Genomic DNA, 70,213 nt, shown 5'->3' with positions numbered 1-70,213 from the left:
ACTGGAAAAAGAAGAGATAACTAAACCCAAAACCAGCAGAAAGAAGGAAATATAGGAATTAGAGATAAATGAAACAGAGATAGAAAAATAATAGAATCAACAAACCCAAAAGTTGGTTCTTTGAAAACATCAATGAAATTAACAAATCTTCAGCTAGCTTGACTAAGAAAAAAAGTAGGGGGCTTCTCTGGTGGCAATGGTTAGGAATCCGCCTGTCAGTGCAGGGGACACAGGTTCGAGCCCAGGTCCAGGAAGATCCCACATGCCACGGAGCAACTAAGCCCGAGCACCACAACGACTGAGCCTGCACTCTAGAAACCATAGACACTAGAAGAAAACTACAGATTAATATCCCTTATGGATATAGATGCAAAAAACCTCAATAAAATACTAGCAAACTGAATTCAGCAGCATATTAAAAAATTATACATCATGACCAAATGTGATTTCTCCCCAGAATGAAAGAATGGTTCAACATATGATAATCAAGCCAAGTAAAATACCACATTAATAGAATGAATTTCTAAAACATGATTATTTCAACTGATGCAGAAAGAGCATTTGACAAAATCCAACACCCTTTTATGATTTAAAAAAAAAAAACACTCAATAAACTAGAAATAGAAGTGAACTTCCTCAACAAGATAAAGGCCATGTATGTAAAACTCAGAACTCAAGGCTGAAAGGCTGAAAGTTTTTTCCCTAAGATTGGGAACAAGACAAGGATGCCCACTTTTGCCACTTCATAGCATAGTATTAGAAGTTCAAGCCAGAACAACTGGGCAGGAAAATGAAATAACAGGCATTCAAATTGGGAAGGAAGGGGAAAAACTATCTCTAGTCACAGATGATATGGTTTTATATGTTAAAAATCCTAAAGAATTCATACACACATGCACACACACAACTATAAAAGCTAATAAATTCGGCAAAGTTGCAGGATATAAAATCAACTCACGAAAATCAGTTGTCTTTATATACACTAGCAATGAACAATGCAAAAAGACATTTAAAGAACAATTCCATTTACAGTAACATTAAAAAAAACCCCAAAGACCTATTAGGGATAAATTTAAACAAGGAGGTGCAATTCCTATACACAAAAAACTACAAAACATTGATGAAAGAAATCTTCAAAGACCAAAATAAGTGGAAAGATATTCCATGTTCATGAATTGGAAGACTTGATATTATTAAGATGACAATACTATCCAAAACAGATGACAATACTACCCCAAACAGATTCAATGCAATCTCTTTCAAAGGCCCAATTACGTGGTTTGCAGAAATGGAAAAATGCATCCTAAAATTCATATGGAATTTCAAAGGACCACAAATAGCCAAAACAATTTTGAAAAAGGAAAACAAGGTTGGAGGCCACACACTTCCCAATTTCAATTTCAAAACATATTACAAAGCTACAATAATCAAAAAAAACGAATGATATACTTAAGATTGAATCACATCACTGTAGGTAAATTATACCACATTTGGAGCTTTCATACATTGCAGATGAGTGTGTAAAATGGTACAGTTGCTTTGGAAAACAATTTGGCATTTTCTTATAAAGTTGAACATACCCTTACAATATGACCCAGTGATCCCAATTCTAAGTAGATTTCCAAGAGAAATGGAAACATATGTCCACACAAAGGATTTTACACCTATGTTCATGACAGCTTCATTCAGAACAGTCAAAAACTGGGAATTTCCCTAATGTCCATCAACAAGTGAGTGGATAAACAAATGATGTATCCAGTGAAATACTACTCGGCAAGGAAAATGAATTAGTTACTGATATACTCGGCAACATGGATGAATCTCAAAGCATGCTGAGTGAAGAAAGCCATAGAGAAAGGAGTACATGCTATATGTAAAACTCTTACAAAGGCAAAAGCGGCCAATAGTGACAAAAAGTAGGTCAGTGTTTGTCTGGGGTCAGATCATAAAGGAGCAGGAGGGAACTTTCTAGGGTGGTAGAAATGCTCTACAATCTTGATTGTAGTGGTGGTCACATGAGTCTATACAGTTTGTCGAAACTTATACAACTTGAAATGGATGCAGTTTATTGTGTGTCAGTTAAACCTCAGTAAAGGCGAGGGTTTTTTTTTAATTCAAAAAATTTAAATAAATTAGTTTAAAAAGAGAGACAGAGAGAAAGTTGGCTGACAGTCTGGGGTACAGGTTGGAGTCCAGGCTACATGTGAAGTCCATGTGTGAAATCTACATGTGGAGTTTGGGCCACATGTGAAGACTTTCCTGACACACATCTCCTCAGATCCTCCTCTAAGGCTCCTACAGATGCCTGGGACCCTGGACCCCATCTCCCACCCCCAAATGCCCACTGGGTGTGAGGGCCTTGGCAGTAAAAAGTGACATTTCCCGTACATTCATTCATGTGTTCGTTCAACACACATTTGTTGTCTACTGGGTGCTAAGTGCCTCCTGACACTTAGGTTCTCTATTAAGTAAACAAAAACAGATCCTTCTTCCTGAAAAAGGGTATTAATAAAATAATTTTAAAACGTGATTTGAAGGTGTTGAAACAGAATACTGTTTCAAAAGTATTGAAAAAGGGGTGGGACAATTGGTTTTCAGAAGGTCCAAGGGCTCCTTTGAAGAGGTGACAATTTACACCAAAGCCCACAGAGGAGAAGTGCCAGCGGGGGGCCTCCCCACTGCTGGTTCTGCAGGGCCCATCGCTGGTTCTGGCCCAGAGCAGGTGCTTGATAAATGGTTAGGAATACAAAGATGCCTTGCTTAATAAATTAACTTTTAGGCAATGTATCAGTCAGATTTCTCCAGAGGAACAAAACCAGAGAGAGACAGAGAGAGGCAGAAACAGAGAGAGATCGATTTTAAGGAATTGGCTCACAGGACACATGGCTCCTGGGTCATCCTGAGGAGAATACAGCCATGGCAGGAGCAAAAAGCCACCTTACTAGACTCAGCCACAGCCTTGGGCCCTGGCAGCCCTGCTGAGGTCCCCTCAGATGGAGCAGATCCCAGAGGAAAAGGAACTACCCGCTCCCTCTGCCCGACAGACTACCCAGCCTGAGAGGAAGGGGGCAGGTCAGAGGCTGCAACAATTGCCCTCGCGTCATGGGTTGTCAGCAATCAGCCAATGAGACGTGTCCGTGGATGCCCTACCTAGACCCCTCTGCCCACCTGAGTCCGTCTGCTGCTGGCGAGTTCCTGGCATGAGGATGTCTTCAAGCTCTTGCCTCTTTCTTCTTCTCTGCCTGCTGGCTCTCTGACACCAGAAAACTTGCTGGGTGCCACCCAGAAATGCAGGGGGCTTGAGGCCCCCAAAGAGCAGATAAGTGCTCCAGCCTCCCTAGAAATGCTCTACAGTTAATTAAAAGTAAACAAAAGTAGAAATACATTTCTTCAGTCCCACTAGCCACAGTTCTAGTACCCAGTAGCCTGCATGCGGTCACTGGCTATCATACTGCTCAGGGTAGACTTAGAACATCCCCAACATGACAGAACGTTCTATTGGGCAGCAGTGTCTCAGAGGGTCCGCAGGGGGATGGAGCCCCAGCTGCCTGCTCATGCTGGCTTTGCTCTCTTCCCTGTCTCCCCTCCTGCAACCTTACCTGTGCTTCCTGGAAGCTTCTCCCAAATAAAAGACCTGCACCCAACACATTGTCTCAAGGTCTGCTTTCTGGAGAACCTACATCAACGCACCTGTGACATCGGTATGAGGGCAGTGGGGGTGACTCAGCTGCCACCACCTGAGAGCCCTTGAAGGATCTGAGGGGCCGTGTTCCTAACCCCTGTCCTTCCCCCACTCCCATGTCTCCGATGGTGACACGTGGAGGCACACACAGAAACCAACGTGCAGGGAGATCAATAGCCCTGAGATGTGGGGGTGAGCATCCCAGACCCTTGTGCTCTAAGTGGTGGCAGTGGGGGTCGGAGCCCCTGGTAGTCCCTTCACCCCAGTCCCACCCAAAGGTCCCCTGCGCTGCCTGCAGCTGGGAACTTAGGCACCGGCACTGCAAACCAGTGGCTCAGGGGTGAGCGTTCCCCTCTAGGGGAACCTGTACATTCCTAATGAGGACCCAGAGGCTCAGAGAGGGGAGGTGATTCTGAGAAGGCCACACAGCTGCTGAAGAGCTGAGCTGGCTCCCAAAACCAGGTCTCCTGAGACCCTGGCCCGCACTGTACCCCAACGCCACCCCCGGGGCTCTGGGGCAGACACGGGGATCATAGTTTTGGTGATGCAGGCTCAAGGCAGAAGAGGCTGGCACTTCCCAGCTGGGGGTCTTTTTCAGAGCCCCAGACCCTCCTCTGGAAGACACATGCAGTGAGCAGCGGGACTCCCCTTCCCTGGTGAGCCGCCTTCATTAGGCTTGAAGGCGCACAGCTCTCAAAGCCCTAAGCAGGCTGCTCCATGGAGGGCTGCACAGTGACCTGGAGCAGGGGGACACCCGGGGACAGGGAGACCCAAATACCTCACCCTTCACCCCCCACATTCCCTCCCTGGAGTCTCCGGAGCAAGGCTGGACAGGGTGGCAGTCGGAGAGCTCTGAGCCATGGATGTTGTCCCCAGGACACTGTCAAAATTAAAAACATTTTTTTCCATTTCCCCATTATTGCGAACATATTGAATGCTGTTGCACAAACTCCATTTCACCACTGGCTCCTCCACCCACTGGCCTTCCAGCCTGGGCTTCCAGGGCAGGCCTGGAACAGGGTGGGGGACAGGTCTCATGCCCCCTCCCCAGCCAAATCCTCAAAGGCCCTGGTCCTCCAGAGTCAGAGCCAAGTGCCAGCCCAGGCATGAGCCTGTGATCCCCTGACCACCTACTCCTGCCTTCCGCTGCTGCCAGCCCTCCTGGTTCCCAGGCACTCACCCGGCTCTGCCCCTCTCCCATGGGGTTAGAAATCCCAGAAGAGAATAAGTTTCCACACACCAGCCATCAGCCCATGGCAAAAATGCTCAGAACTCAGACCTACCAGGACACAGAGCCGCAAGTGCAGCTGGGGCCTGAGATCCCAACATCTCAGCAGGGTCCCCAAGGAGAATGCCCTCCTGGGCTCATTCATTCATTTGTTCAGTAAGTTCGTGGTGAGCACACCCTCTGGTCCAGGCCGTGGAGAGACCAGAAGGATGGGTAGAGCCCTGCTCTCAGAGTTCACCCTTGAGTGGGGAACGCAGCCAGGCAGGGATGGCATATGCAGTGTGGTAAGTACAGGTGCTGCAGGAGCACGGAAACCACCAGGAGGGGACTTTCAGCTTGGACAGAGAGTTTGTCGAGAAAGGGAAGGAATGGGAGGTGAAAGATTAGAAGCAAGAATCAGTAGGGCCTGGTCAGGGGTGATGGGTGCTTGGAGGTGGACGGAATACAGAGCGGGGGTGTTGGGTCAGGCTGGAGGGATGGTCACGGACCTGGCCACAGAGGGTCCCACGGGGCCTGTGGGCAGTGGGGAGCCAGTGAAGGGCGTTGCACTGGGGAGTGGCAGGGTCAAGCTTGCTTGTGCAGAAGGTCCCTCTGGCTCCCTGTGGAGGGCCAGCTGGAGGGGCGGAGACCAGTGATGCAGGTGTTGCAATAGTCCGGGCCAGATCAGATGAGCTCAGAATGAAGACGATGGCAGCGGGGAGAGAACAAAGTCATGGGATTGCGTGGACTGACCTTGGTCGATAAATGGGACCAGGGGTGGGGGTGAGGGAGAGGGATGAGTCTCGGGGGATGCCCGCATCTCTGCCTGAGAATCAGGTAGGTGGTGGTAGGGGTAGCTTCACTGAAAGGGGGAGCCCAGCCAGCTGAGTGCGAGGGCCTGTGGGTCACCCTGGTGGGTGCATCAGCTTGGTTCTGGACATCCTGGTCTGGAGCCCTGGGGAGAGCCGAGGTGGCCATCCGATCCGGTCATCAGCCCTTTCTCTTTGATAATCAGGCTGCTGGCCCCAGGGAAGAGGACGGTGAGGTGAGAAGGGGGTCTGCGCTGACCGCCGGCGCGAGAAGGAGCTCAGAGGGAGGGTCTGGGGAGGCAAGAAGGGACCGGGGTTGGCGGGGGTTCATGACAGGCGGGGCTGGGGTGCAGCGGGGTTGGGGAGCAGTGGCACTTAATCACAAGAGCCCCAGCATCCATCCCTCCATCCGTGCAGGACTGGGGACAGAAACCAGACTGGAGAGGGTTCTGGAGAGGGTGGACAGTGAGGAAGTGGGGGATGGGAAGTGTAGACAACCCTTTGAAGAAACTTGACTGTGGATGGATTGATGGAGAAAGCTCGGGGGCGAAGGTGAGGGAGGGTGGTACCCAGAGGGACTTTTTTCATTTGAAGATGAGAGTGAACTGAGAGTGGTGATGTGTAGGGCTAGGAAGCATTTGCAGACACGGGAGAGCAGGGAGATTTCTGGGGTGGGGAGGGCTCTGTGGCCGGTGGACACCCGGCACTCAGTGGGCAGTTTGGGGACAAGTGCGTGAGCAGGTACAGAAGGCAGGAGCAGGCTTGGGCATCAGGCAGGCTCCCTTCGTGTTGGGAACAAAAGGGAAGGGAAGGCTGGGCAGGGGGATTTTGCAGACAGGGAAGCAGGAGTCACCATGCGGTGGTTTCTGTGCTTGGAGTAAGGCCAGAGCAGGAGGAGAAGGAGGTCCTCCAGCACCCGTGCCCCCAACGCTCCCCCCTCTCCGTCGGCCGGGAGCACACAGACATGTTGGGAGGGGGGCTGGAATGGACACTGCCTGCCGTTGCCACGTGGGACTGGAAGGGGCTCAGACCGGAGGCAGGGGGCCAGGGTTCAGCCCAGACCAGCTCTGACTCCACACGTGACCTGGAGCAGGGCCCTCTGCCCCCTTGGAGCCTCCACTTCCCCACCTGCAGAATGGGGCCTTGGCATCAACATGCTGTCGGAGAAGGGCAATGTGACATTCCTTGAATCTCGCATTTCAGACGTGTGGAATTCCAAGAAGTCAATACTGCATAATTCCAGGCTTCTAAAATTCTATAACATAATTTCTGTGTTGCCACCAGGGATGGGTCCAGCAGACATCTCTCCCCTCAAAATCTCTCTGTCTGCCCATCCCAGCTGCCAGCTCTCCTTCCCTCCCTTTTCCCCATCAACTCTGGGCACGGCCAGCCTCGAACACGTCCCATGTGAGCACTTGGCAGGCGGGGGCCGTGATTCATGCCCCTCCAGCAGGCTTCGTGGCTAGCCCGCCCGCCAGAGTATGCAAGACATTCTTGGCCCCGCTGTTTGCTCGGGATTAGCAGGGCGGGGGCAGCCGGGGGAGGCAGACTGTGTTCTCTGTCCTCGGCGAGGCGGGGTAGGGGGGGCATCCAGGCACAAGCGTGTCTGAAGTGGCCGCCAAACTGGCCAGGGAGGGAACATGGCCCCATCAACCGAGGCCACGTCTGGGACCCAGACGGCGGGGCTGGGGTGGGGACATTCAAGGAAGGCTGCCTGCCACCTGCTCCGTGTCCAGGGAATGAAAAAGGGCCAGGAGTCGGGGGCAGGCGAGGCTGCTCACCCCAACCCCCAGCCCCTTTATCTGTCCATGAGCCCCTTCCAACCCCCAGAGCCCTCCCTCCCTGCAGCGGCCTGGCCCACCCCACCCTGCTGCCCGGACCCCACGCTTGGCCGAGCCCGAAGCTTGCTCCTGGATGGTCAAGGAGCAGACACTCAGCTGCCTCCCGTCTCTCTCCCCGCGTCAACTTCAGGTCTCCCTCCCCACTGCCTCCTTCTAGGACTGTGCCTCCATCCTCAGACCATCTTTTCAGAGCAAGACTATGTCTCCCTAAAAGTAAGCCTCCCGAGTCAGGGCTATGTACACACACACACACACACACACACACACACACACACACACATTGAGACAATGTCCTAGGACAGGGCCTTGCCCCCATCAGACCATCATCCCAGACCAGGGTTGTACCTCCCTCATCAGACCAGCATCCCCAACTCTCATCCCTCCCTCAGTGGTGACAGTAGAGGGTGGGATAGGGGACCACGGGCTGCCCAGAGAAGAGAGATGAAGGAGGTTGCTAGGTCCCCGACCACCCTCGGGCTCACCTGGTCCCCTGAGGAATCTCTGTGCCAAGGACAGGTATAAATAGTTCCCAACTCGGGGCAGGAGGCCTGGGCTGGACCGGTTAGGGAGGGGAGGTGTCCTGGGGAGGTGACTGGAGAAGGGTCTGTGGGCAGGGAAGGCTGAGCGGGGGCAGCTGGCAGCTGTTTTGCATCCGATGAGGGGAAGCCCCCCTCCTTGCAAGCTGGGGTGAAAACGCCTCCTCGTCCTTCTCCAGGGCTCAGCAGGGCTGTCCCTGAACAGTCTTCATCCCTGACCTGGGGCTCTGAGACGCACGCCCTGGGGGCAGAGGAGAGGGCTCAAGCTTTGGGTCAGACCCTGAATCTAACTCCTGGACCCACTCTTACATGATTCGACCTTTCTGAGGCCAGCTTCGCTCACCTGGAAAACAGAGAGAGTAACCCCTACCCTGGGGGTCCTTGAGGTCAGCAGGCAACATTTGTGAAACTCCTGGCAAGCACACAGCTGGCCTGAAATCCACTGTGGTTTTTTTCCCTCGGTTGGCCACAGGTAACTCCAGGTGACAATGGGGCCAAGACAGCAAACAACGGATGCGAGTCCGGCCTGTCCCTCATCCCATGTCTAGCCGCAGGTTCTCCAGGAAGTGGCTGAGACAAAGCAGAGTGGCAGGGCGGGGAGAGAGCTGGCTGGCCTTGGGAGGGACGGCCTCGGTGGCCGAGGGGGAGGACGGGCTCCCTCCAGCAGGAATTGGAATCCCTGGCACCTCGGGGCTTTCTCATGAGTCCGTTCTCTCCCCAGACTCTGGCCAAGCGCCTGGTCAAGGCCTCCCTACACGGGGCAGCGCCAGCGCTGACCCAGACATGGTCATCCCTCCTGGAGCCCTGAGACCCAAGGAGAAGTCAAAGCCCACAGTGCAGTGGGGCAGAACTGGGCAGTGGAGTGTCTGAAAGTCACGCCTGGGAATGAGGGACCTAATACCAGCCCAGGATGGATGAGGGCAGGGCAGGCCATTCCCAGCCTCTGGGGAGAGGCTGGGCCTGTCGGGGATGGGAGGCCCAAAGTTTGGGTGCAAGGATCCGAGTAGCATATCATGTTGGCCAAAGCCTCTGGGCCTAGGGTACACAGCATGGGGCTCAGGAGTCGTGTGCACAGACGGGCAAGGAGCTACCTGACAATTGGAGGGTGGCTGGAATGACCCAAAACTGCAGTGACAAAGGAAAGATCACAGGGGACACAGAAAGGGAGGTGTTACTCTTGCTCCGCCTCATCTTCTGTCCCCCGAGACTGGGAGACAAAGGGCTGGGTCTCAATCCTGACTGTGCCAGAGACCAGCCGTAAGGCATTGGACAGGTAATGTGTCTGAGCCTCAGTTTTCTCATCTAAAAATGGGAGTGATGATAAAACTAAGGGCCATTGGCTGAGTCAGGAAAGGACCCGGCACTGGGAAATGGTAGCTGTGGTCCCCGGCACTGTAACATTCATCATTTCCAGGCCCCTCTGAGAAGAACCCAGAGGCCCCAGCTCAGGGTGGGCGGTCCAAACCAGAGGCCATAAGTTCCAGGCCCGGAGCCCCTGCTAGACAGGGGCAGGGGTCCTCAGCCCTCAGTATCACCCGAGTGGGGACAAAGAAGGGACAGGGGCCCAGCTAGAGCCGGCATGATTCCTGCCCTGGTCCATTCCTAATCTAAGCGCTGATACCTCTCCCCACCGGGGCACCCGGCCAAGCCCCTCCAAGATGGGATCAGACCCGAGGACAGCTCAGCCAGGCCAGGGACAGAGCTCGCTCCCTGTTTAGTCCTTAAAAGTCCACCGGACTAAGCTCCTCTCCTGCAGTGGAGGGGGCCGGCATGGGCAGGGGCTGCATTCCCCGCATGCCATGGAGGGGGAGGCAGCCGGAGGTCTCCCCAGAAAGCGCCTAGCTCCAGGCCAGATCCTGGGAAGAGGCCACAGCACCAGGACCTGGAGCAGCCGGGCTGCTTGCTGCCCGGCAGCTTGGGGCTCCACTGAACATGCCTGGCAAAGCCAGCCCCAGCGTGGGCGGAGGGGGGGAAATGGGGGGAGAGGGTGCAGTTAGGATAGGACTTAATAAGAGGGTGGGGGACAGGGAGGGGAAGGGGGTCAGACAGAGGAGAAGGGACTTAGTGATGGGGGAGGAGGTTCACGTGGGGTGTGCTCAGCAAGAGACCCAGGCCCTCCCTCCCTCCCTCCCTCTGCATCACCCTAGTCTTGTCTGGCTCTGCCACACAGCTGCCACTGGGCCACCCACTCTAGGCCATACCTCTGTCCTCCTGCCTGCCTGGCCCTGACCACCCTGCCATGTCCCTCTCCGTCTGGGGCTTCAGTGAAGTCCAGGACAGAACAGCTCAAGGTCTGGGCCCTCTCTGGACATCTCTGCAAAGGCCTGGGCAGTCCAGGCAGGGAAGAATTCAGGCTCCAGGCCCTGCTCAAGCTCTGAGGCCATAGTGCAGAGGCACAGGGACCCCTCCCTGGCATTGCTCTGTGGTTGGAGGGGACATGGGCTGAGAACCAGGTCACCACACACACGGAGACCCGAGCTACTGTGGGTCAGCTCCAGGTGTGAGCTAGCCCATGGAGCAGTGGTCGGCTCTCTCTGGCAGCCCAAGGAAGCCTGCCTGGAGGAGGAGGCATGACCCTCAAGCTGGGCTTGAAGGAGGAGGAAGCCAGGTAAAGAGGACCGGCCGTGGGGAGTGGAGGGGCCGTGCAGGGGCCGGTATGTGGCAGGCATGGCAGGGAGAAAGGCAAGTTGGGGCTGCAGAAGTGGACGGGCGCTGCCACGCACAGCCTGGCAAGTGTTGCCATGTGGGTAGGATTTCAACTTAGAAGTCGGGGGGCCATACAGAGGTGTGTAGTCAGGGACTTCCTGGGAGAGGGTCCTCTGAGGAGCAGAAGAAGGAAGAGGGGGTCCCTGGGAGCTATTCACCATAGGGTTACCCCTCTGCCTCCTTAGGCTGAGGGAACTGGACCCTGCCCCCCTTCCCACAGTTCATCCATGGAGGATGCCCTATAAAAGGGAGGATGGGTGGTTCAAGCAGTCATCCTCAGGCTCTGTCCAAGATCAAGGGTGAGATGGGCTCCCAGGGCCCAAGTCCTATAAACCCAGAGGGACTGTGGGTCACGGGGGGTGAGGGTGTCATAGCTGATCCCATTCTTCCCCTCCCTTTCTCACCACCACACACACACACACACACACACACACACACACACACACACACCTGCCAGGAAGGCAAGTTGCCCTGGAAATACTCTTTAGATACAAACACTTCTTCAGGAGCTACCCTGGGGGGGAAAGGGGGAAGGAAGGAGCAGGCCAGCTGGGAAGAGGCCAGGGGGTGAGGGGAATGGAGAGACCCCTCCTGGTCACCAAGTAGCCCTGGTCCCTGGGGCAGGTGGGGCCAGGGCTGAAGCTGCCTTTCCCACAGCCCAGAGGGAAAGCCGGAGGTGGCAGGAAGAGTGACAGCAGAAGTAGGAGAGCCCTGGACCAGGATCCCAAGGCCTGCATTCTACACCCAGCTCTGCTGCTGGCTCTGGACCTCAGTTTTCCTGATCTGTAAAATGGAAGGTTGTCCTGATGGCTCCTTTGACCCTGGTTTTCCAGCTCCCATATTCTCTGCTGCTGTCAGGGCCTTCCCCAGGGGGAGAGGGGTCCAGAGGCCCTTCCTGTCCAGCCCCTTGCAGAAGCCCCCCTCTGCCACCCGCTGCCCTACCGGGTGTGGCGTGAGGAAGAGCAGCTTGTTGGGTACATGGGGGTGCCAGCAGGGGGCCAGCGCTGGAGAAACAGCCTGGAAGGACAGGGTGGGGAGGAATTTGGAAATTTTTAGAACCTTGACAGCTGGAGCCCCATGAGTCAGTGGGGCAGATGGAAGTGATTAGGCGCTGGCGGGAGGGGTAGTGGGGCGGAGACGGGAACCAAGCGTGAGGGCTCGGAGCTCAGACCCCAGCGGGCAGCTTCCTCCCAGCTACACAGTCGCCACGGGCCTGGGGCTGCTGTGAGTGTCTGGAGTCAAGGCTGTGTAGCAGGTTCATGTGCTGGGGACCAGGAGGCCAGAGGCAGGACCCCCAGGGAAGAGAGAGGACCCCAGGACAGGAGAGAGGCATGGGACACAGGGTTGGGGGGCCTTCTGCTATTAGCTCCATAATATTTGCTGTCCAGAGGAGGGAAGTTTCTTGGTACCTGCCCCTTATAGCCTCTCCCCCCTCCCAGAAGGTCCTAGGACCTCCCCCACTGGTAAAGCAAACCCCCCCCCCCAAATCCAATCATATATTCCCCCCTCGGAAGCCTACTCTTGTGTCCCTCAAATCATATCTCATCTCTGGGCAAGGGGAAAGCAGAGAATAAGACATTTTCCAAATAATTCCATTTTAAACCATTGATCGAGCCCCTCCTGCGCCAGACCTGTGCTGGGTTCTGGGGATTCTGAGAAAACTCACAGAGTCCCTGCCCTTAAGAAATGTCTGGTCAAGCAGGGGAGACCCATGGCCATGGAGAAGCAGCAGAGTGCCTGAGAACAGTCCAGCAGAGCTTGCGTGGCAGCACGCAGGACAGGGAGGCTGTGAGGTGGGGGCCGCAGAGAGCCAGGCCTGGTCCTGGAGCGATGCTGAGGATGAGGGAAGCCAGGAGGAGCCGGGGGCAGGGGGGCTCCATCCCACTGGTTCAGGCCCTGAGATTAATGAGCAAAGAGGCCCCTGGTCTCCAGGGAGCAGCAGGGTGGGGGCCAAATTGGAGCAGGTAGACGGGTGAGGACAAGGAGAGGAAGTGGAGGTGACCAGAGCCCAGCTGCGGGGGTGGGAGAGGGACATGACTGGCAGAGGGGAGTCCTGATCGGGAGGTGCTGGGAAGCTGGGGAACACCCAGGCAGAGGCCCTCTCAGGATGCAGGGCTTAGAGCCCTGCGTGGCAGCTAGAGCCACGTTGGGACTGTCCCTTCCCCCTCTCCAGGCCTCAGTGGTCTCGTGAATCCAAAGGGGGCAAAGAATGCTGGCTCCTGCAGGCCGCTGCCTCCTGGAGACCCACCAGCGACTCCTCAAATCATCACAGCACTCAGACCTGAGCACAAGGGCTTCCCTGGTGGTGCAGTGGTTAGGAACCCGCCTGCCAGTGCAGGGGACACGGGTTCGAGCCCTGGTCCGGGAAGATCCCACATGCCGCAGAACAACTAAGCCCGTGCGCCACAACTACTCAGCCTGTGCTCTAGCGCCCGCTGGTCACAACTACTGAGCCCGCGTGCCACAACTACTGAAGCCCGCGTGCCTAGAGCCCGTGCTCCACAACAAGAGACGCCACCACAGTGAGAAGCCCGCGCACCGCAACGAAGAGTAGCCCCCGCTCGTTGCAACTAGAGAAAGTCCACACTCAGCAAAGAAGACCCAACAGAGCCAAAAATAAATAAATAAATAATTTTATTTATTTAAAAAAAAAAAAAAGAATGAACTGAGCATGACTGTGGCTCAGTGAACTCAGCCTTTTCCAAAGCGTCTCGTGGCTTCGTTGTTCAGCAAATATTGGCCGATGGCCGCTCTCTTCCAGGCCCATGCCAGGCTCTGTGGTATGGAAGAAAACCAAGCTTGGTCCTGGCTGAGGGAGAGGGACAGACGGAGTGTCCCGGTTGCCATGGTTGCCATCTGGGAGGAGGGATTCCCTCCACCTGGGAGGTGGGGATGCTGTGTTAAAGAGGCAAGTCTGGCATAAGGGGCAGGAGTTTGCCAGGCAGGCCTGAGTAAAGAGCTGTCAAGGGCATGGAGCTGGGGAGGTGGGGGCAGTCGGGGGTTCCACAGGGGGCCCCACAGAGGTCGTGAGGCAGGCCTGAGGAGAGGGCAGAGGTGGGCAAGGTCAGAACGTCAGCACTCAGGCTTTGTCCCTGGAGGTCATGGGGGGTTATCAAAGGTTTGAAGGAGAGACGATCAGTGTTGTAGAAAGATCATTCTGATGGTCTACGAGCAGGCCAGGATAAAAGCCAAATTTGGTGGCCATACATAAGAGGGACACAAGAGGAGCTTAGTAGGTGATATCTATAGGATTTGGTAACAGCATGTAGGGAATCGAGGCAGGGGAGGAAGATGTGTCTAGGAAGTCAGGAGGATGGACCTGCCTCAGGTGGAGATGGGTACAGCAGAGGAACAGCTGACCTGGTAGCATCACTGAGCCTCCCTTGAATCTGACAGCTTTGCAGCATCTGGGACGACTCAGTAGAGAAGACACACAAGGGCTATCAGCACAGAGCTGGCAATGAAGGATGAAGGGTCTTAAATAGAAGGCCAAAGAGCTCAAAATTCTCTCATGGATCAGATGGGGAGCCACCAGAGGTTTTAAGCAGGGAAGTGACAGCGTCAGATTTAGAAGAACCATTTGGGCAGCGGGGAGGAGGCTGGTGTGGGCAAAGAGAGGTCAGAGGCAGGGAGATCTAGGACGAGGAGGAAATGTCCCCCTAGAGGCCAGGGCCCCAGCAGTGGGTCCTAGAGCAGGCACTGGGAAGCCACTGACCTAGGCTTAAGGGTCACATGCTGATCTCACTTTTTACATAAGTTCTTCTTTTTTTTAAATATTTTTTTATTTATTTGTCTGTGCCGTGTCTTAGTTGCAGCATATGGGATCTTCATGGCCACGTGTAGGATCTTCATTGTGGCATGAGGGATCTTTAGTTGTGGCATGCGAACTCTTAGTTGTGGCATGTGGGATCTAGTTTCCTGATCAGAGATCGAACCCGGGCCCCCTGCATTGGGAGCGCAGAGTCTTAGCCACTGGACCACCAGGGAAGTCCCCATAAGTTCTTGACAAGTTGGGTGGTAAATGATGCTTAGGCTGATGCTTTATGTCAAATCCTAATTTAAATGACTCAATTCAAAAATGAAATTAGAAAAACAATTTCATTTACAATAGCACAAAAGAGAATAAAATGCTTAAATATGTTTAACAAAAGAAGCAGAAGTCTTGTACACCCAAAACTACACAACATCATGGAAAGAAATTAAATATCTAAATAAATGAGCAGATATCCATGTCTATGGATTGGAAGACTTAATATTGTTAAGATGACAATGTTTCCAAAAACAGATTCAGTGAAATCCCTACCAAAATCCCTATGGTGTTTTTTGCAGAAATGGAAAAACTCATCTTAAATTCAAATGGAAATGCAGTGAATCTCAAATAGTCAAAACAATCTTGAAAAAGAAGAACAAAGTCAGAGGACTCGCAATTCCTGATTTTAAAACTCACTACAAAGCTATAGTAATCGAGACCTTGTAGTACTGCCATAAAGATAGACATAGAGACCAGTAGAATAGAATTGAGAAATAAACCATTATGTTTACAGTTAATTGACTTTTTAAATTTTTATTTATTTATTTATTTATTTATTTATTTATTTGGCTGTGCCAGGTCTTAGTTGCAGCACATGGGATCTTCGCTGCCTTGTGCAAGATCATTGTTGCGGCATGCAGGATATTTAGTTGTGGCATGCATGTGGGATCTAGTTGCCTGCCCAGGGATCAAACCCGACCCCCTGCACTGGGAGTGTGGAGTCTTAGCCACTGGACCACCAGGGAAGTCCCGACAGTTAATTGATTTTTGACATGGGTGCCAAGACCATTCAATGCGGAAAGAATAGTCTTTTCAACAAATGGTGCTGGAACAACTGGATAGCCACAGCAAAAGAATAAAGTTGGACCCCCTACCTCACACCATATACAAAAATTAACTCAAAATAGATTGAAGACCTAAATGTAAAAGCTAAAACCATCAAACTCTTAGAAGAAAACATAGAGATAAATCTTCATGACCTTGAATTTGGCAATGGTTTCTTGGATATGAAACGAAAAGCACAAGGAAAAAATAGATAAATTGGACTTCATCATAATTAATAACTTTTGTGCTTCAAATAATACTATCAAGAAAGTGAAAAGACAACTCATAGAATGGGAGAAAATATTTGCAAACCATTTTTCAAGTGACAAGAGAATATGTTGTATAAAAGACTCCTCCCTGGCGGGGGTGTGGAGGGGGAAAACCCTTCTCCAAAGGTAAGAAGTGCGGGCAACTTGCCCCGCCCTTCAGGGAGTGAGTTTGCCCAGTGGGGATCTATCCACATAGACAATTAGAGAAATGAGAATTAGTGGAGGGTGGGAAGAAGCAGGGACCCTTGCCCTCAGGGCAGCCACAGTTCTCTGGGGACTTGCTCACAAATTCCCCGAATTCCCCCATATTAATTTTAGAACAGTCCTCGAAACCCGAGGAGGCCGGGGGACGGCCCGGCGCCAGTGCAGGCAGCTTTCAGAAAAGGGACAGCGTGAGGGAGAGGCTGTCTGGCGTGGCCTCCTCCCCCAGCCAGGCCTCGTCCATGGGAAGGTCACGAGAGGCACTAACTGAGGCCAAGCCCTGTGCAGGGCGGGGACCCAGGCAACAGGCCAGAAGGTCCCGGGGCCTGAGGCCTCGGTTCCCACTGACATCAGTGCAAGGTGTCAGGGGGCCTGAATCATTGGCGCCGGGGCCAGCGCCGCCCCTCCGCCCCCCGGGGAGGTAGAGCATAGCAGAGGTATGAGGCAGCCCGGCTAGGCAAGCGGCCCCTGGCTGGGCTGGACACGGTGACTGTTTTATAGAATTAGTGAGTGAGACCCGCCGCAGGAGGAGGTGGAGATGTCATCGTCCTGGATTCCAACAGGCTGCCTCTCCGCCCCCGCCCCTTCTGATTCACAAAATTCATTCCAACAGCGAAGAGAGAGAGGAGCCTATCGGCAGGGCCAGGGGCGTCATAAACGCAGGGAATATTAATAGCTCCAGCCAGGCTGCCAGGGGGGCTAGGGGGCCTGCCAGAGGCGCTGACTTATTTAGTCTCCTCATTAACGATGTGGAAAGAAGAGCATTTACCCGAGCCTGGGGCGGGTGCTGACCTACATCAGGGCAGGGATTGCCCAAGCTGAGGACAGACCACAGGGTCCCTCCAGGGATCTGTGCCCCCAGAGAGGACTCCCTTTTGTACTGCCAGGATGCCCAGGCCCCACGACCCAGCCAGGTGTGAGCTGCATACACCAGGAGTGTCCCGTAGCTAGGCAAGGATGAATCAATCTCCTTCCTGACCTGGGGGCTCAGGAATGACTCGTGTGTGTGCGTGTGCGTGTGTGTGCACAGGCACACACACACATTTGCACATTTCTGACAACAGGATTAGCCGCACCATACCTCTCTCCAGCCAGGTGGGCCCAAGTCGGGGTACGGAGCGTCCAGCCACCCAGAGGCAAGTGCTGTCCAGGAGAGGATGGACTCTTTCCTGAACTAAAACCCCTGACCTCCCTGGCCCTTCCCCCCAGCCTCTTCCTGCAATGAATCAAGTCTAGGGATACTAAAAACTAGGAACTCAAAAAAAGACTCCATGCACGTGCAAACACACACGCATGCACACACACACACATACACGTGTCTTTTCACTCTGTGCACAGACTGTCCCTCTAAGGAGACCAGAAATCCGAGCAGTTAGCCCACTCTGCCCCTCCCAAGTCTCTTAGGTCCTGAGAACATCGTTTCAAACAGACCCCCAGTATCAGGGGGTCACGGGCAAAGGGGTTTGTGAATAAGAGCAGCTAGAAAGGGTTTGTAGAGAGGCTATTCAAGGCATGCCCAGGGCCCACGGCAGACGGCCTGGGAGAACTGCCCCCCACACCTTCCAGGAAGCCCCCCAGCTCCCAGCTGCATGGCTGCTGGCTGCCAGTGCTGAGACAGACACAGACGGAGTGGGACTGGCAGCAGCTGGGGCTGGGAGCCTGCCGAGTCCCAAGCTGCAATGAGGGAGAAACCTGTCCAGCAATGAGATCAAGGAGATGGCACCAGTGTCCCCCCAGGGAGCCTGGCTCCGCGTCCCAGGACATTCCAAACTCTGCGAACAAAACATGGGGTGGGAGGCCAGCCAGGCTGGGCCAGTGCCAGGTGGCCCCCCCATTCCCTCCCATCAGTGGGGGGGCTACCCAGCAGTGGGATCAGCTGGGAACAGAGCATGCACTGCCGGGAATGCTGCCCGCACAAGTCGCCTGGGGACGCAGCGTCCAGTCACCTGCCACTTTCCCTCGGCAGGGTGCCACGTGGGGATCATCCGCCCAGTCTCTCTGAGCCGGGCCCTGGGAGGAGCGCTGTGGGCCGCGGAGAAGGCACATCCACCTGCACGGTGCTGTTCAACTCAGCAAACACCTTCAAAGCCACGGTCGCGCTTAATTACCCTTGAAGGAAGCCAAGCCTGGCAGGTTTCCCCGTTTCTTCGGAAATGAAGGCCCAGAGTGGAATTTGCGCGAGACCACACAGTTACTGAGAGGTTGATTCAGATTCTCACCCAGGACCGCTGCCTCCCACTCCAAGTTCTTCCAGTTACACTTTGTCCTGATGACAGGAAGCCACCAAGACCCTGGGCTCTGCGTGCCTGACCAACCCCTGGTTCCAAAGCAGAGCCTCAGAAATCAGCAGGTTCAATGCCTTCATTCTATAAAAAGGGTAAATTGGGGTTTAAAAAAAAAAAGGCAAGGGCTTGCCCATGGTCAGAGGGCAACAGAGGTGAAGGTGAGATTCTGATGAGGATGCTCACGGGTACCACGCCAGGCAGCTGTTGCCAAGGCAGCTGGTCCGCAGCCTATGTCCATGGCTTGGAAGGTTGGGGAGTTGGGGGAAGGCCTCCTGGAAGAGGTGTTTTCCCCAGCAGTCCAGTCTTCTGTGAAGCCCATTCAGGGGAGCCCAGAGACAACAATAGATCGACAAAAGGAAAATTGCAAAGATGAATCAGAGGGTGAGCTATAACGCCCATGTGACCTTGGGATGGTCACTTCCCCTCTCCAGGCCTCAGTGGTCTCATGAATACAAGGGGGCAAAGGCTGCTGGCCTGCCAGATCACACAGTGACTCAGCAGCAGACACTCATGGCACAGTGCTCTGAGGACAAGCCCAGGGCTCCCAGACACCGACCACACTTAGGGGCCCTCAAGTTCTAGTGGGGCACCTGGGGAGGCAAAGGTGCAGGCAATCCCTGCCTTAGCTGAGACGTGAGGCCTGAGGAGGGACCAGGTAAAGCCTCAGAGATATGAACAGTCCTGGCAGGAGCCAGAGAAGTGATGAATGGACAGGGAATAGAAAGTATGGGTGTGGGTGGCTGACGTCAGCAGTCTGGACCATATTCCATAAATGACTGGAAAGCAAGGGGATTAAGTAACGCAAGGTCATGGTCAGGTTGACCATGGTGTGGGGGACCCTGGCCCACAGGACTCATCGTACAGCCTGGCAGTGCCCATGAGGCTGCAGCAGAAATCGAGAAGGCTTGGAGCAAGAACCAGAGATTGAGGATTTTTCCTCTCCACATGCATCCTGGACTGTGGGCCCCTTGATGTCAAGGGAGGGGCTCTAGTGCCCAGGGCAGGCATCAGGAAGCAGGACTGGCCTAATGACCGTGTGCTGACCCTGAAAGAGCCTGGCCATCACAGCCCACTGCCTGGAGGGGCCACCCCTGGGCTGGACCAGGTCATGCTGACCGAGGGCACAATGGCCATCTGGCTCCCTGGGCTCCTCCCAGCAGCCCCTGCTCGCGGCACAGAATGGTTCCCAGAAATCAGTGGTTCAAATGTCTACATTGAAGTGGGGCAAAGCATGAGCAAATGCAGATTCGAGGAGGAATTTATCCATCCTGAGCCAGCAAAGGCTCACTGAGCACCTTCTGTGTCCAGGCTCAGGGCTAGTGTGGCGGGGGTCTCAGCGGGGAGGGGCACCCAGAGATCCATGAACAAGGTAACCCCCAGGGGGACTGGGCAATGGGCCTCAGCATGGGAAGGGCCCAGAAGGTCAGGGCCTTAGCCGTGGAGAGGACCTGGGAGGAAGAAGGGGCAGGAGGGTCGGGGACAGGAGCTGCTAGGGACAGCGGGAGAGCGTGGGATGCTGGGGTCTGCCAGTGAGCTGAAACAGGGGAGAGGGGTCGGGGGGACCTCTGAGAGGGGAAGGGGCTCACCAGTCCAGCCCAACTCTGGTCTAGGACCAGGACCCTGGAGCCCATCTTCCCCCAAGCTACGCATCTTGCCAGGTTTTGGTGGAGACACAGAAGCAGGGTTGTGGGCCATTTTCACCTTTTAAAAACCACAGACATCCACGCTGGGCATCGGAATCAAATCTCTGGGAGAGACAGAGGCCCTGTGGACGCTTTGCCTGACGTCAGTTTGGGCTTCTCTTTGTGTCTGCGGCTTTGACAGGAGGAGGCCAGATTAGGGGGCCGAGCTAAGAGAACAAGAGAAGGATCAGAGGCCAAGGGCAGCCTCGGTCTTCTGACCTGCCCTCCGGCGTGCAGAGGGCTTGTTGCGGTGTTCTGGGGCCCTGCTGATGAGCAGGGCAGGTGTCACTTTCTGGGCAGGTGTCAGGGCATCTGGAGTCCAGTGCCAGGATTGGGACCTCTTACTGACCTAACATTGAAGCCATGTTTGTCGTGTGGGAGGCTCCACGCCACAGAAGGAGGCCCTTTGCTTACGGAGGTGGCGCCATCGGCCACTAAGGGACAACAGATGCTTCCTCGGCTACAGACCTGTCCCCAGTGGGCTCCCAGGGAGGTCTGTCCTGCCTGCCCCTCCTCCCTCCCCTGCCCAGGGCAGCCCTTCCCTCCAGGCCAGAGCTCTAGAAGTGGCCCCCACCCGCCGTCACCCCTCCAATCCTCTTGCAGACCCATGTTTCTGCAGGTCAGCCCAGCTCGCCAGCACTGAGCTTCTGAGACAGGGAAACTGAGGCCCAGAGAGGGCCGAGGGACTATGTGGTACCCGCTGAATCCCTGGGCCCAGCCCAGGCATCAGGACACATTTTGCTGAAGAAAGAGCTGAAGTGGACGCCCTCTCCTGCCGCCAAGCCCAGCCCCAGGCCTCATTCTGCCTCTGGCCCTGTTATGAGGCTTCAGGAATCAGGAAACAGCTTGAGGGGTTGTCTCCCTGGGGGCAGGGAGACAGTGGGGAGGGGACAGGGATCACCTTTAACACATACGTGCCTCAGTCAGCTCCACACAGGGTCCAGTCCACACACTGAGGACCTAGTCTGAGGCCAGTCCAAGCCTTGACCCCAAACCCGGAGTGCCCAACACCCACCCTAGGCGAAGCCCCACCATGACCCCAGGCTGAGCCTGACACTGAACCCCAACTCCACTCTCAGACTGAACTCTAACCTGAAATATAGGCTGACACCTGAGCCCAGCCCAGGCTGAACTCTGACGTTAATCCCAATCCCAAATTAAACCTTGATCCTGACCCCAACCCCAAATTGAACCTTGAACCTGACCCCAAGGCAGAGACCTGGCCCGGCATAAACAGCTCAGGAAAGACTCCAGGGAGACCAGGACATGAGCCCCCAGCCTCTCTGCTGCCAGGCTGGACAGCAGGTCCCTCTGAACATAGGGGCCATGCAGGTATGGGGAAGAGAGAGGCAGTACAGGACTTTCAGGAATGGAGGCCTGACCCAGGGGGAGGCCCTGTTCCAGAAGGGACCATTCCTCTATGGCATTGAGCCTTCATCCAAGGGGGACAGATCATGCCCAGCGCCAACTGGACCAGGGCCACACTCTACAGAGGGGGCTGTGCATGGGGCCCACAGTGTCTGGTCCTCACCTAACAGCAGGAAACACAAGGTTGGGGAGGAAGCGGTCCAAGTTCCCAGGGCTGGCTGGGCACTAGGGAACCCCTTCCCCCTCCCGGGAGCCCTCTGGTCTCTGAATGAGGGTCCAGGGCCCCAGGGGGTCCTGCCTGAGCCCCCGTCCGCATCGCTGCAGTCCCTGGCCTCTCTTCTAGCCTCACTGTGAGAATGTGTGCTTGCAGCCGCTGGGAAAAGATCAGCATGAAGGAATGTGCTGTCCAGGGTCCAGCGGACAGGATGGGCCTGCCAGAGAGAGAGTGAGCGAGGAGAGGTCGGGGAGATGGGAGCCGGGAAGGAAAACAGAGATGTGCCAGGCAGCAGGCCAGGCAACACTGGCCTAGCCATTGTTCCCAGACCTACGGGTCAGGTGCATTGGGCCTGAGGCCGAATCCAGCCTCCGCTCTGCGTGGCCCCAGACTTCCTAGGCCTGCCTGCCTCCCTCCTGCCCCAGACCTTGACCTCCAGGGCTGGTCCAGCCAAGGAAACAGACAGCCTTGTCCTCTGCGTCCCCAACCAGCCTTCTGGGTCTCTGTCTGTCTTTCGGTTTGTCTCCCCTCTCCCTGCTCAGGTCCAGGTCCTTCCACAGCCTCACTCCATCCAGACCTCTCTTGTGGAAGCTTCTGGTTTCAATGGCCTGGTAAGATAGTCCATAGGTGGGCTTTTATTACTGATAATAGCTTTGACTTCTCCCCTCTTTGTGGTCCCCAGACTCGTAACATCAACATCACCTGGAAATTTGTTAGAAATGCAAATGATCGGCCCCACCACAGACCTACTAAATCAATGGTCTGTGTTTTAATAAGCTCTGCAGGGCCCTATGCTGCCCGTTCAAGTTTGAGCACCACTGACTTAGAGTGTGATCTTGCTTGAGTCCACAAACGCTGATAGAAATAATAAGTAGGGCTTCCCTGGTGGCGCAGTGGTTGAGAGTCCGCCTGCCAATGCAGGGGACGCGGGTTCGTGCCCCGGTCCGGGAAGATCCCACATGCCGCGGAGCGGCTGGGCCCGTGAGCCATGGCCGCTGAGCCTGCGCATCCTGAGTCTGTGCTCCGCAACGGGAGAGGTCACAACAGTGAGAGGCCCGCGTACCGCAAAAAAAAAAAAAAAAAAGAAATAATAAGTAATTGAATGAATGAACAAGTGAGTGAATGAGTTTCAAGAGGCCTGGTCTTATCCCCAGGCTTGGGGTGAATGGTTCCTTCTTGCCTGGCTGGCGTCCAAGAAAGCTGCAGACCGGAAGAGTTCTGGGCTGAGCAGCTAGACTCCCTCTGAGGTGGAGTGGACTCTCAGACAACATCACCTGCAAAAAGCCCATCCAGCGGGCCTGGGGCCCAGGCAGATGCAAAGAGGAGCCAGAGTTGATGGGAGGAAGGGGGTCGAGCAGGTCAGTGGGATTTAGTGTCAGGAATCTGGGACCTGGGAACCAAGCAGGAGGGCACAGTTGGGGACATCCAGTAGCAGGCAAGAAGGTCCCCAGCACACAGCTGGGGTTCAGGACTCTTCTGCTGGGGAAGAATTGATGAGAGAGGCCCTGGGAGCGAAGTTGAGCCTCCGTTATTAGAACCAGGACATAAGATTGGACATTGAACTTGGCTCATTCAGAAATGTCCTAGCTGAGGTCAGGCCCGGCCCCAGAGTTTGGGGCAGAACTGAGCCTGCCAGTGGGGTCCAGGGACTCCAGCTGTCAGGAGGGGACAAGGAGCTACATGGTAAGAACCCAGCATGTCCTGAGTCCTGGTAACTCACTCCCAAATCTGGTCTTGGAATCAGATCTCTCCCGAAGCTGGGATCACCCATTCCAGAACTTCACACCAACGTGATGAGTGAAATCCAACTTCCCCACTGCCTGGGTCTTGCCCAATCTTGGTCACAGATGACCGAATCATGACTCATACTTTCAAAATAAATTAGAGAGACGAACAAGGTCTGTCCTTACCTCCTTGTTCTGGCCACCTGCCAGCTCTTCTCCATTCAGTGCCAAGGAAAAGAAGGCAAATCCTGTGGCCAGATCTCCACGCTTGCTTGACACCAGGGAACCTCCATTGGCCAACTTCCTCCGAGGTCAAAAGAATAATTTCCCACTCGACATGATAAAAGAAGCATCTTTACCCACAGCCACCATCTCTGTTGGGTGACTCGACATTTCAAGTCCAAGAATTCCTGAGTTGTCCCCAAAACCTGCATGGCCCAAAGTATGTCCCACTTTTCCTAGGAAAGATTTCAGGAGGAAAAATGGCACCTGTATCAAATAAGAATGGGAAACACTGCACACCGGGGCTCCTTAGTAGAGCAAAGTAGACACTTAAAGGCTCTGAGAAGTCCCGCAAGAGAGAAGCCTGTCTGACTTTGTCAGATCCAGTGTTTCCCCAGCTTATTGGGTCCAGAATCTTTTTTTCTCTCCCAAAACAACATTCCATGAAGCATCACTTGGGAAACACACTCAAAATGCAAAGTGGCATTGCCCACTGCCATCTTGACACAGAGGAGCATCTTTCTGGAATTCCAGAGGAGGAAAAGCAGAAGTCAGGGGAGCATCTTGTTAAAAGGCCCCAAGACAGAGAGAGCAGGGACCTTGGAGATCCACAGGGGTGGGTGGTCTAGGCTTTGGGACCTTACCGCAGCAGAGGGCTCTGGGCTCTCCCGTCCCAGCTACTTGCTGGGCCACAGCTTCTCCATCCGTAACTCAGGCATTTTTTGAGACCTAAATAACATACTGCATGGACATCCCTCTCTTAACCTCCTGGAGGCCCCATCTTCATAGCCACCTATCCTGGAAAAGGTGTCAAAGAGCAGAAGCCTCAGAGGAGAGGCAAGCTTAGCCGAGAGGGGAGGTCGGCTGTCTGCTGCATCAGAAGAGAAAACCATGGCTGGTTTGGAAAACCCAGCCTGCAAGGAAATGACAGCATCTCCAGGCATCCCCTGGGGCAGGTACATCCTCATCCTTTGGCTGGACTTGAATCAAAGATCAATCCACCTGCCTTCCCAGCCCTGCCCAGCTGAGCCCCCTATTCTATCTCCTCCTCATTCCTCTGTATCCCCCTGGGCCTGACATGACCTCCCAAGCCCCACATGTGTGCTTTGAGGCTCCTGTCTTCTTAGGGATGGAGGGAGAAAAATCCTGTTGCCGTTCCCTCCCTCCTGCCTAGACTTTTGGCTGCCTTCTGAAGCCGGACAATACAGGGAAATGTTTGCACCCAAACAACTCCGCTGCTTCGGGAACTGCCTGACCCTGCCCAGGAAAGCAAAATCCTGCAGCTCCACCCTGCTGCCCCCCTCCCTCTGGGGACCAGAAACCAAAGCTAATGGGGTGGCCCAGCAGAAAGGTCACGAGAGCAAAGGGGGTCACAGGCATCCCCAGTGTGGTGAGAGGAGAGTTCAGGGGTCATCTGTCTCTAGGGACTGGAGCTTTCCTTCTTGCCCAAATCAGAAAGGGAGCTTTGTCCCTGACTGCAGAATATACAAAAGCCAGATTGTCAATATTTATCTGGAGAGCCGCCGCTCTGGATAAATCTGGCCTGTAGATAATGCAAATAGCACTCTGAGGTCACTTGAGAAATGTATTAATTCATTCAACAAGCATTTGCCGCACTTGGGTTCTAGGCCAAAGCCCGTGCCAGGCATTGAGGATCTAGGGTGGGTCACCCCCCACCCTGCCTCTCTCGGTCTAGGGGGAGAGAGAGGCACCCAAAGTGGGATAAGATGGCAGTCGGGGGCCTGCTCTGTCCCAGTTGAAGCCCCTCCTGAGAAAAGCCATTCTGGTGTCGGCTAAAATAAGGGCTTGAGGGATCAGTGCACATGCGGGTGGGGCGGGCTGGGGGAGCCCATCACCAAATGCGCCCTCAGCCATGGCCACCTGGCTCAGTAAGCCACAGGGGGGTCAGTGCAGTTTGTAAAAGCAGAGGTCTCCATCCCCACACCTGATAAAGACTGAATGCCCTGGCGGAAACGCTTCCCATCCAGTCTGATTCTCCCGTCACCAACCCCAGCACAGCCCCGCGGTGCAGAACACCAGGTACAAAGGACAAACGTGAAAAGCAACAAGGAGATAAAGCAGATGGAAATCGCCTGTGTTGTTGGCGCGGACACATCCGCATGTGACACTGCCACGTGGTGACCTCCAGGCATTCCTGCGCACAGACTTCGGGGCGCATCAGGTTCCTGTTTCCAGCGCTGGCTGGGGGTGTGGGGCGGATGTCAGTGACCCCAGGCTCCCAACCTGACCTCAGTGGGGCTTGCACAGCAGCCTGCCTTTGAGGAAGCCGGGGCTGGATGGAAGGAGGCGGGAAGATGGAGGGGCCAGCCGCCTGCCAGGGGCAGCTCAGGTCAAGACGGTCAGCCTGCCTGTCACAGCCCCTTACGCCCACCTCCCCCGTGCCAGAGACTGTGTGTTTTTGTCTTTCTTGGGAGGGGGGAGGGGAGAGGGGTGCGGCTCAGAGCCTTGAGTGATGAGTTAAGTGACAATGAATTTGCACCACATGGAGCCCGGGCTTAAGGGGTAAGTGCTTTGGTGAAACACAGCTGGGATTTCATCGGCCCCCATCCCCCAGACAGTACAAAAATAGTCTGGGCCAGGCCGGCTCTGACCCACAGGCCTGGCCCAATTTCACTGCCCCCTGTCCTGGAGAGAGGCTTGGAGTGGCCTCTTTCCCTGAATCTGGATTTCATAATCTTTCTCTGTTGTTTTGGTCGTCTGTTTGTTGACTGGCCTGGTTTGTCTGGGAGGATTCACTCCCTGACAAGCTCCCTGCTGCTTGGCCCTGAAGAGGGGGAGAGGGGGAGGCAGGAAGACCTCCACCCCCCACCCCCACCCTCTCACTGTTGGTGACAAGGCCCACCAGGCTGGAGACTGGAAAGACTGCCATGGTCACAGCTTGGGGACGGGTCAGGGAGCCCTGTGGCCTTAGAAGTGTGTGTGTGTGTGTGTGTGTGTGTGTGTGTGTGTGTGTGTGTCGGGGGGCCTGGACACAAGGGCGAGAGGTGAGCTTCACCCCAGCAAGAGCTGGAAGGCCACGTCAACATCTCAAGTCCAACCCCATTCCTCAGAGGGGAAAACTGAGGCCAGAAGCAGGAAGTAAGTGATCCAAGGCACCAGAACCTGTTAACAGTACAACCAGGGTTCACCCCAAGCACCTGGCACCAAGGAGGCCTCCACAGTGTTGGTGGATTGAGAGCATGGTCAAAGCCCTTCATCCCAATCCTCAGCTCAGACGGAGGAAACAAAGGGGAAGCTGGGCCCCTGGGCAGATGGAGAAGGAGGGCAGCCCCCCACCACCCTGGGCGCCTGTTCACCATAATCTCCTTCCCCCGCCGATATGAATGGTGAGAGCTGCACCTGAGGGCCCCTCCCAGGGCTGGGAAGGAGCAGGGCCCAGAGGACAGTGTCTTCTAGAGGGAGAGAGATGCACCTGAGGTGAGGCCAGGGGCTGTTGGGATGGGAGCAAGACAGGGACACCTCCAGGTGAGGGTCTGGAGACAGAGCCCTCAGCCATGGCGTCCCTCAGGCCAACTGACGAGAGCTGCTGACCTGCCAATCCAGAGTCTCAGATGGAAACCTGGGCTCAGCCCGGATGCCTAGACCAGGGCTGGACCCTGCCATCCTGGGGGTCAAGGTGATGGCCCTGAGTGAGCAAGGCTGCAGGGTCACAGCATTCAAAGGCCACTCTGAGGACCAGTCTCCTATCCTGAGCACTCAGGTCACTGACCAGAGCACCGAGGCTAAGAGAGACCTGGTCCTGGGGACCAGGATGGACACAGAGCAGGTGGTCCAGGCACTGGGACCTTGGCAAGCAGCAGCAGAAGGGCCCTGGGTTCAGAGTGACCTGGGCTCTCCCCCAAGTTAATAACATAATGGATGTCAAAGGACAGCACCCCAGGGTTTGGGGAAGGGACGAGGGGCCAGGAGGGGCCGCTGGAAGCTCACCTGGTGAGCCTGTGGGGAAAGCTGGGCCAGCTGGGAGGTCAAGCGAGGGCCTTCTGTGCAGCCCGAGTCAAGGGCCCTGAGCCCACCTCCCCTTCTCCCAACATTCTCAGCCTGCCCGGGGGCAGAGGAGATGCTATCAAGGCTGAACCAGCAGCTTCCTCCTCTTGCCAAACTCAGCAGTGTAGAGGCAAGTTAATCTGTGTCTTTCCAGGGGTCTCCTCCACTTCCTCAGCCTAGGGGTCCCCCAGAGAAAGCCAAGACCCCTAAGACCACAGGATGGGACCCGTGTGTGTCCTTGTTACCTTGGTCTCCCCATTCAGGGTTGGGCCAGAGCACCTCAAACGCACACAGGAAGCATGGTCTGGGCACCCTAAGCCCCGCCACTGCCCCCTGCCCCATGGACTCAGGGACCCAGCCTGTCCAGAACCCCCTGGCAGCCTGGCTTCCCTCCCCGCTCACTTCCAGAGGGTTTCCGCTCCCTTTCTCTCCCATTGTTTTCCTCCTCGGCCCCTGGCCAGCCCCTAAAGGCCAGGCTGAGCCTGGTTGAAGCCAGCCCAGCTAGGGAACAGGGGGCATCGGGCTGGGGCTCTGGAAAGCCTGGCGCAGGCCCAGGAGTCTGGGGAATGGGGGTAGGTTTCTTCCCAACCCTCTTGGTAGGGGTGGGAATTAGGGGCTCAGTGAGGGGTGGAGGTGTCAGACAGCCCTGGATTTGAATCACTTAGCTGTGTGGAGAAGTGATTTACCTTCTCTGAGCCTCAGTTTCTTCATCTGTAAAATGGGAGTGATAATAACACCTTCCTGCCACAGTTGTGGGGATTAAGTGAGATATTCCATTATGGCCAAGTCCTCACGGTGGTGACTGGAATAAAGGAAGTACCCAGTGAGGATGGTTGCTTTGTTCGTGCCCAAGACGGGCAGGAGCTCTGGGTGAGAGACGTTATTAGAAGGTACCAGTGGGGACTTCCCTGGAGGTCCAGTGATTAGGACTCTGAGCTTTCACTGTCGGGCCCGGGTTCAATCCCTGGTCGGGGAACCAAGACCCGGCAAGCTGTGCAGCACAGCCAAAAGAAAAAAGAAGAAGGTACCAGTGGAACAACGGAGGTCCGTCTGAGTTGTCCACAGATGAGGCCCATGGCCCCAGAATGCCCTCTCTTCCTTCTGTCTGTTTAGTTCCTCTGGCAGGTCAGATGGCAGCAGAGGTGAACAGAGGGAAACCCCCTACACACGTTCACATCCATGGAGACCACCAGCCCCAGCCCTGGAAGCTCTGAGTGACCCTCCAGAAACTGCCCCCACCTCAGGAGCAGGTGTCCCCCCAGGACACTGGCCACAGAGCAGGTAGGCTTAGGGTTGACCCTCACAGCGCTAGCAGCCCCAGGTTCTTGCCTTCCAGGAGAGCCTGGGGAACCGGCTCCAACACTGACAAAGCCTGCCTCTGACTTTGGAAGGCTTGACAAGGCAGGGGACCACCCTTGGATGCCTGACACCTCATCTGAAGGCCTGGGGGACAGGAGAGGATGACCCCTGTAGCTGAGCTGGTCTGCTTCCCCTCCTGGGCTGGGCATGGCAGCATCCCTTCTCAGGGCCTCAGAGCCCTCAGCGCCCCATGCCCCAACCCCATCCATCTCTACATCTGCTCTCTGTCTTCCCTACCCACCCCACTTGCAGAGTGGCAGGGAGGAGCAGTGGTTAAGGACACAGACTTTGGAGGCAGGCCACCCGGTTTGAATCCCAGCTCTGCCACCCAATAGCTGAGTGGACCTTAAGCCTCAGGTTCCCGTCTGTAAAATGGATTAATGATAACAATGGTACCCCATTCCAGGGAGGCTGGAATGAGTTAATACAAGTAAAGGCCTCAGAACTGTATCCGGCCCCTGGTGAATACTCAATAAATGTTTGCCCTCGTTCTTTTTTATTTGTGTCTCCGTCTTGCATGTTTGTTGACTCAGATTTTCCATGAGTAAGGAGGTGCATGCACGAGGAGGCATGAAGCTCTGTGGCCTAAACTGCGTGTTGCTCCCAGGGCCTCCAGGCTGGAGGCGACGGCAATAAAGGATTCCTTTCAATTGGGGCCAGTGATGCTCCAATAAAGCTTGACCACAGGATGCAGAACCGGCCGGCTATGTGCTCACATCCCAGGCCCTGGAGGCTGGGCCAGCACCAGAGCGGAGGCCATTCTGGGCGGGGAGGCAGCAAAGCCCTCAGCCCCAGGCCACAGGCTGGCAACACTTCTCTGCATTCCCAGTGCCTCTCTCCTCTGCTCCCCCTCCAACCCTCCATGCCAAATATCTGGCCTCCACCCAGGAGGGTGGGGCAGTTTGTGCCTCCTGTCGTAGAAGGCAAGGAGTCTCAGAATTCTAGACGCTTGGAATGATAGAGTTGGATCACAGTGATAGAAAGCTATCTAACACAGCTTTGGGCTCTTTGTGAGAATAGCCTCTGCCATCTTCCTGACGGTAAGCAGCCCTGCCAGCTTGGATCCCCCTGTGACAGGGAGCTCACTACCACAATCACTTGAGAATCCCACATTCTTTCACTCCTTAGGGTCCCATGTCCCCAGTGGGGTCAGAAGGGTCATGTCCCCCACTGAGGAAGAACCAGTCCAGGCCACTGCTGGGCAGTGCCCATGGCGTGAAAGTTTCCTCCAACCCAGACCTGCCTTCTTCCCCCGGGAGACCCCATGCTGTGTCTCTGCCCCAGGAACCCTTTGCCCCGAGGTGGTCTGTCCCACATACCAGCCCCAGTTCCCTCAGGCCACCTGCTTTTCCAGGCTCTCTTCTCTGAGTCTGGGGCCTCTGGAAACATCTAACCCCATCCTGCAAAGCACATGTCTTGGCAGAGAAGGGGGTAGAAAGGAAGTGACAGGTGGGCACATCATGTGAGGTGTACTCCGTGACAGGGACCCAGTGAAGTCCCACTGTCAGCCCATGGGTGGTTCACCCTGCAGCACCCTAGGCACACCAGGAGGGGGTGGGCAGGCAGGCAATCCTGGAGGCCCTACAGGCTCTTTCAAACGATGCCACGTGGCTGCCAGTTGAGTTGGTGCAGAGTGGCAGCTGTCACCACTCCCACCAGGGAACATGTGTCTACATTATGTCAAAACTCAGCTATTCCCAAGGCAGCCCCCAGGAGAAGCCCTGTGAGCTGTGACATCAGAAGGGAAGAGGGAGCCCTCTACACACCGGAACCCCACCTCAGGGCAGGGCACTCCAGGCAGCACCAACTCCACTCCCTCTGGGCGTGGGGTGAGGCGGGATGGCCACAGGGCTCCAGCCTCCAGATGTGTAGCCAGCATTCCACTGTGGAGACAGAACAGAGCAGCAGCCAGGGGCCAGATGCGCTGTGTTAACATGGGAGCAGGCTCTTCGGGGCCCAAACGCTCCATGTTTAGCCGCTAGGTGGCTTTGGGCTCCAGATGTGGGCCTGGGGCGGGGACGGGACGCAGCTCCAGATGTGTGCGGTCAGAGCAGGGGGGCTCTGGGGCTCGGCGGCAGCATCCAGGCCCAGGGCCCTGGGGCTTTGAGGCCTGGGCCAAAGGGCATCCCCCCATACGCCCTCTCCAGCACCCCAAACCCTAGCCCACAGGCCTCGGGGCCGAGAGGGATTCAGGATTCACAAAAACTTTGACCCAGGAGCCACCGCGCCCAGAGGCCCCTGCCTCATTTCATGAACAGGGACAGAGCCCAGGGACCTGCCCAGGGTCATGCAAGTCAGGGACAGGCAGGACCCCAATGGGAACAAAGGGTCTGAAGTCCCTCAGACTACAGGCAGCTTGTTGGGGGCTGCAGCTTCCAGGGCTGGATGCCTACCTCTCCCCACTCCTACCCAGACACTCTCAGCCACAGACTCAGGTGACCTAGGACTTAGCTGGGGCAGCAGTGGGAGGGGATGCGGCCCTGTCCGTTGAGGCAGTGTCCCTGGGGTGCGGGGACACAGTGCAGCCCCAGGAGAATCTCAGAGGATGCAGCCTTGTTCTGGAGGCCCCGCCCCTCGGCCTCCTCCTCCAAACAGTGCTGCCCCCCTGGGGAGTGGAGGGACAGGAGCCCAGCTAGGCAAAAGACCCCAGACCACTGTCCCCCACGGCCCCCGACCCCAGGCACTCAGCCACCAAGGTGGAAAGAGGTGCTTCTGGGGACTTCCCTAGCAGTCCAGTGGATAAGCCTCCCTGCTTCCCCTGCAGGGGGCACGGGTTCGATCCCTGGTCTGGGAGCTAAGGATCCTGCATGCCATGTGGCAGCGGCCAAAAAAAAAAAAAAAAAGAGGTGTTTCTGCTCACTGAGCACCACTGTATGCAAGCCGTGTGCAAACTCCTTACCTGCCACGTAGGTTCCCCACATCTCCTGTGTGAGTGCGGTGTCCCCATCTCAGAGATGGGAGCTCCCAGAGGAGCCCGGGCTGGGCCAGGCAGGGCTGGAGGAGCACCAGGGACCAGCCCCTGGCCCGGGCTTGGGGCTCTGCGGGCTGGAGGATCAACACAGTGTCTGAGGAAAGCCTTCCTAAGGGAGCCCCGAGGGGGTACCGTCCCTGGGCCTGGCCCTCCTCTCCCCACATAGTGCATCTGTCCTTATGATGGGACAGCCTAGAGGAGCCCAGAGGCCCCTGTGGCAGCCCCTCCTCAATGTCCGGAGCCGCCCTCCACCACGCCTTCCAGCAGACCCTAGCAGTGCAGCTGAGAGGGCAGGGCTGGAGGCCAAGGGCAGGCCCTCAGAAAGCTCCTCATCCTCTTCAAGCTTCAGTCCCCACGTCTGCACAGTGGCCCCAGCTCTGGACTCTTGAACCAGGTGGTGGTTCAAGAGTGGGCATGGTGGTCACAGTGGGCAGAGGTTGGAGGTCAGGCCCACCTGACCACAGCAACTGCTGGGAATCCCAGCCTAGAGGAGGCCTCTGGGCCCGACCGAGGAGAGGGGTGGGCAGGCCCAGCTGCCCCGAGGCGAGATGCACTAATAGGTTATGTCAGGCGAGTGCTCTGGAGAGGGGGCCGCGCCTCTCAGCTCTGGCAGCCCCACCTGGGGCCCGCGCCCAAGAGCTGGGGCCTGGAGAGAGATGTTGGCTTGATTCTGCGTGCAGCGTGAGAGCCGAGGAGGGGGCTGCCGGGCCCTGAGTGGAGAAGCCTCATTTAGCCATGGTAGCCCAGAAGGCAAGGCACGGATGAGCCCCACCCCCTGTCGGACCCCTGTTGGGTGGTAAACACAGACACACCCTCCGTGGGCTGCAGGGTCTGTCCAAGCCTACTTGTGTAGCTCTGCTTGGTGGGGAACAGAGCCCTGGGATGACCCCCAAGCCTCAGGAGGGTCCTCTCACATCCCCTCACTTCCTCCTCTGCCCAGAGCCCCACCCCGGGACTCCAGGATCCCATCCCCTGACTTCTCATCCCATACTCTGGCTGTTCTGCCTGGGGTCTGCCCTGCACTCCCCCATCCTCCGAGATTCACCTTGACACCACTGGCCCTCCTGGGGTTCGGATGGGGTCAGGAGCTGGAGGACAGGGACAGACCTGAAATGAGCCCCGCTCCGAGGGCTGTGGGCTCAGGGGGTGACGAGGATCCCAAGGAAGTAGATGGGTGCTCAATGCAAAGGATGGGGGGTGGGGGTTCAATGAAAGGCCAGGGACTTAGGACTGGGGCTGAGGAGGAGGGCCCTCACAATCGTGGCTGGGCGTCCAGGGCCCTGTGTGTCTTGGCCGAGCGGGACCCCTGGGCCGCCAGGTATGTAACAATTCCAGCCATTTCCTGCCCTATTAATGAGAAAGGGGCTGATATAAATACACGCTCAGCATAAATAAATACAGGCCAGGCCTGGGACTGCATAGCAGACAGATTGCGTGGAGCTGCTGGCCAGCCCTGCAGCCAGTCCCCCCACCCTGCCTGCACCTCCCGCCCACCGTCCCCCACTTGTTTTCCTCTATCAGGCCAGGGCCCCTCCACACTCTCAGGCCTGAGACAGATGGACTGATCACCCGCCCTCTCGACCTCAGAACAAGGTCCCCGTGGCCCCTGGGAAGGCCGCATGCCCAGGAGAGGGAGCTGCGGTTCCCAGCGTCTCCCACACCAGGCCTGGCACAGTTCATGCACAGGCCCAGCACAGCCTAGTGAGGCCCAAGGCTATGGTTGTACCTGCTCCCAGGTGGGGAAACTGAGGCTCTCGTGGTTAAGGACTTGCCCAAGGTCACACAGACAGGAGGTGGTGGGTCCAGGATTCAAACCTGAGGCTGCTTGACCCCAAGAGGCCTCTGATCTTCCCACTGCCTGTGAGGAAAAGCCAAGGGCAAATTCACACCTTCCTCCCCTCTTCCCAAGCCCTGACCCCGTGATGCCAGGGCCCCTGGAAGGCCCGGGAGGACTTACGTTCAGGGCCTGGAAGTGTAAGCTTCATGCAGCCAGATCTCAACTCATGTAAGAGTCCAACGGAGCTGCACAGCCCGGCCCCTCCTGTCCAGCTGGCGACCAACTAACTCCCGGCGGGGGCGTCCAGGATACTGAGGTCCCCTGAACGCTGGCTGTCTCATCGGGGATCACCAGGTCACCGACATTGCACAGACATGGAAACTGAGGCCCAGAGGGGAGGCCTAACGATATGTATAGTGTGACTGGATCCCTATCAGTACGATCTATAGGTGCATTGTGTGCATGCACGCAGGTTTGCACCTATATTGTGACTGGAAAGATATTCCACACACAGTTGACTCTGTTTCTCAGAAGTTTAGAACCAGAGAAAAAGCAACAGTTTTACCTTAACACCTCTGTACTTCAGGTAATTAAAACAACAACAACAACTTTTTTTAGTAGAAGAAAAACATACCCCCCTCCCCTCACCCCCCATGACCCTCCACCCCCGTCCACTGCCAAGGGCTACACGAGCCTCGTCACTGGTCCCCAGCTCCATGCTGGATCTTGTCCTCTCTCCCCCGCTGGCACAGGTACTTGCCACCTCCCTCCATTCTTGGCCTTTGAGGTCCCTCTCCACCTGCTCCCTGCCTCCCAGCTCCCCCGCCCCCCACCCCACCCCCAAGCCACAGCCCTGTCAAACACCGTCTTGGTCCCTGGCAGCTCAAAGGCCATTCAGCTCCACAGGCCTGCTCTGGGGCCTCCTTCCCATCCCCCCAGTCCCCACCTGCAGCAGTGGGCCAATGTCACACACTTCTGCCCTCAGCTTTCCCCGCATGCTGTGTGTGGGTTCTGGAGTCCCAGTTGTGTTGATCCCTTCACCAGGACCTTGCAGGACCTTCCCCAGCAGGTGTTCTGCCTGGTCGGCCAGCTGGGAGCCCTTCAGAGTCTCCCCACAGGGGCAGGCCGGGCCTGCCCCCTTAGACTCAGAAGAAGGGCCTGGAAGTTCACCCCACACCCACCCTGGGCCATCTGCAGGTTTACTTGAGAGGCAGGGCAGGAATCCAGCCCTAGCTTCCCTGGGAACCAGAATGGAGAAGGAGAAAGCAGGGCAGAGCTCTCTAGAATGTTTTCCCACACTCACACCGCCGTCAGGCTTGGGAATGAGTAAGCGGTGATCACTAACTCCCAAGAAACCGTCCCTCCCCTCCCCTCACAGAATCACTCACCTAAGAGTGCCGTCAGGAGGATCTGACCCACTGCAGCCTGAGCTTGCATTGGCTACATCAGCACCCCTTCAGTGGCACCTGAGCAGCTAGGGCTGAGTGCTGAGATATCGGGTGTTTCCCCCTCCCTGGAGGAGATGGATCTGCGGATGGATTTGTGGGTGAGTGGGTGGATGGATGGGTAGGTGTGTGGGTGGGTGTATGGATGGATAGATGGATGGATGGATGGATGGATGGATGGATGGATGGATGGATGGATGGATGGATGGATGGGTGGATGGGTGGATGGATGGATGGATGGATGGATGGATGGATGGATGGATGGATAGGTGGGAAAATGAGTGGCCAAGTGTGTGAGTGGATGCATGGGCTAGTTGCAGACTGGCCCAGGAGTAACTTCTCCTCAAAGGAATTTTCTAAATCTCTGAAATGTGAGGGCCTGGCACCCCCCAGAGGCCAGAGTCTCTAACTACCCATCATCCCTAAAGCCTTGGGCACCAAGTCTTGAGAAGCAGGGACATGGACCTTGATAAAGTTAGGGGTTCTAGGAAATAAACACACCTAGGGTCCAGGGCTGGCTCTTCCCCTGACTTACTCTGGGACCTTGGGAAGGTTCAACCTTCTGAGGCTCAGTTTTCTCATCTGGATGCCTGTGCTGGTAAGTGGTTTAAACAAAATTATGTGTGGAAAGTGTCTGCAAGGGTTACCTGGCACATATCAGGTGCTCACAGGAGGTAATTTCCTTCCCAGAGGCGGCCCTAGGACACGCATGCACCCACACACACGCCCGAGTGCACACGCACACACATACACACACACACCCAGCCCAGTACGGAAGAGGGACAGAGAGTGAGATCCTAGGCCAGATCAGACAGGAGAGGCAGATGGGGACACATTTATTCTACAGGAGCTCCAGGCTCTGGCAGAACTGGCCCAGCCTCGGGGGCTGGGGGCTCAGGGAGCGGGGACTCACACAAGAGCCCCGAGGCCTTCTGGGGCTCAGCCTCCTGGGCCTGGTCCAGCTGGGCTGTGTGCTCAAAGGCAGCCTGCAGCAGGTGGGAGGCGAGGCAGGTGGTCCAGGTGACAAGGTAGGCCAGGTGCCGGGAGGTGACTGCTGCCATGCTCTCCACACTGCAGTGCAGACGCTTCAGCGGCGCCGGTGTCCCCAGCACCACGCGGTTCTCCAGCAGAGCCTGGAGGGGACAGGTGGATGGGCAGGTGATGGCCAGGAGCTCACACGCTGTACTACCTGCTGCCAGCCTCCACACCCCACCAGCCCAGGCCCAGTGCCCCAGGCCTGCCCTCCCCAGCCTGCCCCACACCCACCCCACCCACCTTCCTGGGCAGCCGGCCCAGGCTGCAACAGTGGGCTTTCTGGCAGTCTCCAGGTCAGCAGTAGTAGCAGCCCGGCAGCCAGCATCAGGCTGTGCAGATATGACAAGAGCAGGTCTGTCCAGGTGGCCGCAGAGAGGCCCAGCTGCTCCCAGGCACCCAGCCGCTTTGGGGCCAGGCCCGAGGCCCGGGCACAGCCCAGCACGCCTGTCCACACCAGCCTGGGCGCCTGACACACCAGCCACACAGGGACTTCTATCAGTGTCAGCCCAGCCTGTAGAACCCGGCCCACGGGGCAGGCTGAGATCTTGGGGTGTGGGTGGGACTCCTGGGCCTCCTGGGTCAGCCCTGACAGCCAGTGGTTAAAGAGGGTGGTCTTGAGGGGCAGGAAATTGCAGAGGTGGGCCCGGTTCTGGGCCAGCTGCAGGAGGAGGAGACGACCACCACCCGTTGCCACTCACCTGGGGCAGGAGCCCTCCCTGTCCCAAGTTTTATTGTGGGGGTGGGGATGCCAGGCCGCCCTGGGCCAGGCCCTCCCCCCTCAATTCCCCCCCCAAAGAATGATCTTTATCCGTCACTTGGAAGGGCTCCATTCTCAGGAGGGGGCTTTAGAGGTGTTTCATATCATATTTGATTTTCTTTCCTTTGGGTTGTTTTTGTTTGTTTGTTTGTTTTGTGTTTTGCATTTTGGTTTTGTAGCACTAGACGGCTTGCAGGATCTTAGTTCCCTGACCAGGGATGGAACCCAGGCTGATGGCAGTGAAAGCGTAGTTCCCTGACCAGGGATGGAACCCAGGCTGATGGCAGTGAAAGCGCTGAGTCCTAACAACTGGACCACAGAGGGATTCCCTTTCCTTTGGGTTTAAATGGTTATTTACAAACCTCCAGACTGAAGGAGGTTGACTTATTACTGTCATCATCATCATCATCATCATTATATAAGGAATGACGATCGCCCTCAGCCCTCTAATCCTGCAGGATTTGAACCCAGAGCATTTCCTTCTCCCAAGCACCTGGGATTCCTTCTTATCAGTTGCCTCTTGGTGTCATGACAGAGGCAGTGCCATTAGGGGTAGACAGGTGTGAGGCACAGCGACAGTGACAGAATGAATGACTGACCTACTGTGAGGGGTGGGGGGGGGAACCCAAGAAGATGTCCAGATTCCTGTCCTGGGTGACAAAGTGGATGTGATGCCTCCCATCCACTGGGAGAAAGAGTGGGCCTGGATGGGGAAAGAGGCTGGAAATGAGACTCACTTGAGTCCTGGAGCTGAACAGCCCCTCATCAGAGCCCTAAAGCCTCTAGCCCCGAAGCATCGCCAACCCACCAATCCGGACCCCACATGCTCCGGTCCAGAGGACCATCTGGAGCCCTAGGGGACAGTGTGGAAGGCAGCCCCCCGGGGTTGGCTGTGTGCCCCACGGTGGGCGGGATCAGCAGAGCCAAGGGGGTGGAGCAATGCTGAAAAAGGAAGGAGGTCCAGGGGTCCAGCTAGGAGAGGAATTAAGATGGAAACAGGAAACAGGAGCTGCACCTCCACCCCTCAGCTCGCGAGGTATAAACCAGGAAGGAGAGAAACCTGTTATATCCCACATGATCCTATAAGATAGGCTACAGGAGACGAAAGAGAGGCTCAGAGAGGTGGAGCAATTTGCCCTAAGTCACACAGCTAAAGAGTAGAGTAGCTGAGATTCCAATCCAACCATGTGTGTCTTTCTACTGCCCCGTGTAATCGCCCCTTTCTCTGCCACAGGAGCAGACTCAGGGGACCTTTTTCTGATAACTCAGCCCACTGAGGAGTTGTGATTTGGAGACATGACCCCAATGGTAAGCATTTGCAAGTTTGAAAAAGACAGATGGGAAGGGCAAACTTAACCCACAGGAGTGACCCTCTGTAGAGAAAATTCCAGCACTGTGGCTTGCAGGTGGGGCTTCTGAGAACTGTCGGATTACTCCGGGAGGGAGGCAGCCACCTTGTTTCACCTGCGGAGTCCAGCAGCTCTGAGGTGGCCCTCGCCCCCTGCCCCCCAAACCCCACTCACCAGTGTGGAGAGCTTCACCACCACCAGCAGAGTCCCCAAGAGGCTGGATCTGACCGGAGGGACAGCCCCATGTCTGTCCCTCCTACCCCTCCTCCGGGTGGGAGAGGCAGGGTGACCTCTCAGATACTGCAGGGTGGGGGTCAAGTTACCATGGGGACCCAGCTGCTGCAAAAGGCTGTCCTTTACTTGCCTCCCGTCCCATTGCTGAACGGAAACTGGGATATTTGTCTTCCACATCCTGTCGACTTCCTAACTGGAGACTGCTCCCGTGGACATCAACTCCACGAACCTCCCGTCCACCCAGCACGGGCGGCCAAGGCAGCGTGAGAGCGCTGTGCCTTCCCACGTCCTTCCAAATCCCGAAGGAGCAAAGGCCTGGGATATAGAAATCTTCACCCCCAGGGCCTCAGGTGACAAAATGTTTGGAGGCAGATGGAAGCCTCAGCCACCCAAATCTGAAATCTCCTACCTAACCCTTCCCCCCATCCATCCTTCTTGCATTTTGCTAAAGGTTGGTCCCCAGTCACAGAAGCAGAGAAGTGCAGCTGTGACCTTTATTCTACGATGTTAGTGATGTGTCAGTGGGTTCTGAGATTCAGTTAGAGGAGGGCAGGAGAGAGAAAATGTGCCCACAAAAGGCCTCAGAGGATCCTGGAGAGAGGCATTCTCAGAGGGAAAGGGGGCACTTGGCTGAGTGAAACCCCTCAGGGCCACAGGCTGCCTGGAGCATCTCAGAGAGGTTTCTGGAGCCATGAATCAGAGTCAAAGGCTTAGAAATCTGGGAGAATCCAGAAACTTGATCACAGCGTTTCCTGCATTGTTTTCCTGTCTGGGTCCCAGCAGATGCCCCAAGATGCTGCAAGATGAGGCTCTCACACCTTTTAGAAAATTTTTAAAGACGCCCTCTGGTGGCAGGGTCCTGTGAGTGCAGGGCACCGTGAGCGAAGGGCCCCTCTGCCCTGGCACACAGCGCGATTTCAGTCTCACTACCCTCCTCGGCCAGGACCCTTGTGCAGGATACGACCCGCCCAGTTGTACATGGCAACCTGCCATAATAAGTCCCTGGAAGGTCAAAGACAACCTTTGCCCAGGGCAAATCCTGTTCACCCATTTGTTTCCTCCCCACGGGGCAACAGCAGGGGTCCAGAGGGTAGAGCGTGCAAAGTCCCTCCACTCTGTCCTCTGCCCTTGCCCCTCCCCTACCCACCCTCTATGTCTCCAACACTATGTCCCTGAGGGGTCGCTGAGGCTTCAGAAAGGCCACCTTGAAATAAGTTTTGAAGGATGAGTAGGAGTTTTCCAGAGAAGAAAGTATGAAGGATGGTCTGGGCAGAGGGAACAGCATGATTCCAACAATTCAGTATTACTAGAGCATAAAGTAGGAGGTGGGGAGGAACACGAGGTAGATGGTGAGGTCAGCAAGGACCACATGGGTCATAGAATATTCCATCAAATGATAGGAGCCGGGCCTCCCTGGTGGCGCAGTGGTTGAGAGTCCGCCTGCCGATGCAGGGGATACGGGTTCGTGCCCCGATCTGGGAGGATCCCATATGCCGCGGAGCGGCTGGGCCCGTGAGCCATGGCCGCTGGGCCTGCGCATCCGGAGCCTGTGCTCCGCAACGGGAGAGGCCACAACAGTGAGAGGCCCGCATACCGCAAAAAGAAAAAAAAAAAAAAAAAAAGAATGATAGGAGCCATCGAAGAGCCAAGGCAGCAAGGCACTGGACATCAGCGGGGACTTTACAACAGTCCCTCCAGCTGCATGAGGAGGCTAGACTAGGGCAGAGAAGGGCTCTTGGGGGGAAAGGGGGAGATCTGATAGGAACCCACAACAATAAGCCCTCCAGGCACGAGATGATGGCAGCCAGGACGGGGGCTGAAGTGGACAGATGCCAGAAACGTGTGGAAGGTGGAACTGACAGAGTTAGAAGCTGTCAAGAATGGTGAGAGGTCCAAGATGGTACCCTAGCTACAAGCTACCAGTCGGCCTGCTGGGGTTTCTTGGATGCTGGTAGAAGGCACAAGACTCATGGGTCAGAGAGGATGGACAATGTATTACAGCACTAGCAGTAAACTGGAGTATAAGTATTTTGCTTTGGCTCTTTGAGTCCCAAATCCAAATGACATGAAAAGGGGCAGATGGTACCTGTACACTGAATGGGTGAATTACAGAAGAGAAACCCTGAGCTTAGGGAACCCCAATCTTTTCTGATGGGCAATAAGCAAGCCTGCCCTTTGCTCCTGAGAGAGACATTATCTTTATCATGTTGGACCACGCCTGTGCTTTGAGAAGAAGTTACATATTCCAAGGCATGCTGGAAAAGATCACCCAGAACAAAAAGCAACCATCTCCCCTGCAGAAACACAGGAGACCTGGGGGGAATTGTTTCCCAATAGAAGTTTGAGGAAAGAAAGGTAAAGCAAGGCAGGGGTCAGGGGTTCCTCCTCAGAAGGCTTGGGCAAAGGGTAGATGGAGGTACTGCCCACTAAGGTGGGGGTTGGAGGAGGAGCAGGTTTTGGGAAGAGCCCGATTGCTGGGAGTCAGATGATGGGGGCTGAAACTAGCATTTGCAATTTGTTTTCCATCCTGTCTCTCCTCCCCTCTTTGGCTTGCCCCCCACCATGACCCCTGTTAAAAAGAAACAACAGGCTCCAAATGGAGTCACTTGTGCTAAGTCCCTCCAGGACTTAATATTTAACCTAATTGCAATTTCAGCCCCCAGGAGTGGAATTTTAAGCCAATCCATCTGGAATTTCCTGGTCAGCACTAATGAGGTAATCTGCCTAAGACCCCCTGCCTTCCTCTATGGGAAGGTGACCTGGCTCGAAATAATCCACCTTCTTAATTTCCTTGTCCTGCCCTCCTTCTGCCTATAAAAGCCTTCCATTTTGTACAGCTCCTCAGAGCACTTTTCTACTTGCTAGATGGGATGCTGACTGTTCATGAATTATTGAATAAAGCCAATTAGATCTTCAGATGTACTCAGTTGAATTTTGGCTTTTAACAGATTTGGTGGCAGTAGTGGGATCCAAAGTGAACTTCTGATGGCTTTTGGGGACAATGAGAAAGACAAGTGTGGTACCCGCACACCCCTTTGTTAGTTCATTGTCTTTCTCACCATTTCTGAAGCCAGGGGAAGTTCCTCATGGCTGCGAGCTCTGCTCTCTTTGCGTCAAGCTCCTGGTCTAATTGGCTTTCCAGGTAGCTCCCCATTTGTTTGGAAACCCCAGCCCTTGATTCTGTCCCCAGATTCCATGTTGGGAACTGCTGGTGGTTTAGTCTGCAGTTTCCCATTTGTTTGGAATCTTTCCCCACATTCCACATTGGGAACTGCCATGGCTACAGTAGTTCCCCATTTGTTTGGATTCAGGCTGCCCTCTTCATTTGCTGAGGTCTGCTGGTTCAATGCTTTCCCCCAGTCCAAAGTTCCCCAGGAATTGGTGGTTACCAGCTGGAGTTGGATTGGGTCCAACTTGAGCTGGACTGGGTCCAGTAAAGACTATTGCTAACAGGAATGTCAGAAGCCAAAAAGTTGCAAAAATTGGTGGGTGCTGTGCAAACACTGGAGACATCGAAATCAAATTGGCTAGGAAGAAAAGTAGCTAAGATCAAAGTAGACTGTTTCCACTCAGGACACTGGATCAAGATTTTATACTTTAACTAAACATGAAACTCTCTCTTCTTCCTCTCCTTTACCCTGGCATTGGCCTGGAAAGATAATGTCATCACCCATATCTCCCAGGCCATTGCTAGGGGGTGTAAGCTCTGGAATTTAGAACAATTTTTTATTTCAGGCTAGAAGATTCTAACCCCATATGCACTAAAAACCTGAATGACCCCTGGCTTAGGAGTAAATCCAATGGGAGTATGATCAGAAACCCTCTCCTTAACTCTTAAAACATTGCCGATTCCGTTGCTAAGACACTAGCTACCCAGCAAAGATCCTTAGACTCTCTGGCCAAAGTTGTTCTTTATAACAGGATTATCTTTTAGCTGAGCTGTTCTGTGGCCAACACCACCTGCTGTACCTAGAATGAATGCTTCTGGGGAAGCTGAAACTCAATTACATAAGATCACTGAGCAAACGATTTGGCTTAAAAAGGTGACTCCTTCAATGGGGTCTTTCTTTGATTAATTTGATTTTGACTGGTTTGGGTCTTGGAGACCCATGGCTCCCAAGTGCACTCTTAACATTGGGAATTATCCCGCTTATAGTTATAATAATATCTCTGGTGCATTTCATTCTCTCTAAAGCTTTAAAGGAATATTTACAGCTGCTAATCACCAAACAAATCTCCCTAAGACTGGACCTCAAAAAAGGAACAAAGAGAATGATTGACTAAAAAATTGTGAGTCTGAAGTCTGTGCAACCTGTGAATACTACACAGATTCAGCAACAAAGCAGCATCACCAAAAACTGAGAACCATAGAGCAGTAGGTGAGTGGTACTAACACTTAAAATTTTGATCACATCTCTCAGTTATGTTGAGAGTTTGATCAAAGGGGGAGAGTTGTTAGAAAGAAACAACAGGCCCAAAATGGAGTCACTTGTGCTAAGCCCCACCAAGACTTAATACCTAACCTAACTGCAGTTTCAGCCTCTCCCAGGATTGGTGTTTTAAACCAATTAGTCTGGAATTACCTGGTCAACACCAGTGAGGTAATCTGCCTAAGACCCCCTGCCTACCCCTAAGGGAAGATGACCCTGCCTAAATTAATCCACTGTCTTTACTTTCTTGCCCCGCCCTCCTTCTGCCTGTAAAAGCCTTCCATTTTGTACAGCTCCTCAGAGCACCTTTCTACTTGCTAGGTGGGATGCTGCCCTACTCATGAATTTTTGAATAAAGCCAATTAGATATTCAATTTACTTAGTTGACTTTTGGTTTTTTAACACTTGGCATCACCATACCCAGAATTCCACTGTCACTGAGGCTGAGCTGATCATCCTTTACATCATCTTGACCAAACTCCCTGGACCATGTGGTCCAGGCAGGAGCTGGAGACCTCATTCTGCCCCACTGCCCCCAGGGCTGCCCCTCAAGGTACCTACCTCTCAAGCTCCTTTAGGATGCCAGGCCCGGGCCTCAGTCTCAGCTCCAATCAACTGTCCCCCACCCTCACCAGGGCCCTTATCTTGGTCCCCAAGCTAGATTATAGCAAGGCTTCTCTGCGGCTCTCAGACCACAGGAGGGAGGAACACAGAGGGCTGGAAATCTAGTAACAGAGGTCAGAGATTGCTCCTGGAGTGTAAAACCAACACAGGACCTCCTCGTAACCTAGCTCAGGGAAGGGCAGTCCCAGCCATGCCGTCCCACAGGCCAGAAACCCCAGAGTCAGAGTCACCCCATCACCTTCCCTCCAGACCTTCATGTCAAGCCACCTCTGAAGGCCGGGACCATAAATCTTGTTCACTACTGTGCCCTGTGCCTAGAACAGCGCCGGGTGCATAGCAGGAACTCCATAAATATTTGTTGAATTAATAAATGAATGAAGGAGTAATGGCCTCGGAGATCCCCACCTGCCAGGCTGGAATGAAAGCAGCAGGAGCTGCTGCAGAAGGAGCCCCCCCACCCCACCCCCGGCTTGGATCCTTCAGTAGGGAGCCCTCCACTCCTTTCTCTTTCCTACTCAACACTTAGGTTCCAGGCCATCCATGAACTATTGTGCTATGTGGTATCGGGCAATACCTCCACTCCCTAATGGGATGGACCTGGTGGCATAACCGAATTATCAGTGGCCGCTGCCTTGCCTAACGCCAGGGGGCGCCATTCCCCAGTCCCTGCCCATCTCCGCGGAGATTTTCCTCCCCGGCCCAGGACAGAGGCCGAGACAGGCAGGAAGCCCGCCTTCGACTTCCTCGCAGTCCCAGGGGCTCTCAGATGCGCTCCCTGAAGGTGCAGGACGGCGGCGCGACCGCACGGGGGCAGCAAACACCAGGGGCGCGGGGGCCCGCCGAACCCGAGCGCGCTGCGCAAATTGATGCAAAGTTTTCCGTCGCTGATTTTGTCCCTTCTCAGCCTGCGACAACAACCTTGAGTCATTCCGAGGAGCTCGCCCGGTGCAGGTCCCGTCCTGCCTGGGTTGCTGGAGGCGAAACGACCGAGAAATGTTCAGGACATTCTCCTTTCTTTCTCGTTCCAATATTAAAACTTCACTTTATTTCAAATCTTCATTTTTCCCCCCAGAAGTACGCAAAAATGATAAAATATGCCTTCAAACTTATTGGAATTTGTATTTTTTTTTCTTTCTAAAGATGGCTTGATTGAAACCACTTAAATGCAAAAAAAAAAAAAAAAAAAAAAGATCATTAGGGCTTCCCTGGTGGCGCAGTGGTTGAGAGTCCGCCTGCCGATGCTGAGGACACGGGTTCGTGCCCCGGTCGGGGAAGATCCCACATGCCGCGGAGCGGCTGGGCCCGTGAGCCATGGCCGCTGAGCCTGCGCGTCCGGAGCCTGTGCTCCGCAACGGGAGAGGCCACAACAGTGAGAAGCCCGCGTACCGCAAAAAAAAGAATTTTTTTACACAAAAATGAATGAAAATGCTTTAAAAAGTGTTCTTTAAAAGGATACAAAGTTGCCAAACCATCCCATTGTTCAAAAACATTCACCCCCCCCAAAAAAAAAAAAGTTTGGATAAATGGGAAAAAACACGTCAACACCTGCGCAAAGTCACACCTGCGTGGTACAAAAATCAACATGTGAAAAACAACCATGGCAAATAATTTTCACCAATTCATTTACTGATCAGTTTGTTCAGAACCAATGTGTTTCATGTGTTTGTTTTCTGCCAGCTCACTTAGACCTCCCTCTGGGATCTTCCACACACCCACACCCACGCCCATCCTCAACTACTCTCCCTGCTTGTTCCTTGTGTCCTAAAGAAAATGTTCCTCCACCTATCAAAGGACATTTAGGGTGTTTCCATATCTTGTCTACTGTGAATAATGCTGCAGTGAACATGGGAGTGCCAATATCTCTTCAAATACTGATTTCAATTCCTTTGAATATATACCCAGAAGTGGGCTTGCTGGATCCTAAGGTAGTTCTATTTGTAATTTTTTGAGGAACTTCCACCCTGTTTTCCATAATAGCTGTACTAATCTACATTCCCACACGTGAGATGTAACAACATGGATGGAGCTGGAGGACATTAGGCTCAGTGGAATAATCAAAACACAGAAAGAGAAATACCGCATGACCTCAGTTATATGTGGAATCTAAAAAACAGATGAACTCTTAGAAACAGAAAGTAGTATGGTGGTGGTCAGAGGCTCAGGAAGTTGGGTGATATTGATCAAAGGGTACAAAGTTTCAGTTATACAGGATGAATAAGGTATAAAGATCTAATATACAGCATGGTGATGACAGCTGACAGTGCTGCACTGTATACTTGAAATATGCTAAGAGGATAGTTTTTATTAAATCTTCTCAACACACACACGGTAACTATGTAGAGGTGACAGAAATGTTGTTTAACTGGTTTGTGGTGATCATTTCACAATGTATATGTGTATCAAAACATCAAGTTGTACACATTAAATGTATACAACTTGGGGAGTTCCCTGGTGGTCTAGTGGTTAGGATTTGGCGCTTTCATTGCCGTGGCTGGGGTTCAATCCCTGCTCGGGGAACTGAGATCCCCCAAGCCGCAAGTTACAGCCCAAAAAAATGTATACAATTTTTATTAAAAGAAAAAAAATGTTCCTCAGTGCCCCTTCACTTGACCATTTAAATGATATTGTTGAAAGAAGTCATGCAGTCACCAGCCACTGGCCATACAGCTTCAGCCCCTGCCTCCCCACTTCCATGGCCACTGCCCTGGCCCAAGCCACTGGTAAACTCCTTGTTGCTGAATCTGGTGTAGAGACAGTAGGAGCAAAGCCAAAAGGTAGTGACAGCCTGGAAGAAATGTATGCAACCCATGAAACAGTCCAAGGACCAGTAGCCAGAATACACGGAATATCTAAGGAACACCTACATATCAATAAGATAAAATCAAATGACTCAGTAGAACACATAGGTAAAGGCACTTCACAGAAGAGAAAAACCAAAGAGCCAATGAACGTAGGAAAAGATGTTCAACTTCATTAGTAAGCGAAGGAAATGCAAATTAAAACCACAATTAGATACTATCTCATAGTCATTTGAAAAAAAAAAAAAAGTCTGATGTTTCACCGTGCGTGGATGTGTTCATGGGCGACCAGAGCATCAGACACTGCTCATCCCCTGACCCAGCACTTCTTACCGTGGGTGGCTCTCAGACTTGGTTTTCAGACTTTGAGAGCCACCCACAGTAAGGAGTGTGCTGTACAAAGCTGCCCACTACTCAGACATGTGAAACTGAAACACGAAGTTAACAAAACAGTAATTACCCTTATTACGTGCAATGTGCGCATTTATTTTCTATCTATTTTATTTCACAACTGATTGAATTGTTTTCACTACCTCCTAATGGGTTGCAAACCCCAGTCTGAAAAGCACTCCTTCCAGAAGCATCCACCTGTGAATGAAAAAACATGTGCAAGACTACGTGTGGTAGCATTTTTCCATCAATTGGGAAATAAATAAACCGGGTGTATCTGTCTCAGGGATGACTAAGCAGTGGTTAAAATGAATGCAATCTGTGTGCATCAATGTGGATAGATCTCAAGAACACGGTGTTACATGAAAAGGGAAAGTTACAGAGTAATAGCTGTGAAGTGATAGCAATTGTATAATTTTTTCAAGCCCATTAAGCAATATTATATGTTGTTCTGAACACATATACAGTGAAAATCTTTTTTAAGATACAAGACCTAGAAGGTCCCTGCCCATTTGTGATGGTAGCTGGTTCCCTGGAGCAGCAGATGGAGGAGGGAGAAAGTCAGAGAGAACGTCAGCTTCATCTGTCATGCTTTTTCCTTTTTTCTACTTTTGAAGATTCAGAAGCCATAATGGCAAAATGTTAACATTTGTTCATTCTAAATGGTGGATACCTCAAGGTTGAGAACAAGCCAGTCAAGCAAAGATCTGAAAGAAGTGATCCAGGCCATTAAAAAACAGCAGTGCAAAGGCCCTGAGGTCACCGTGGCATGTTCCAGGATCAGCAGAGGCCAGGATGCCAGAGTGAGGAGGAGAGAGGTTAAGGATGAGGTTGGTAAGGAACTGGATTTTAGGTTTTAAGCAGGAGGGTAAACTCACCAAACTTATACTGTAAAGACATCATTCTGGTTGGGCATGTTTTATTAACAACTAAAATTGAGTGATAAACAAACACTAAGGTTATTGTACTAATCTCTTTTTTTGTGTGTGTTTGAAATTTCCCATAAGAAGTTTAAAAAATAATAATATGATCCCTGGCTGCTGTGAGGGAAACGGACTGGGTGTGGGGACAATGGGGGAGGCAGGGAGGCCAGTTTGGGGGCCACCACAGGGGTCTGGGTGAAAGGGGAAGGTGAGTGGAACCAGAATGGCAGGGGTGGAGTGGAGCAGCCACAGGATTTGCCCATGGACAGAACGAAGGATGGGAGAAAATTAGTTTGGGCTGAGCCTCTGGACGCCTAGTGGTTCAGAGGACTGCGGAGAGGGCAAGGGGTTTGGGAGTGGGCTCCGAGGGGAGATGTCAGGCGAACAAGTCCAGAGTTCAGGGAAGAATCAGGGCTATTCACCCATTTGGGAATCGTTGGCATATAAATAGCATTTAAAACCATGGGACTGGATGAGATCACCTAGGAAGTAGGTGTTGATGGAGAAGAAGGAGGACCCAGGACTGAGCCCGGGGGCCCGCCTTTGGGTACAGGTGGAGGAGAGGAAAGGAGAAGGCGGCGGCAAAGGAGATCAGAATAAGCAGCTCCTGGGGCAGGAGGAAGCTCAACAGAAGGGGAGTTGCTCTCTCCTCATCCCCCAAAACGCCACAGCATTAACCCCAGGGCAGCCCCTGACACTGCTCAGGACTCCAGCTCTTGCCTAAATAATTGCAACAGGCTCTGCCCTTGCAATCCACAGGGTCCACTCTCACCATCTTTGTAAAATGCAGATCTGACGCTGTAACTCCCCGTAGCTCATTCAGGGTAAAAAACCAAGTCCACAGACTGGTGACCGCACTCCCTGTGGCCCGGGTCCTGCCCAAGGCAGCAGCTACACCTGCAGACGCTCCCACCCCTCTGCACAAGTCTGCACACACCCGAGGAGCAGGCACTGCAGCTTGTACCAACAGCCATTCGCCTCTCCCTCCTTCCTGGAGACCATGCTCACCTCCTACACCTGAGCCTGGAAGTACCAGACCTCGCTTTCCCAGCCTCTGGGGCTTCCGATGAAAATATCCTCCATCCCCAAAGGAAAAGAGAGAGACCAGGAGACAAAGCCAACCCTAGCGTGCCTTGGGGCTTTGTCTGTGAGGACACATGATTGCCTGAGCTGTTGTCACCATCTTCTGACCAGAAGGGGCCAACAGAGCAAACGTACAGCATGGCAAACCAGAGAATAGAGTTTGGGTCCTTAGTGAAATCAGTAGGCTCAGCCTTGGCTCTGGTGACCACCGGACTTCCTGTAAGAGGAAATAGCAAACCCCTACTGTTAACACTGCCTCGGGTGGGTTTGGGTTTCTGACACTTGCATTCAGAAACATCCCAACTGACCCCCATATACTCACACATGCACACACCCCACCCTCGCACACCTGATGCCCTGAAAGTCGTGCCTCCCGCCAGAACTCATGCCCGTTGGCGTTGCCAGGTCTTGCCCCGTCATGCCCTCGCCGTTGTCCACTCCTTCTGGCCACAGGATGACTCTGGCCTCTCCTCCACCACCGGCAACCCTTGGCCTTTGTACATCTGAGATCCGACAATAGCTTTGAAACATGAACAGCTGCTATGACTGAAGCAGGAGATAGACGGGCCCCAGGCTGAGCAGCTAGAGTTTGTCTGCTGTGGGCAGATCCTCCAAAACAGCAGGAGCAGAGGAGAGCTGGGACAGATAAAAGACAGAGACCACAGACTTCTCATTCTCGAGGTCAAGGTGACCTTCCGGATTACACATGCACAGAAAGGCTCCTCAGAGGTCAAAAAGGAGGGGGCGTCACCTCATAATAAGTGATGTCAACCTACCCATAAGCCTCTCCGCTGGAATCCATCTTGGCTAAAAGATGTGTGTGCACACAGGGGAGGACCCTGAGATATACCAAATATGGACTCAGAACCAAGCAAAGCAAGATGATTGGCCAAAAGAAACCCAGAAAAAATGCCCCGTAAGAGTGATTCAAACTGCCACGAGTCTCACTCGCTCTCTGAGCCCACCCATGTGTCTATCCACATGTACCCTATTTCCTCCTAATAAACACTTTACTTGTTTCACTACTTTCCACCTCTATGTGGAAATTCATCTCTACGCAGCTGACGGGCCAGAGCCTTGTCACTGGCCCCTGGTCCCTGGTGGCCTAGTGGCTTGGATTCAGCTTTCTCACTGCCATGGCCAGATCTCAATCTCTGGCCAGGAACCGAAACCCTGCTTCAAGCCGCTGCAGGCCGAGGCCACCCGAGATCATAGCGACCCCTTCCTCACTCCAAAACTATTTTCTGTTACCTGATCCTTTCCCCCATTTTGACAGCTGCGGGACCCAGTGTTATCCACTGCCCGGGGGGAAGATGGTGTTTGGCAAAAGTTATAGAAACTTGAGAAGACTGACTTAGAGGAGACAGAAATGTGATAGGTCAGAGAAAGGCCTCTCACCCCGAGGCTGGGACAGATTCCTGGGCTCCGGAGGGGAAGGAATGTAGTGGGTTGTGGAGAGAGAAGTCTGTGGGGCTTGGGGTCCACGGCTGGGGGGAGCAAAGCGGTGTCCAGAGGCCACCAGCACCCTTACCAGTGTCTTACATGGCAAGTCTCATCCTCCAGCAGGAGCCTTAGCTACAGGTGCCCACACACCTTGCACGCCCTGGTTGGTGAGCAGGACACCACTGAGGGCCTACAAGGACAGATCGGATAGGCAGGGCCCCCGGGACCCTCTCCCCAACCAGGGCCTCTCCTGGGACAACCCAAGCCACCCTCAGATGGTCCAACAGGACTGCCTTTACTGGGGCATCCACCTTACTTGAAGGGTCACTCCCCACAGTGACATTCCTCAACATCATAGCACCCATCCACCCCCACCCCAGACAAAGCAGTGGTCCTGGATGTGGAGGGTGTGGGTGACCAGAGCCTGGACAGGAGAAGACACCCCAGCCTTACCTCCTCCACTAGAACAGGGTGGAGTGGGGGCTACTTCTGATTCATCTCTATGACTGCCTCCAGTGCCCTGTGCAGGACCTGGCAAACAGAAGGTGCACAATAAATATTTATTGACCTAAATGGAACATGAGGCTGCAGAGATAGGGCCCAGACATCAGCTGGTTGAGCTAGCTCCCATCTCCAGCCCCACTTCCCACTCACCTTCCAGCGATGATTCAGGGGTGGCCATGTGACCCAGTCTGGCCAATAAGATGATGCAGAAGTCATGGGGAGGGGCTTCCAATAAAGCTTTTGTTTATTGGAATAAACAGAGTAAGCTCAGCTGGTCTAGCTTTTTGCCCTTTCTCCTTTGTCCTACTGGGAGGTGTAGCAGCTGTGACAAGGTGACAGACATGAGGACAAAGGTCTCCATGCAAAAGGTGGCAGAAGAGGAAAGAGGATAAGAGCCTGGGTCCCTGATGGCATAACTGAGCCCCAGACCATGCTGCCCAGTCTCAGCTTCCTGTCTGAGACCTGTAAATCCCTCTCTGTTTAAGCCACAGCTATACAGGTGTTCTGTTATTTGCAGCTGAACACAACGGGTTCACAGCATGTTCTTGGTACAGCTTTAGACTAAGACAGACTGGGGTTTGGATCTTGGCTGGTGTCAGGGTTTTATCGAACCAAACTTGGGTTTGCTCGCCCACGTGAAGCAAAACCAATTTACTGACAAGGAGTTGTGGTCAAGGAAAGTACAGCGTGTATTGCAGAGCCCAGCAAGGAGAATGTGTGGCTTGTGCTCAAAACACCTGAACCTCCCGACGGTCCTCAGGGAAGGGTTTTTAAAGGCAACGCTTGGGGTGAGGGCTGCAGAGTGCATGATTTTCTTCTGGTTGGTTGGTAGTGAGGTAACAGGATGGTGTTCCAGGAACATCATCAACCTTCCGGTTCTGACCAACTGGTTTGGGATCTACTGATTATACTCAGCATGTAGTCACCATCCTCCACCTTGGTGAGGGCCTTACTTCCTGCAGAACAACACCAAGGTATGTGTCAGACGGTTATGTCAATATATTCCTTGAAGAGGAACTAGGAGTCTGCTTTATCACTGAATTACTGTCATTTTCTCACTTAATTGCTTTTTCTTTGTTTCCGCATTCCCTCACTTCCCTAATAAGTAATGCTTGTGCCTGCTCTTTGGAACTCAGAGAAGGCCTAAGAGACAAAAGCCGTTTTCTATAAACAGGAACTGGGCAACACAGAGAGGCTTTTGTACTCAGGAGGGTTTCATTCCCCCCTTTACCTTGATACTCCTCAATCCTGAGGGGAACAGGTGCAGGACAAGAAAGAGAATAACGTTTTGGATAGAGGTTAATCATAAACTTGGCAGGAGAGCTCAGTTTCAGGGGGATTCGGTTTCAGGGGAGGGAGAAATTTTCCTCTACCCTTCTAGGTTCTCCTGGCTGACCTAAGAATTAAATTGACATGAGACAGATTAAGAGGAGAAAACCAAACAAAATGTAATAACATTCATTCATGGAAGAGACCCAGGAAAACTGATTAACTTGCCAAAATGGCAGAAACACTCACCTTAAATATCATCTTCAGCTAAAGACAAAGGAGGATGTTAGGGTGGGGGGTTGGAATTTCAGAAAGGAGGAAGGCAGTTGACACAGATAGAAAAGTAAATGTTTGGTAAACAGATGTTCCTGAACCAAGCAGAGACAATGGGATACAGAGTGGACTCTGATCTCTAGACCCCTCCTAGAATTTCCTCCCACCACACCTCGCCCACATTCTTTGCAGATGCCTCTGGTGATAGCTCTATTCCAGGAACAGCCCCTCTATCTAAATGATTTAGGCAGTAAGGGGGAAGGTCAAAGTTTCTTTCTGAGTCAATGAAACTGTGCACCTCGGATTGGGACTTGAACCCAGGTGCCGGGACTCAAACCCAGCCTAAACTCAGATTGGAACTTGAACCCATGGGCTGGGACTCTAACCCAGCCAGAACCCACTGTAGCCTCTCACTGCTGTGGCCTCTCCCGTTGCGGAGCACAGGCTCCGGACGCGCAGGCTCAGCGGCCATGGCTCACGTGCCCAGCCACTCTGCAGCATGCGGGATCTTCCTGGACGGGGACACGAACCCGTGTCCCCTGCATCGGCAGGCAGACTCTCAACCACTGCGCCACCAGGGAAGCCCCCCACTGTCTTTTAATTGAGATCACACACCTGGTTTCAGGACTTAATAAAGCTCAAGTTCTTGATGTCATGTCTCGTCGCAGAAAGAATTCAGTGAGAGACAAAGTGATAGGTAAGAAGTGGATTTATTTAGAGAGAAACACACTCCACAGACAGCGCGTGCGCCATGTCAGAAGGTGAGAGGCCCTGAAACATGGCATGGTTAGTTTTTATGGGCTGGGTAATTTCACAGGCTAATGAGTGGGAGGATTATTCCAACTATTTTGGAGAAAGGGAGGAGATTTCCAGGAATTGGGCCCCACTCACTTTTCTTTTATGGTTGGCCTCAGAACTGTCATGGTGCCTGTGGAAGTGTCATTTAGCATATGCTAATGAATTACAATGAGTATATAGTGAGGCTCAAGTTCTACTGGTAGTCGAATCTTGCCATCTTTTTTTTTTTTTTTGCGGTACGCGGGCCTCTCACTGCTGTGGCCTCTCCCGTTGCGGAGCACAGGCTCCGGACACGCAGGCTCAGTGGCCATGGCCCACGGGCCCAGCCACTCTGAGGCATGTGGGATCCTCCCGGACCGGGGCACAAACCCAAGTCCCCTGCATCGGCAGGCGGACTCTCAACAACTGCACCACCAGGGAAGCCCCTTCTGCCATCTTGAACCTAGTTGGTTCTAACCAGTTTGTGTCATATCCTCAATGGCTATGTCATTCTTTTAAAGGTTGTGCCCTGCCCCCTTCCCTACTGTTTCATTAAGGGAAAGACAAATACCATATGATATCGCTTATATGTGGAATCTCAAATATGACACAAATGAACTTATCTACAAAACAGAAACAGACTCACAGACATAGAGAACAGACTTGTGGTTGCCAAGGGGGACAGGGGGAGGGGAGGAATGGGTTGGGAGTTTGGGATTTGCAGACGTAAACTATTATATATAGAATGGATAAACAACAAGATCCTTGGAGCCCACTCCATAGAGGATTTATAGGAGGTGTTTATGGTCCAGGTCTGTAAATGGAGCACTTCACCACCACCCACAATCTATAGCACAGGCAACTATATTCAATATCCTGTGATAAACCATAATGGAAAAGAATCTGGAAAAGAACATATGTGTGTGTGTGTGTGTGTGTGTGTGTATATACATATAACTGAATCACTTTGATGTACAGCAGAAATTAACACAACATTGTAAATCAACTATACTTCAACAAAATAGATTTATTTTTTTAAGTTTCTTTCTGAGTCTTTTTGGCCGTCATCATTTCCAGCTCAACATAATCTACATGCCAAAGAGACATTTTGGTGTGGCAAGTTTTGCTCCCCTACACAGATAACAGCTGAAATCTGGGTCTCTCCCACTCCCTCTGCTCCCCCAAAACTGCTCTTGCCAAGGTCATTAAGGGAAATGACAATAGCTATTGTAATAGACAAATCCTAAAATCTCAGTAGCCTAACACTATGAAAGTTATTTTTGTCCATGTTACAGTGCAGTGCAGGTTGGTGGAGAGGGCATGGCTCCACACAATCATTTAGGGCTCCAGACTCCTCCATCTACAGACCCACTCTCCTCTGGGTGCTTGGAGCCCTCTCCATAGAGGATCTTATAGGAGGCGTTTATGGTCCAGGTCTGTAAATGGAGCACTTCACCACCACCCACAGTCTATTGGCCTGAATTTGGCCACTCGGCCACACCTACAGGTAAGGGAAGCTGGGATGTGTAGTCTAACTCAGGGACAAGAGGCAAACTTGGTAACTAGTGTGCACTATCAGGGTCTACCTCAGCCACCAAAGGTCTCCATGCCCCTACATCCAGTGCTCAATTCTTCAGCCTCATTTTACACCACCTACCAGCACATTGGGCAATGTTGGCCGTCCCCCATCTTTTTGTTTAGCAGATTTTTTTTTTTTTTTTTTGACAACACCATGTGGCATGTAGGATCTTAGTTCGTTAACCAGGGGTCAAACCTGTGCTCCCTGCATTGGGAGCACCGAGTCTTAACCACTGGACCACCAGGAAAGTCCTTTTTTTTTTTTTTTCCCCCATCTTTTTGAAACACTCTGTTCTTGGCATCCTTACTTTCTCGGGGTTTTCTTCAACACTGCTAGACGCTCCTCTTGTTACCTGAAAACTGGGTTCACCTCTTGGTGGGTGTTGAGACAAAAGACACAACCAAGCCAAAGATAGGAAGAAGGAAGGATTCATTACCTGCAGCAAGTAAGGAGGACACCTGGGATCTTTCCCAAAGCAGCACCTCCCTGAACGGCAAAACTGGGGAAGTTTTAAGCTAACTGTATATGCATATTCATGAAGGGGCCTGAGCAGAGGAGAATTCAGCATAGAATTGGAGCAAAGGCCCACAGAGTCCAAGCTTTAGTTGACTGAAGTCAGGAGGATCAACATCATCATCGTCCTCCACTTGGGTGGGGGCCTTAGTTCGCACAGAACTCAAAGATATATTATGATGTATATCCTTTGAGGATGAACTAGGACTCTGCTTGATCACTGCACTATTGTCTCACTGCCTTTTCCCTGTTCCTGCATTCCTTTGTTCCTTTAAGATCACTGGTTACTGAGACCTGTTCAAGGGCAAGCATTGTGGCCAGGCTTAGATCACAAAATGGCTTAGGCCAAAATGGCTTCTCTTCTGTCCAGAAAACCATTCCTGTCTCTTTCTCTGGGGTGTTAACCGATCTCCTTACACTCTGCCACACTGAAGTGTTGGAGGTCCTCAAGCTGGATCCTGAGGCCTCTCCCCTCCCCTTTCTCTTCTCTGAGCAATCTCACCTGTGCCAGATGCTTCAGTCACCACAGGTTGTACTCATGACCTTGAATCTGTCTCCAGCCTGGCTTCTCTCCTGAGCTCAAGACTCTGGCATCAAGTAGACATCTTCAAGTACACATCTCAAAGTCAACATTCCCAAACTGTTAGTATCCTCTTCACCCCAAACCTACTCCTCTTCCTGGGTTCCCCCACTATGAATGGCACCATCAACCCTGCACATGAATCTCCTGCCTGGCTAACCGCAACAGTCTCCCAAACTGCCTGCCCACACTTCGATCCCCTACGAGGGTTCTCTAGGCTAGTGCTTCTGAAAATTCAGCTGCATAGAAATCACCCGGAGAGTTTGTTAAAAAGCAGATCCCTGGGCCCTATGACCACTCCATCCCCCCACAATCAGATTCAGATTCGATAGGCCTGGGATAAGACTCAAGAATTTGCATTTGTAACAAATTTGCATTTCTAACAATTGCATTTCCCCTAAGGTCCTCCCCTGGAGCAACCCAAGCTAATGATGCTGACGCAGGTGCTGCAAGTCTGTGGACCATACTTTGAGTAGCAAGTCTCCCTGCTCTGTCCAACTCGGAGGCCACTAGCCACAGATGGCTGTTTCAATTATTTAAATAAATTTTAAAATTCATTCCTCAGTGCTGAGACAGGAAGGAAGGGGGCAGGGCACAACTATTAAATCCGCACCCCTTCTCCAAGATAGTTAGACTATTCCCCCTACTCATTAGCGTGTGAAATTATCCAGCCCAAAAAAACTAACCTCCCCATATTTCAGGGCAACCTGTCACTTTCTGAGATGGCCCACACTCTGTCTGTGGAGTATGTATCACTCTCAGTAAGTCTACTTTTTACCTATCACTTTGCCTCTTGCTGAATTCCTTCCGCAACAACACATAAAGAACCTGAGCTTCATTAAGTCCTGAGACCAGGTATGTGATTTCACCAGGGAGATTGTGGGTTCAAGTCCCCTCCTAAGCCAGAGATGGTGGGTTCAAGTCCCATCTGAAGTGCGACTCGCTTCAAGTCCCAACTTATGTTTGTTTTCAGCAGCACTAGGCACATTTCAAGCGCTCAGCAGCCACTTGAACAGCGTGTATTTATAAAACATTTCCATCACCAAAGAAAGTTCTACTGGACAGTCTTGCATGGATCTTGGTGACTGTTCTAAAAATAAAGGCTGATGCCTAAAAGCTCATGCTTTGGAGAAGCATAAAGGACGTCAGGAGTCCGGAGGGCACAGAGAACATTACTCAACCCAGATACCTTCCAAAGTTCTCAACAAGATCCTGGGATCTTCCCGGACTGAAGGCGGGCCAAGAACTTTGAACTCATTGGCTGGTGGTGGAGGTGGGGGCGAGTTGCCAGCGCTTTCCTCTGATTGGGCATTTTCTCTTAGCAGAAAACCAATCATCGAGGGAGGTGGGGGCGTGGCCAGGCTCGCGTACAGGCCCTTCCGCGAGTTCCAGCGCCCACCCACCCCGCTGGCGGATCAGATTGGTGGTGAGTTCTGAACCCCTACCGCCAAGGGGCCCTTCCGCCCTGGAATCCCGCTCGCGGTGGCCGACAAGGAGGTGGGGCAGGTCCTCCCTCCCGCCGCGGGGAACACCCCTTCCAGCAGCCCTGAGCCCCCAGGTGTCCAGCCTCGTCCTCCCTGCGCTCAGTGTTCCCACCCCCACCCCCAGGGAAATGGGATTGCATTGTGCCGGTGGCCGGGAGAGGCCCCCTCCTGACAGCCTCCTCTGCTGCGCATGATGGGTGGGAGGGAGGTGAGACTGAGGTGGGCTTCAGGACACGGAAGCCGTGTCCCACAGGAGGATGGCTCTGGAAGAGGGCCGGAGCCTGCCCGAGGTGCGGGCGCGAGTGGGGGCTTCGCATGGCATCACCGACCTGGCCCACAAGCTTCACTTCTATGACCAATGGGCTCCGGACTATGACCAGGTAAACCGGCCGGGTCCTCACCTCTGCTTCCATCCGCTCGCCCGGCCTCAGTTTTCGTGTCTGTAAAGCCGGAATAGTGAGCCTTGCATCATCCCAGGGCAACGAATGTGAGAGGGAAGTAAGACCTGGGTGCAGCCCTGCAGTCCTGTCTCTTCTGGGACTGGCTCCTCTTCAGTGCATCCACAGTGGCCCTGCCCTCTCACCAGCCCCATCTTCCAGACTGGCAGACCCTAGAGATCAGGGGCCAAGACGTCCCCACCCTGGGACTGCAGTCCAGGCGGAGGTGCCACTGAGGGGTCCCTATGAACTAAGCAGAGAGCCATGCCAAGGCCTACAGAAAAGACCCCAGCAGTGGGCTGACGGCTACTCTCCAGTCCCTGCCCCTTGACAGAGGAAAGCACCTCATACCTGGTTCTCCCCTCACTGTAGTCCCAGCAGGCCCTGGGCCCCCAACACACACAGCTTGGCCGGGCTGACTTCTAGACCACCCAAAAGGAGGTCCCCCAAACACTGGGGCACGGGGTGGCAGTTGGTGCAGCACTCTGTCCCCAGGACGTGGCCGCCCTGCAGTACCGCGCTCCCCAGCTCGCAGTGGACTGCCTCACCCAAGCCCTTCCAGGTCCACCCCATGCTGCCCTGATCCTGGACGTGGCCTGTGGTACTGGCCTAGTGGCTGCAGAGGTGAGACCACCCTAGATCCCCTGCCCTCCCTTCAGCCCCCACTTGCTCAAAATTCCTACTACCCCAGGCCCCAGATCCCCGCCTCCCTGCTCAGACTCACTGGTTCCAAACACTTGGGCTACATCCACTGCAGGGACCACTGTCCTCCCCGAGGTGCGGGGACCTAACTGAGAGGTGGCAGGTATGAATTGTGACTGGGTCCCCCCACCCCAGCTGCAGGCTCGGGGCTTCCTCCAGCTGCATGGGGTGGATGGGAGCCCAGGGATGCTGGAACAGGCCCGGGCCCGTGGCCTCTACCAGTGCCTCAGCCTCTGCACCCTGGGTCAGGAGCCTCTACCCAGCTCTGAAGGTACTCCCCCTCCCCCTTCAGCACCCCAAGGCACACCCTCTGACCAAGCCCACCTGACGGAGCCCCTTTCTTTTGCCAAGACTCCATCCCCCTTGCCTAGCCCTCCACAAGCCCCCTCCCACACTGAGTCCTATTCTCTTTTCGAGCCCCCCAATCCCTCACTGAGACGCTTTTTCTGAAACTTCCGTCCCATGATCTGACCTCAGTCCAGGACTGGGCCACATCTGCCATATCCCCCACGGGATCTGGGTCCCACAGACACCAGTGGCAGGCCTGGCCCCTCCCCAGGCGCCATCATGCGCACCATCCTCCAGTGTGGTCTGAGGCCACACTGAAGACAAACCACCGCACCACATCCGCACCTCCACACAGGGACCTTCGACGCGGTGCTGACGGTGGGCGCCCTCAGTGACGGCCAGGTGCCCTGCAGTGCCGTACCTGAGCTCCTGCGGGTTACCAAGCCAGGTGAGAAGCAGCCCATCCAGCCACACGCAGGCACCTTCCCTTTTCCACACCCACAGACACAAGCCTCAGAAAGCCTCAGGCCAAGCGAGAGTAGGGTTATGCCCAGGGTCACACAGCCTAGCATCCCAGCCACAGCTGCCGGCCCAGGCTCGGCCTCAGCTGCCACCATCAACACCCAGGCAAACGGGCAGGGCAGGCAGGTTGCCAGCTTGCCTCTTATCCACTGGGAAACCGGAAACAATTCCACTCTCCTCTCCAGCCTCTGTTTCCTCATCAGTAAGCAGAGTGGCACAGTCCTTTCCCCGTAGGATTGCAGTGAGAATTGGGTCAAGTAGTGTCTGTAAGGCCTGTGTTTCAGTCCTGGCACATAGTAGGGGCTCCGTTTAGTTCCCTCATCTTCCAGCTTCCCCACTAACTTAGGAGGAGTCTCTTTCTCTTGCATGACCTCAGTTTCCTCATCTGTGAAATGGGGCTGCTCAGGTGAGATGATAGATGTGAGTGCTTTTCTATAAACTCCACAAGTGGGGCTGATGTGCAGGTGAGGGTTGTGTTTACTGTGCTGCTACTGTGTGCCTTGCCCCGTGCTTGCTTCTGCCCTGGGGAGAAGGTACACACCCAACCCACGTGCCCCGGAAAGGGGCCAGGGGAAAAAGACCAAGCCCGAGGTGGGCCCACAAGGCTGTGGGTGCTCCATGCCCTGAGAATTCAGAGAAGAGAGGCATTTGGGATAGCTGGAATGGGGTAGTCCATGCAGGAACACAGCCTAAGCGAAGTCCCACGTAGAAAGGAGAGTGGTGGAGTGTGAGGATCACGAAGCTCAGACCTGGCTGCAGGACAGGATCTAGAAGCCCCGAAGGTGCCCCATCACAGCAAGATTGCATCTGCTCCCTGCCCCTTCACCCCTGCTGGGCTCAGCAGGGGCTTTGGCTAAGTCAAGGCAGGTCTAGGCAGGCCTCATCCTCAGGGAACCACAGAGGCTGACAGATGCAGGGACATTGGTGGCATCAGAGAGAGAGGTAGTGATCAGGCTCAGGAGGACAGGAAACTCCCATCACCTGAACCAGTAAGGACCAGACCTCCTCGCCCAGCCTGTGTTTGCCAGTCCCCTCAGCCACCAGACTGCCTGCCCACATGTCACAGGCTCCCCTGCTTCAGAGCCTTTCCTCTCACAAAGCCCCTCTCCGCCAGTAGCACCCTGCTTCTCCTTACCTCCTCCTCCGGGAGGCCTTCCAGACTCCTGTCTCTCCTGGGTATATCTGAGCCCGCACTGGGCATACGCTAGGTGCCTGGAGAAGACCTGGAGTGACAAGGTCATTCATTCATTCAGCCAGTGCTTACTGACTGTGCTGGCCTTCCTGTGAGACAGGGTAACCATCCCTGCAAGCTGGGAAACTGAAGCTCCAAGAGGTGAAGGAGTTGCCCAAGGTCCAAAGCCCATGAGCATTCAGACACAGCCGTACCCTCCAGCAGAGGGGCTGGGTGAACAGTGAGAAGGGAGCCCCCTCAGTCAAGGGGATTCAGCCAAAAATTCCCAGCATAAAGGACACTCGGGCCTTGAAAGGTGTGTAGGAGGCCAGTAAGCTGAGGAAGCAGAGGGTATTCCTGGAGGAGGGATCAGTGAGCACCAGGGGCTTGGAGATGGGAAAGGCTGGCCCGGGGACAAAGCTGGGAGAACTTCCTCCCTTGAGGATGTGAGCAGGAAGGGGACAACCTTCCTGTCCCTGGCTCCTGCCCCTCTCCCACTCACCTGCTCCTTCCCCACCCCTCCCCAGGTGGGCTGCTGTGTCTGACCACCAGGACCAACCCATCCAACCTGCGTTACAAAGAGGCGCTGGAGGCCACCCTGGCCAGGCTGGAGCAGGCCGGGGCTTGGGAACGCCTGGTGGCCTGGCCTGTGGACCAGTGGGAACTGGCCACCTCCGAGCTCGAGGTGGGGCCTGGTGCCTCTGACAGCGACAGCTTCACCTCCGGCATCGTCTATCTGTACCGAAAGCAGGAGGCAGCCCGGGCTGAGGGAGTGAGGCCCAGTGCCTAGCCCCCAGCTGGCCTCCGGCCCTCCATGAGGCCTCGCCAGGCCCTTCGTCGGGCCTCCTCTGCTTTGCCTGTAAAACGAGGCCGCTGCACCAACCCTGCCCCTCAGGAGAGCTATGCCTATTAAATGAATCCCAGAAGCGGCAGCAGAACTCTGGCTCGGCAGTTTTCTCACCCTTGCAAAGAGTGACATCTGTCCCTATGGAGGACAGAAGAGAAGAAACAGGACAGAGAGGGACCCCATCCCTGGCTGTCCCTGTGCCAGGCACGATAGGGCCACAGATGTGACTCTGACCCCTCCCAGGGTGGAGGGCCCTCTCCCTCTAACTCACAGACCAGGAACCCGTGCTCACGCATCTGGGCCTTGGCCAAACACTTTCACGTGTCCAGGATTCAGTTTCCTCATCTCTAAAGGGATCGGAATGCAGAGCTGAGGGGCTCAGGGCGTAGCTTGGAGGCTGCCCCAGAGCTGGGCAGGTGAAAGGGCCTCGGTGACTGTCCACACCAGCACCAGGTGGGGATGTGAACAGGGCTGCTGATAACGCCTCCAGACAGGAGCCAGGGGAAGGCTTCATGGAGGAGGAGGCGCAGAGCTGAGCCTTCGGGACTAGCAGAATTCAGAAGGGTGGAGAAAGGAAAAGGGACATTCCAGGCTGAGGGCAGAGACAGCCTGAGCAAAGGCTGGGAGAAGGGACCTGGGGGGTGAGCAGCCCAGCCTGGAGGCCCAGACAGAGCTGGAACAAAAGGAGGGGAGGGCAGGTGGCCCATCCCCCAGGGCTGGCTGTTCGCATCTTTCCGCCCTCCTACAGTTCCCAGCACTTTCCTAAGGTCCTGGGCTTTACGCTCTGACAAATGGAGGGCTTGAGCAAGGTGACTCCAAAGGTCGGGGCCAGTTTCGATGTCTCACAATTCCCCAAAACCAGTTTTGTAAGTCTTCTGGTCCTGGCCACCACGCGGTCGTCCTGCCCCTCACTAGCCCCCTGCCCAGGCTTCCAACCCTGCCCTCCCCTCCACCTCCACAGCTGAAATCAGAAACGATACAGTCTTCCTGTGCACAGGTCCCATTTATTGTAGAAAATAATAGCAATTACCGTGACAAATAGTTTAAATTACAAAACAGAAACCACGTAGCAGCAGGGGAAAGCCCCAGGACTTCCTGGGGTTAGGGCCAGAGAAAGAGCATTCCCCCTGCCTCTCCAGGCTCTCCAATGACCTTGGCAGGGGCGAGGATCCAGAGGTGGCCAGTCTCAAGGGGCCCGGGGTCCTTCTTCGGAGCCCGCAGGGCAGGGACAGGAAGGGGTGTGGGCAGCCTGGGCCACCTGTAGCCCCCTCCCCCGCCACTACCCAAACCAGTTTGTAGCACCTCCGCCCCTCCCCTCTAAACCTGTCTGTCCACTCTCTGCTCGGCAACTATGCTCCAAGGGCAGGTGGGTGAGCAAGGCAGCCGTTCTCGTGGCCACAGGTTTCCATGGGCAAGGCACAGCCCAAGTGCTTGCTGACCCACCCAGAGGATGCTGGCAGAGGGAGTGGGGAGGATCAAAGAAGGAGACAGTGATCAACACGGGCATAGTCCCATGGTCCGCTGAATACCCACTCAGGCAGAGCCCAAGCAAAGTCAGGGCTGAGCTGTCCGGGCCAGCAGGAGCCAGCCCCCTGTATCCACAGCCATTCCGAGGCGGGTGGTACAGGAGTCTCTTTCCATCCATCCTTGCTAGTGTTGGAGGTGACTTTGAGAAAATGTCCGAGAGGGCCAGAAGGGGCTGAGGGCTCCTGGCCAGCGGCCTGGCTCAGTCCCTGCTTGGCAGGGCCATCCTGGGGTCACAGTAAGCTCAGTCCAGGGAGAAACAAAGCCGAAAGGAAAAGAGTCAACGGTAGCGCCTTACACGTAGTTGCTGGCTTGGGCGGAGCGGGCCGCAGAGTACTTGGCGGAGTAGGGCTTGTCGGTACGGGGCGGGCAGTTGCAGCAAAGCAAGGCCCCACCGAGCATCAGCAGGCCAGAGGCGGCCCAGCCAATGTAGAGCGAGGCACCCATCTCCCGCTTCTGGCCCGAGGCCACCAGTGGGTTATAGAAGTCACGGATGACACTGTGGGCCGTCCAGGACACGGGCACCAACACCAGCAAGCCGGCCAGCAGGAACACCACACCAGCCACAATCATGGTCTTGGCCTTGGCGCTCTCATCCTCCACGCAGTTGGTGCACTTGCCGCCCACCACCGAGATCAGCACGCCGAGCACGGCCAAGATGATGCAGATGACGATGAGGGCGCGGGCCGCCTGCAGGTCCTGCGGCAGCGCCAGCAGCGAGTCGTACACCTTGCACTGCATCTGGCCCGTGCTCTGCACCACGCAGTTCATCCACAGGCCCTCCCAGATGGTCTGGGACGTGACGATGTTGCTGCCGATGAAGGCCGTCACGCGCCACATGGGCAGCGCGCAGCTCAGTATGGCGCCCAGCCAGCCCAGCACGGCCAGAGCGATACCCATCACCTGCAGCCCCATGGAAGCCATAGCTTAGCGTCTGCTGGGGTCTAGGACCTGGAAGGCTGTGGGGATCCGGCCCTGGAGGCTGTAGGTGTCCAAGTGCCGAGGATGAACACTCAGCGTTCGCAGGGAGGTCTTTCACAGCAAGTCCAGAGGCAAAGCCAGTTGGAGCAGCTCCGGATGCCTTTCAGAGGCACAAACCCAGCGAGCGTAAGAGTGTAACAGAACCAGTTCCTTCCTGCCAACAGCTGCCGCAAGCTCTCAGGCTAAAGACTGGAGCAGTTATATGGCTCCACGGGAGGGGCGGGGGCCGAGGGAGGGGTTTCAGTCCCTGGAGCCGCCCCCTGACCAGTTTCTCTAGATTCCTGAGCCTGCCAACAAAGGAACTTTCAGGCCCCAGCCCTTGGCCCCTGAGTCACCACGCTGGAGACCCAGTGTCAGAGGAAACTGCCCTTTCCCCCTGCCCCCAGGCCTGTGCTGAGGTCATCCGGGAGATAGACACTGAGTCACAGCCTGCAAACACCTGGACATACCTGGGGGTTAGAGGGGGGAGCTGGGCCCAGCCAGGTTTGGGGCCTGGAGACCAGGGTCCCCACACCCCAGGACTCCCTCATTCCAGGCTTGGGTGGTTGGATGGAAGGTGGCGACCTTCAGGGAGAGGGTCTGAGGATAGAGTCCTGGGAACGTCAAAGAGCAGCCCCACCATGATTACTGTTGTCAGAGTCCACATCAGCTGCATCACTGGCCTGATAATTACTATTAAGAGTCTCGCCATCCATGCATCCACCTTACCCGCCTCTGGACATTGGCCTGATGTGGTCCAGTTTTAAGGACCAAGGAGCTGAGGGGCCCGGACTCCTGGGTCTATCACGTGCCCTCCCCATCTCTCACCACCATCACCTGGCTTCCCAGCCCTGCCGGAGGAGGGGTCTCGGAGGTGATGCCCTTTTGGCCAAAGAGAGAAGGAAGCCTGCCCCCCACCTCAGAAGTTTCAGCCAGTTTCTGCTGGGGCTAAGCCGGCTTGGCCAGAATTAGGTCGGGGAGGTCACCAAGAGAAAGCCATGGGCCAGACCCTGGGGACATCAGTCCAGCAAACAGGTGTTTACTTAGTGAAGATACACAAAACGGTCCTCCGATAAAGCCAAAATGGGAGCAAAGTCCCATGAGACTTGGAAGGGGAGGAAAAGCTCAGCCGGGGTGTAGGGGGTGGTGCCTGGGAGGGGGCCTGACGGAATGGGAGTTGCCTGGCATAACTCCAGCGGGCACTGAATTCTTGGGTTGTGCTGCAGAGGGCACTGATGACAGAAATCGCCATGGACGGGGCCCTCTGGGGTTGGGCAAGGCAGCAGGACTAGGTGAAGGAGAACTTCAGGGAGAGGCAACAGCGAGGGCCAAGGTGCCCGAGGTGGGGAAATGCAGCTAGTTCTGGGAAGCAGAACAGATTCAGAGGAATCCAGTCTGACCAGAGGTGGGGTAGTGGGGGAGGGGCCAGAGCAAAAGAGCCAGAAATCTCTGTCTCAGGCATCAGGGAGCCCTGGGCTGGGCACAGAGGCTGTGAGACCAGCAAGGGCACTGGATGCCAGGCTGAGAAAGGGGTCTCTGGAAACAGGATGGAGGTGAAAGCCGGGCAGAGGGCGAGGATTAGGAAGGGCCTGATTCAGGGCAGGGCTTTGGGAACCTAAAGGAAGGAGTCATTGTGGTGGGGAGAGAGAATGGCCAGGCTCATCCTGGCTGGATCAAGGGAACCCCACACCCTTTCTTCCCCACGTGCTGGGGAGCTCATCCCAGGGGCCAGGGCTCCAAGGAGTCCCTGAGTCCCCAGCATTGTCCAGCCCCGTGCCTGGTGCCCTGGGGCAGCTGGGTGTCTAATCTGACCCTGACAGTGGTCCCTGAGCTTCCCGAGAAAGAGAGCTATCCTGCGTGCGTGATTTGGGTAGAAGCCTTCTGTGAGCTATTTAAAGCGTGCTGACAGCCTGTGGAACCATAGGGCTGTCAGGGATAATCTAGCGCGATGGGGAAACTGAGGTCCTTGTGCTGTGGTTGACTGTAAACACTTCGGTCTCCCCTATGAGGCTTGGGGCTCCTGAAGGATAGATATTCAGCCTCAGAGCTCAGCGCAGGGGTTGACACATACTAGGTGCTCAACAAGGCAGGAGGCATTATCCCGGTTCCCAGCTGCCCTCCCCCACTCCCCCTCAGCCCCAGGCACACACACCAACACAAACAGGAATAGTTTCTGCCAGGACCACGCCTCCCTGGCGTTCTCCTTACCAGGCTTCGAGGAACAGCACGCAAACAGGTCTGTGGACTGAGCAACGGAGATACTGCCCTTCCAGAGGGACGATAAGCGCTTCCCTGCAGTGACCTCATCACAGCCTGCCTATCAGTAAGCAGGGCAAGACTCTTACAGCCTTTGCACAGATGGGTGAACTGAGGCCCAGGGAGGGCTGTGTGGGGCTTGCCCAGAACGGGGTGGGCTGGTCATTCCAGCCCTTCAGTAAGGTTTCTGCCTACAGAAGTGAATTGGCCCGACGGCTAGACCCTCACTCACCCCCTACACCCCCCCCCAACTTCCAGCTCTTGTTCTGGGACACAGCTGACTGGCACTTGGAGAAGCAGTGGGGGGAGGGGGAGCACACAGGCCCTAGAACTTTCCACCTGTGGCCCAACAGAAGTGACTAAGAAGCTGTCCTTCCCTGCCCAGCTCAGCCAAGCACTTCAGAGGCAGGGGAGGGGCTGAAAGCTAGGGGGAGGACAGGTGCAGGAGGGCCCAAGGCAAAGGGCAGGCCCAGGGCAGGGGAGGTCTTCGGGGAGCTCAGGCGGAGCCCGAGGTGCTCAGGTGTGAAAGAGAAACAGGAGCCAGTCCTGGGGGAGCCATGAGCCCTCTGCACATGAGTGGAGCTGGAGAAATATTTGTTGAGGCTTCATTTATGCCAGGAGACACTGGCTGGGTCCCACGCACCTGCTGCAGGAAAAACACCGGCAAAGCCGGAACAATTTTCCTACACCTACTCTGGCTCCCTGGGCCTGGTCCTCCCAACAGCTTAGACAAGCTTTCACTGTGACACTTTACTAATGTGTCTGCCATTCATTACTTTGGCTTTTGGGGCTGAGAGGGCAGGGTTAGCACTTATTTCTTTTTCTTTCTCCCAACATACACTGTCTAATTTTACGCCAATAGAATTGTATCTTACACGCTGGTTTTTATCAAGGACAGCGCTCTCCCCAGCCAGATCAGGTCACCCATCTCTGCCCATAACCCTCTCACCAGCCCTGTGACCTTGGGGAAGCCAGCTCCATCTCTGGGCCTCAACTGCTCTCTGTAAATTGAAGACATTAGCACCTTTCCCGATCTAAGACAGATGTGAAATAAGACGAGGATGTGAACATGCTTTGCGAGCTGAAAAGCTTGGGACCGTGAGGAGGAAAGAGCCAAGTTCATGTCACAAAGCATCAGGCCCTCAGCTGTGGTTCTACTCTTGCACCGAAGGGGAGCTAGGACTTCTCAGACCATGGTCCCCAGGGGCTCAGCCAAGTCTTTTTTTTTTTTTTTTTTTTCTTGCGGTACGCGGGCCTCTCACTGTTGTGGCCTCTCCTGTTGCGGAGCACAGGCTCTGGACGCGCAGGCTCAGCAGCCATGGCTCACGGGCCCAGCCGCTCCGCGGCATGTGGGATCTTCCCAGACCAGGGCACGAACCCGTGTCCCCTGCATCGGCAGGCGGACTCTCAGCCACTGCGCCACCAGGGAAGCCCTCAGCCAAGTCTTTGATCACAACACACACATACACACACACACAGCCTTGTGCCCAGCTCCCTGCATGTCCCTGGGAAAGTGGCAGATAAAGTCTCCCATCCAACCCTGAGGTGACCTGCTGCCATCTGAGCATTCTTTGTCCTTCTCTGGTCTGTGCGGGTCCACCAGACCCCTGCCGAGGCGGCCAGAGGAATCTCTGAGGGCTGAGCGGACCTGGGTCCTGGGACCCTTCACTCGTCTCCTCTGGGACCGGGAACTCTAAGGCCAGGTGTCAACTTAAAATTATTCTTCCCCACCAAACATATGTTTTGATCTGTATAAAACCAAATGGCTTTTCTGAAGAAAAAAAAAAGAAGAAGAAGCCTCACTCTCAGCTCAGAAATCAATCTAGCTGGAAGTTGGTTCAAAACGATTTATTTTTGCAGGAGTTCACTAACTTCTCTGCCCACAGACACAAGTTAAGATCCTGTTCTTTTTTAACCAGAGACAATGTCATTAAGTTAAAAATTGGTTTAAATTTTAGTAAAAAAAAAAAAATTTTAGTAAATAATCTGCAATGGGGTGTCATAATTCTCTGTGAGTGTAAAGATTGTGTCTCTGAGTCACTTCAGAGCCATCGCCCTGGATGGTCCCAGAAGGAGGATCTCCTGGATGCTTCCAGCAAACAGGCGGTCACTTCTAGACCCCGGGGCCGGTATGCGCTGGCCGCCTCCTGATGGCTCTGGCAACAATGAGGATTTCACTAGGGCAGGCCCAGCCCTGGCTGGGACGGCTGGGCCCCAGGCTGGGACTTTCAGAATCTGGGGCAGAATGTGGTGGCCCTTTTATGGCTCGCATCTGAGATGACCCCAGCCCTCCCTGGGTTGAGTCCCAGCTCCGTCACTACCAATTCTGTGACACTGGGCAATAGAATTAAACTCTCTCAACCAATTTCCTCATCCGGGGAAGGAGGACAACATCTCCCTCTGAGGCACTGGGTGGCTCTGTGAAAACACGGAATCAAGGCCCACTCAGTCCACTGAGATTCTTCTCGCCGCCTTGACAGGGGTCCGGTGGGCCCAGCCCAGGCCCTAGAAAGCCACGGGCCCTGGGCTCAGAAGTGGAGGCCAGGCCCTGGGCTGAGTGGGTAGCCCCCTGCCCGTAGCCTGGCAGCCCACACAGGTGGCCACCCTCCCCACTTGGCCCAGGAAGGGGTAATGACAGGCCTGGTTCCCCACATACACGGAGGGAGAAGTTGGAGTGGGGTGGCATCTCCAAGGAAGAGAAGCAAGGCCAGGCTGCTGGCTGCAGCCCCACAGCCCAGGCACTTCTGGGAATGGGATGGAGGGATGGCAGGGATGGAGCTGGGTTCAGAGAGAGGGAGGGGCTGAGCGGGGGCCGGGGTGGGGGGATGCGGGTGCTCTGAATGGGCTTGGCTAGAGAGAGGGGCTCAGAGCGGGGAAGGGCTCTGTGAAGTGGGGGAGACTGAAAGACAGGATGGGACTGAGTGAGTTTTTAATTATTTTCCATAAAATTAGTGCTTCTGAGTCCAGCTTGTGCCTGGCAGTTTCAAAGAGCCCATATTTATGCAAGACTGGAGCCATCCTCACCGTCCCACCCTGCTGTCCACCATTCATAGGCCACTCCCCTGCTTCTCAGAGGGGTCCATCCCAGGGACAGGAGAACTCCTTCCCACCCCCCCATCCCTCCCTCCTGCTCCCCCTACCTCACTTCAGAGCAGCCCCTGTCTCTTGATTGTAAGAATCATCCATTTTCCAGAGGCAGAGGAAGAAGAGGACTTAAAGGCCAGGGGATCCCCGAGGACCTTCTAATCTTTTGGAGGATCAGTCCTGCCCAGCCCACACCCCCCAGCCAGGGAAGCCTCCTTCCACCAGCCCTCTCCTCCCACTGGTCAGCAGGAGTTGGGCCAGACAGCAGGCTAGGTGCCTTAGTATCATGAGACATCAATTTTTCTCCCTACAGAACCATGCAGGGCACCATCCGTCCCATTCTAGAGATGAGAAAACTAAGCCTCGGAGAACTGATGTGACATTCCAGGGCCATGAGAATCATGAGAACAGTGGGAATTGGGCCAGTGCCTGCCCTCGAGACCCCCTGATCTAAACAGACAACTCCCTAGACCAGAGAAGGCAGCTCTGTGTGGGCTCTGGAGGAAAGCAGCATCCTGGGCCCAAGGCGGGCTTTCTGGAGGAGGGAGAGGGAAGGAGAGCTGTAAAAGGTGAGTAAAAGCTTAGAAGCCTATGGAAAGGAGAGAGTTCTCTAAAAAGGGGAGCGGCAAGGGGCAGAGGCTAGGGGCCTTTCGGGGGCCTTGTGGGGTCTGGAGCTGGGCAGGTGGTGGAGCTGGGCTGGAAGGCAAGTTGGGCACATCAGGAAAAGCCTCAAGGACCCAGCTCAAGAGCTGGGGTGCCCAGGGGAGCCATGGACAGGCTTTGAGCAAGGGTAGGCCCAGATAGACCCCCAGAGCAGCCTGCTTCCCCCGGGCCAAGACAGACCTTGTCTCCAGTGTGTAGAGCCAGGGGCTGGAGTCATCCCTACTTGCTTCCTGCCCACCCCCACGAGTGCGGACCCCAGGGGATCCTGGAACCAAGCACCTTTTCCCTCCCAGCAGCCTGGGCAGGTTACACCTGATGACGACAGCTTACAGAGAAGCTGTCTCTACTTCCATGACATACCAAGAGGGAGAGAGAAACTAGCAGGCCAACCAGGGAACTCCTAGGTAGGCAGCCAGTGAGTCAGCAGTGACAGACCAAGGACAAAACCAAAAGTCTAGGGATCATCAGCGGTATCTCACCCCAGCCCCAGGTGACTCAGAGATCATATTACCCTTCCCTTCTATGGGAGTGCCTCCAGGCATGCTTGGGGTAGACA

General features: G+C 54.5%; 3 protein-coding genes across 3 annotated transcripts; 1 reads left to right on the top strand and 2 right to left on the bottom strand.

The window, feature by feature from the left end:
* Nucleotides 1–35,994: 35,994 nt before the first annotated feature.
* On the bottom strand, nucleotides 35,995–50,906 carry TMEM270 (transmembrane protein 270). Its single transcript, XM_060079202.1, is given in 10 exon segments — nucleotides 35,995–36,291; nucleotides 36,434–36,476; nucleotides 36,478–36,851; nucleotides 38,474–38,599; nucleotides 44,229–44,558; nucleotides 46,253–46,328; nucleotides 49,131–49,284; nucleotides 50,375–50,414; nucleotides 50,678–50,685; nucleotides 50,879–50,906. Coding segments are annotated over 10 exon segments (1,476 nt in total).
* A 6,245-nt stretch (nucleotides 50,907–57,151) lies between these two features.
* On the top strand, nucleotides 57,152–62,141 carry METTL27 (methyltransferase like 27). Its single transcript, XM_060078544.1, is given in 6 exon segments — nucleotides 57,152–57,583; nucleotides 58,136–58,264; nucleotides 58,478–58,613; nucleotides 58,986–59,078; nucleotides 60,851–60,971; nucleotides 60,973–62,141. Coding segments are annotated over 6 exon segments (729 nt in total). The 5' UTR covers nucleotides 57,152–57,460; the 3' UTR covers nucleotides 61,100–62,141.
* A 633-nt stretch (nucleotides 62,142–62,774) lies between these two features.
* Nucleotides 62,775–63,790, bottom strand: CLDN4 (claudin 4). The gene has a single exon (XM_060078545.1). It carries the CDS (start codon nucleotides 63,616–63,618, stop codon nucleotides 62,989–62,991), a length of 630 nt encoding a protein of 209 aa, XP_059934528.1. The 5' UTR covers nucleotides 63,619–63,790; the 3' UTR covers nucleotides 62,775–62,988.
* Nucleotides 63,791–70,213: the final 6,423 nt, after the last annotated feature.

This window comes from Mesoplodon densirostris, chromosome 16, assembly GCF_025265405.1.
Source record: "Mesoplodon densirostris isolate mMesDen1 chromosome 16, mMesDen1 primary haplotype, whole genome shotgun sequence".
NCBI classification, from domain to species: domain Eukaryota; kingdom Metazoa; phylum Chordata; class Mammalia; order Artiodactyla; family Ziphiidae; genus Mesoplodon; species Mesoplodon densirostris.
The sequence above is the reverse complement of the archived record's forward strand: the minus strand, read 5'-3'. Positions and strand labels throughout refer to the sequence as shown.

Coding starts and splice junctions, on each gene's coding strand:
- CLDN4 (XM_060078545.1), bottom strand. CDS start 63,618: ATGGCTTCCATGGGGCTGCAGGTGATGGGTATCGCTCTGGCCGTGCTG.